The sequence below is a fragment of the Pinus tabuliformis genome, chromosome 1_2 (genome assembly GCF_031772625.1).
Source record: "Pinus tabuliformis cultivar Carrire ecotype Pingquan chromosome 1_2, CPIR1, whole genome shotgun sequence".
NCBI classification, from domain to species: domain Eukaryota; kingdom Viridiplantae; phylum Streptophyta; class Pinopsida; order Pinales; family Pinaceae; genus Pinus; species Pinus tabuliformis.
The window spans coordinates 506,184,654-506,256,742 of record NC_142298.1 but is presented as its reverse complement, the minus strand read 5'-3'; the positions used below and the strand labels follow the sequence as shown (position 1 = coordinate 506,256,742).

At 36.7% G+C, this 72,089-nt stretch overlaps 1 non-coding gene and 1 pseudogene across 1 annotated transcript; both read left to right on the top strand.

The window, feature by feature from the left end:
• Positions 1-22,736: 22,736 nt before the first annotated feature.
• Positions 22,737-22,809, top strand: TRNAR-ACG (transfer RNA arginine (anticodon ACG)). Its single transcript has one exon. It is a non-coding gene; the product is annotated as a tRNA-Arg (tRNA).
• A 19,653-nt stretch (positions 22,810-42,462) lies between these two features.
• LOC149206557 (uncharacterized) lies at positions 42,463-65,239 on the top strand (annotated as a pseudogene).
• The last annotated feature ends 6,850 nt before the right edge of the window (positions 65,240-72,089 follow it).

Genomic DNA, 72,089 nt, shown 5'->3' with positions numbered 1-72,089 from the left:
TGCTTTTGTATAAAATTTTCATCCTCCCATGTGGAATCTTCAGTGGGTAAGTTCTTCCACTTGATGAGATACTCTAAAATTGATCGATTTTGTAGCTGTCGATTTCTTGTTTTTGTGACTGCTTCCGGTTCCAATATGATTTTTCCTTCCTCGTCAAGTTCTGGCAATATTGTTTGAACTGGGATCTTCTCACCTATAACCTTCTTTAAGCATGAAACATGGAAAACTGGGTGCACTCAGGAAGATGCAGGAAGCTCCAATTGGTATTCCATAGTACCAATCTTTTGTAACACCTTGTACGAACCATAATACTTTGGTGATAATTTATTATCCTTCTTAGCTTGCTTGAGGGACATTTGTTTGTATGGTTGTAGTCGTAGAAATACCCAGTCACCTACATCAAAAATTCTTTCACTGCGATATTGATTTTCCTGTTGTTTCATTCGATTCTGTGCCAAAGTGAGGTTATCCTTTAAAAGTTGGAGAACTTGTTGTTGATGCTTGATGTGATCTTTCACTGCTTGAACCTTTTTCTTCTTGATATGTCCTTCTATCTTGAGAGTTTGAGGAGTGGTAATTCCTGCCAATGGATTACAAGATATGGTCAGATTCATTTCTTCTTTCTCTGGTTTAGTTGTTGGTGAGTATCCTTTTCTTTTGATGTTTCTTGATCCTTTTCTTCTTGATATTTCACTACTTGAACCTTCTTCTTCTTGATATGTCCTTCTATCTTGAGAGTTTGAGGAGTGGTAATTCCTACCAATGCAGTACAAGATATGGTCGGATTCATTTCTTCTTTCTCTAGGGTTGGTTCCCGATGTATATTCTCTTCTTTTGACATTCCTTGATCCTTTTCTTCCTCCTCTTCACAATCTATTTAAAATAATTTCTTTTTAGCACACTTATGACCTTTAATGTATTTACTATCACAATTGTAACAAAGCTATTTTGCTCTTTTTTCTTCCAATTGTTGTGGTGTCAACCTTGTAGGTTGTGGAAGGCTAGGAGAAACAACACTTACATAATTATAGTTTTGAGTGGTAGACTCCTTGTTTCCATAAATTTGCTTTCCACTTTTCTTGTCAACTTGTATGCCTTCTCTAGTGAATCAAGTTCCCAAGGCGAACCTCATGTTGGATGTTATCTTTTAAAGTCCCTATGAAGACATCAATCCTCTACTTCTCTGGAATATCATTTACCCTTATATTCAATTTTTATAATTCCTCAATGTGCTTTGCCATTGTACCCTTTTGTTTGAGATTTATCAATTGACTAAAGACAGTGTTGCTCTTTGTCTCCTTATAGTGTGCTATAATTTCCTCCATGAAAATTGACCAAGTGACAAGTGGTTTACAAGAACAAAGACCTTTATACCATAAAAATTGATTTGATTCTAAATATAAAGACAAAATACGCACCTTTTGTAACATATCATGTAGATAAAAATATTGTTCCATATGTAGTATCCAATTTACTGGATCCTTGCCATCAAACTTCCTCATATCGCCTTTTCTTGATTTTAGGAGCTCGATATTGAAACGACTGTAACTCTATAATTTTGGATCTCCGAGGTATAAAATTGCAACCTGCAGTAGCCCTTTGCGTCCTCTTTCCAATTTCACCAGTCTGATCAAAATTGGATTCTCCAAGAAAGAGTTATGCCCAATCTCCTAAGATGACCTGCTTATATACTTTTTCAGTAAAGAGAACGTGTACGAAGTGCCACGTGTTAATATTTCGACCTTTAGACCTGAAAACAATATACAAAAAAGTACAATCCATTCTCTTTCTGTAGACTCTTACAAAATGTCAATCTGATGCTCAGAGAGAAAGTTATGACCATTTTTCCCAGGTCACCTGTTTGGGATGTAATTAGGGAGCTTGCAGAAACCCTAAATTTATTGGATTGTATCTTCGAAAACATAGCGAAACAATATCTGAAATTCAGGTCCAAACTTCACCATGATTTCAGCTCAAACGGGTTTTAATTTCAGAGTCTGAACCATCGTAGAAAACAAATTATAGCGAAAATTCCATGATGACTTGTTTGAGATTGAATTTTGGATCTTGCAAAAACCCTAACTTCCACAGATCATATCTCCGAAAATATAGCGAGACAAGATCTGGTATTCGGATCCGCGGTTCATAACGATTTCCCCTCAAATGGGGATTTTTTTAATCTTTTGAAACGTCACAGAAAAAAAGTTATAGCGAAAATGCCACAAAGTCTTGTTTGGATAAACGAAACCCTAGAATCCAAAGCTCTGATACCAAATGTTATGAAACTTGCTCACAAAAAGATAGAAAAGATAGATCAACGACTTAAAAATCAGCCTCTTCTAGGGGGAAATCTCCTTTACATTACACAAATGAACAATTATTGGATGATAAAAATAACAAGCCCTTCTTTCTATATATAGGAGTCTAAGGGGTCCGAATACAATCAGAGCCTACATAACAATAATATTGTAGAGGCACAACAATAACAATAGTGGGCTTCTATGGGGCATAATAATAACAACATGGGGACTATATGGGCACAATAATAGAATAAGGGGGTTGGACTAATAACAATAAGGGGTTACACTAGTAGTATAGGGACCTAACAAGCAGATGGTATAAAGGTGAAAGGGAGAGGTAAGGGTGAATGAAAAGGAGTGGAGGATATGAAAATCAAGGTGTATAACGACTCAGTACATTCGACATCACTAGTAATCATTTACAATAAAACCATTATACAACAACAAACTTTTGTAGTGAGACAAGTGTCATAATGGACCATTTTGCTACGGAACTGTCAGGGACTTTTGTAGTGAATTCTAGGTTTGCTTAACTGCATTTGGTGTGAAAGTTTGTAAAACTATCAGACAATTCTATTACAAAATGATAACCTCAAAATAGATGGAATTATGACTTTTTCTTTTTATGATGACCCTATCAAACAATAAATAGACTCTATGACAGGTCTCACATAAACCTAAACATAAAAAATTATCTATAATGACTAATCAAACTAAAAATTATTTGTAGGGGTTATCATGGATAATAGGAGGAAAGATGGGTCAATGGTGCTCATGGATAAGTTGCGCTCATTACATAGTAAGAAGGATAATTCCTCTACAACTTTCTTTGAATAGTAGGACCAAGAAAGGGCTTAAAAATGGCTAAGTGTGAGACCAATAGAGTAAAAGAAAGAAATTCATCCGATCACAACTCAAACATGGATCACACACATGAATGCCATTGATGCAAGCTAAGGGAATGCACAAGACTCATGAACAAAAATCACACCTTGAAACGATAACAAAGCGACACTTGCAAAAGTTAAATAAATTGAAGGCAACACATGCCAAAGTGAAGATAACATGAGTATGACACTTGTTAAGGAAAAATCAAGCAAAAGTGACAGCCATGAAAGTGAAAGTGACACTTGTGAACACAGAGGCATGCAAAAGCGATAGTTGAGAACACTCACAGAAATAAAAGTACAATCACAACCAAGGTGAGGGAGACTGTCAACGAAAGTGCACACTGACTGTTGACATGAGTTGAACATCACATATACATTGTCTTGATGGACGGTGCCATGTTTGTTCAAGCTTGCATGAAGGAAGTGTTCTCATGAACTCATCGAAGACTGAGCATGTGTGTGCAAGTGACTTGATAGTTAAAACTAGGAAGAAGGCTTAAATGTTTTACGAAACATCAAACGACCATGGAGTGGCCATAGGATGAAAAATCGTAAGATTCTCAGTAGGCTCCAAAATTCAAGTGTGGGAAAATTTTTGGAGGGTGTTGATCGTAGCGGCAAGACACCAGATGGCTCATAATGAGTGAGTTGGTTAACTTTGTCAACCTTCCCTTTATGTGGGAACATCATCATGCGAAAGATGAAGACATGAATTTTATTGAATACATTTAATTATGTCCCAAGAGGATATTATATTCTAAAGGTGCATCGGTAAACTTGATATTTATTAAGACAATCTTGCTTGCATGCTCAATGAGAACATTTTGATACAACCCCACAGATTGAGATAAACAACTATCATAGGCTCAAAGGGTGGTGGGAAAGGGAAGGAGCTCAACGGAGCCCAGGTTTTTCCAGACACATTTGGACATAGTGCATGTAGATGCACCCTTGAATCTATGATGCATCTATGAATTGTAATATTTTATATAGTGACCAAAATTTGAAATGCCACTAAATATGGTAGTTGAGGCTCAAAGTTGTCTAGGTTGAAGGTAATTAAATTTGAATTGGGGATTGACTTCCTTCAATATAAGTAGTAGAGCCTTCCACTAGGAAGGACATATTCGCTGTTGGATCACTTAGAATGAAAGGCAATCGTTGATTCATTTTTTCATTAAGATGATATAGATATAAATACAATGTTCATGACCATTGTATTAATCTTCCTGGGCATCTTGAAACTTTTTATGATGGCTCATATTCCTCACCATTACCGTAATGGATTAGGTGTTTAACATTCCCCCTTAATATGAAGGGGTTATTTTGAGTCTAAGTGGAAATATGAGGATAACTACTCATGCCTGAATGTTCTTTTTGAATCTGGTGGGTTTGTGATCATCACAAACCCAATGGCTAGCAAAGCCAAAGGCTTCTACTAAATGGTGTTTTAGATCTGACCACAACTATGGAAATCGACTTTGATGCTCAATAGTTTCTAGAACATTTCCAAATTTTACTAGAAGTTGATGTCTTCTATTGATTATAAGTGCTCACAAATAACAATTTGAACCACAAATTTATGGTGGTTAATTCTTAGTAATTCCCATAACATTTCTAAATTTGGCTAGAAGTTGATGTCTTTTGCTGGTTGGAGGTACTTACAAATAACGATTTGAAGATGATTGTGAATTTATGGTGGTTTGAAGATGATAAAAAACTATGAAACTTGGCTCTAAGGCTTAGTAGTTTCCCAAACATTTCCAAATTTGGCTAGAAGTTGATGTCCTACGGTCATTGGAAATTCTCGGAAATGGAGATTTTAAGATGAAAAAAATAATATCTAGCGAAATTTGTAAGTATTCTACTAAATGGTGGTTTTAGGAAGATCATAAATTGAATCACACTAATTGATTTTACCATGGATATGGCTAAAGCTTACTTTGGCTATGGTTCAATTTTTCTTATTATTCTTACTCGAATCTTGACTACAATGAAATTGAATTAAGAGGCCACAATAGTTATTCTATTGAAAGAAAGACAATTTTGAATAGAGATTTTTAGCACCTTTTGAACTTGAACTAGAATCTATACAATATTAACTATTAATAATCTATAACTTCTATCTAAATCACAACAAAACTTTCTAATACATGTAACTAGGACTTCCTGATTATCACAAGTAGGAAATATCTATTATAAAAATTCATTGGATAAATTTTCACTAAATTCGTCTCATGAGCCCATGGGAGATGCTAGTATAAGTTAATATTATACTAAAGATTCAATGTATTGAGAATTATTTGTTTTCAGTTGATAATATATCAACAATCTATTTCCATTTAATTACCAATTTGGGGTGCTACCAAAATGTGCCTCAGAGTCATTTTCAATTTAGATTTAACATTGGCAACCAAAAATTTCGTAGCTTCTCTTTTCCATGAATAAGAGGCTAAGATCCTAAAGAAATGGTTTGAACTTTTACCATTGTATATATGGTTGATTTGTTGGAAATGGAGGTCGACAATGGGTCTTTTAACAATCCTTTTAGTTGTAAGACCTGAAACAAGAGACTCAAGGTTATCTTTCGACTATAAAATAATCTCACAAGAAGAAAATTACCAATACACAGAGGATTCATCATCCACACTAGGAGTTGAACCTATGACCTCTTCATGCATAGGTGTCTTAGAGAATCCTATGATGGAGAAACCCAATATGTAGATGCAAACATGGAGTAGTATGCAAATAAGGGTATTGAGTTGAAGGTGCACTATTATTTAATGGACTCGATCATAAGTTCTACATAATCGACACCCAATTCCTATCTATTGCACATCCTAGCTTCGATGTACCAACATGAAGAGTATGTCACCTTTAAGCATGGGGACTAAGTGGAACACACACCAAAGTTAAGGAACGACACAGACTCATGGATTTAATACCACTGTCGAATGCTTAGAATGAAAGATAAGTGTGGATTCATTTTTCATTAAGATGATAGACATTAAATACAATGCTCATAACTATTGGATTCATATTTCGAAGTCTCTTGGATTCCTGATGATGGTTCATATTCCTCATGACAAACCTAATGGATTAGGTGTCTAAAATTTGTAACACCTCCAACGTAAACACTATTATGGTTGATGGAATGAGATCATCTGTACTATTGTACCTATGCATTGTCCTAACATGGGTGTTGTGAGTAGTACATCTTATAGGTGTCCTTGGTACTTGTGGGGTAGGGTCACTACTAGGATGAGGGATCATGAGAGGGTCATTAGCTATAGGTTGGGTAGGATACAAAGTGGTTGATCCAGGGTTAGGGGGGAATATTCTCTTGATGGTTATGAGTTTGGAGATAAATGTGCACAAAATTCATGCATATATTCATTTATTATCCAAGCGGAGTAGGGATAGGGGGAGGGTATTGCTAAGTAGCCTGAGTAGAAGGAACACTTTTTGGTGATGTAATGGCAACCCCTTACTATAAGAAGGGATGTGTTAAGAGAAATAGTTTTAGAGGTTGAGGGAAATATGGGAAGGGATGGAGTACCACCTACTGAGGAAGTGGTCCTTGGCCCTTCACTTCCATCATACATTTAAAATATATGATTTGAGGGTAATGGTGAATGTAATTTCCAAACTCACCATATAATGCACAAGTAAAATTTGTCCTCAAGCCATTATTATTTCCCTATTTCATGATTTTTTTCTAGGATTTTGGGTTGGGGCACCAACATTGGGGTTGTCCCAATGTTTTGGTTCAAGGAGTTGTCCCCCTATCCTTGGTTTTCCTTCTGATTTCTTTTGCACTTCTTTGTTTAATAATGGTTAATTATGTTCAAATTCTTTAAGGATTGAAGCTACTACATTTGAGAGGGTTGAAAAAATTTAACCCCAACATGTGGTGGAGGTTTTATAATTTGAGGGGAAGTGGGGAAGGGGAAATATTTTTTATTCATTTAGGGAGGTCCATAGAGGTTGTAATAGGCTGAAGCACTCCCTCAAAGGGTGGACCCTTCAAGGGATAATGTGTGACCTAGGTGGCACTTGACACATTAATGGGGATATGGGGGGTCCCGCTAGTTGTGAAATAGGTCTCTCTTACTACTAAGTAGGGTAAGATGACATGTAAGAAGTGTTAGAGGCATAAGCTATTGCACCTCCATAATGGTTTCCATATTGACTAGCACCATTTGAAGAAGGAGGAGCTCCATAATGGTTTCCATAAGAATTTGTTCCATTTGAAGTTGAGTGGGAACCAACTAAATTGAGTTGGTTTTGAGAGCCAATTGAGTCATCGGTAGTATGGGAACTCCTAGTTTTTTCTCACTCAAAGGGTTGAAGTTGAGGGAAAATTGGGATGAGAATGTATAGGTAACCATATTTGGTGTAAGTAAATTAAGATTGTATCACTTTGGAATTGGCTTCCTCTTCCACCCGTGGAATGGTTATTATTATGACAAAAAAGTACACTCATTTGGACACAAAAGAAGGCACTTAGAGTCAGTAAGAAGTATGTATAAATGACACGTTTTAAGTTGGAAACATTATGAAAGACATAATTTAAAAGGTTCTCCTAACTTTGACTTAAAAAATCTACCCTTGCGGGTGCTCCAAAGACAATAATTCACTACCTCGCGACTTTTTCTTTGATGGCCACGAGGGTCGCCAGAAGCACAATAAACACCTTGAGACACAAACTTTCTTAAAAAACATTCAATCTCTTCACATGATGGGATGACCATTAGAGCCTTGAGCCCCAAGAAACCTTAATGGCAAGAGGATGGTGGCTCTCATCTCATTTATGAGGCAAACAACCTCATTGATGAGCCATATGAGGGAAGCAGTGTTCAAAATTTCTATAAATGCAGAAACATAGAGAGAAAAAAACAAGAAGAATTTGTGCATTGTTATGCTACCAAAATTTCTCCAAAGCAATCAAGCATACCATTGTTAAGAGAATTTAAATCTAGGGGTTTTAACAAGTTTTTAGGAAATTCTAATTTTGCATTAAGGCTTGAAATTTTATTAAAACTACGCCCCAAGTGTATGTGTAGAATGTGATCACATTAGCCTCACCCATACAAACTTTCCCAAACTTACAAGACTTGTTTATGCTACTCGATTTGGATTTTATCCCCTCAAAACCTATTCACCATGTGTCCGTAGCCTTGGGAAGTGAGTTGCAACTCACAATAAAATAAAAACTAAGATTAAGATAATTCAATTGTCGATTCTATTTTATTTGTGAGATCAAGTTACCATTAGGAGTGCCCCTCTCCCTCGAGTCACATGGCTTGAAGGTTTTTTTTTTGACAATTCCCAAAACTAATTTTTTTTCTTAGTGGGAGGTAATGCGATTTTACTTAATGGATCAAAATTTGAAAACACCGCCCTCATAATGTGTGGGAAGTTTTCTCATGTTGACCTTACATATACATGCTTACTAAAAATTACAACACTCAATTTTGTTGCTCGTTTTTAGTTTTTATGCCTCAATTCCAATTCAATATGTGCCCTTAAATTTTTATTTATTTTTTCACATAACCAATAACCGCACCCTCCAGCCCATAGAAAAGGGTAAGATATTCTTTAAGGCTCAAGGTTGTTCAACAACAAGGCTTGAATCCATTACAACAATATACTCAATATGTGTTCAACATGTCACTTATGGGAATTGAACTTGGGTGGGGAGGATAATAATCATTCCTCCCAACCACCCAAGATAAACCCAATTAAAATGTGTCATTCAATGACTTTAGGAAGTGAATTACAACTTACCATAAAATGAAACTTAGGACTTGGATTAAATATTGTTGATTCCAATGGACCCTTGACGTTAGATTACCACTAAGGGCACCCTTCTGCCATGAGGCCCATGGACTAAAGCTTGTTTTATTTATCAATTTTGTAAATTAGGGTTTTCATCAATAATAGACTACACAAATTTTGCATTGAGGCTTGAAATTTTAAAAATTTTACTCTTGGAGAATATAGAGAGTGTGCTTACAACAACCTTCCCATACAAACTTTCCATAACTTACTACACTCAATTTTGGTTTTTATGCCCCGATGCCAATTTTCCATGTGTCCTTGAATAACTTTGACAAGCAAGTTGTAAATCACCATAAAATAAAAATAATGACTATGATTGAGGAACTATTAATTCTAATGGATTCTTGACATCGAATTACCATTAATGGTGCCATCTACCATGATTCCTATGGTTCAAATATTGTTTTATTTAATGATCACAAAAAGTTACTAAGGTATTGCTAAAAATAAGCAATGTAGATTTTACATTAAGGATTGAAATTTGAAATTATTTCCCCAAGAGGATGAGGTTAGTGTGATGACATCAACCTTTCCCACACACTTTCAAAAATTATGGCACCCAATTTTATTTATCCTCTTTTGTTTTATGCCCTGTGTCTATTTGTCATGTGTCCTTGAATACTTTGGGAAGTAAGTTGAAACTTGCTATAAAATGAAAATCAAGGCTAAAATTAATGAACCATCAATTCCATCAAACTCATGATAACATATTATTTCTAGGGGCACTATTCTCCCTTGAGTCCCTGATGTTAGAACTTTTTTATTTGATGATTAACTTATTTATTTTTTGATCCATGAAACTAAGGTTTTCATTAGTGAGAGGTAATGTAAATTTTGCAATAATGGGTCAAATTTTTAAAACTCTATGTTGGGAGTGTGGAGACTATGCTTATGTTTACCTTGATCATACACACTTTCTGGAACTTACGATACCCAATTTAGTTGCTCATTTTGGTTTTTAAGCCCCAATGCTAATTCGCCATGTGTCTTTGAATGACTTTGAGAAGTGAGTTGCAATAACCATGAAATGAAAATCAAGACAAATTGATGAAATACCAATTTTGATGGACTTATGACATGGTATTACCTACACGAGACCTACTACAAGTCCCATGGATTGAAGCTTGTTTTATTTAACAATTTTGGAAACTAGGTTTTGATTAGTAATAGGTAATGCGGATTTTAAAGCTTGAAGTTTTGAAAAACCCACCCTTGAAATGTGTTGAGAGTGTGATCATCTTGGCCTTGACCATACATGCTTCAAGTAACCATCTATTCCCTTAAAATTAGGAAATGTTCAAGAATTCTATTGAAATTAGATTCAACCAAGACTTATATAAAGTAATGGGGATTTTTCCAAACTTGTGTAACATGGGATACCAATTATTTCTTCTTGACATCAGTCTATATCCTAATTAACGGAGAACGAAGAAATTTATTTAAACCATCAAGAGGCCTTGGATAAGGATTCCCACCCCCTCCTTTTCATGATCATGGTTTGACCTCTTAGAAGATCCTTGCACAAATGTCCTAGATCATTTGAGAAAATCAAGTGTATACCAATCACTTGTAGTGCTAACCCTCCAGTACATATTCAATTCAATGATGATACTCTCATGACATGCCAAGCAACATTAAGGGAATCTTGAAGCGTTACTATATTGAAATATTTGAAGTGTCAAGGCAATATATAAGTAATGGGAACTCCATTCTTTTTAATAATGTTAAACCATTACTACATTGAACAATTAACAATATCACTTGCTTCCAGCTAGTGGATCTCCTAATTTTATATTTGGGATTCCTACTTACAAAGGGCCAATTGAAATAAAAGGATTGGGTTATAGTGGATGACAACCTACAAAAGAAGGTGAATCTATGGACCAACATATTCCTATAAAGTGTAGATACAAGTTAACACTTATTTAAATCAATACTCTTTGTTATATATATATATATATATATATATATATATATATATATATATATATATATATATATATATATATATATATATATATATTCTATGATAAAAACTAGGAATCCATATACAATCCAGGTAGAATATTTGTTTGAAATTTCTTTTGGGGGAGATATGCATCTATCAAGAATGGCATATGGTTCCATGGGAAAACATTCAATGGCCGAAATGAGAAGTTGGCATGGGTAGAAGAAGAGTGATTTTGGTCAATAAATCCTTAACAAAATAGCCATTGAAAATAAATAATTCTTACTAAAGTTGATATTCTATATGGGATGATATTGTGCAAACAAGACACTTAATAAATAGTCATATATTTTGGGATTAAGAAATGCAAAAATTATTTTAGGATGATGCATAGAATGGATTCTATCCCTTGCATAGAGCATATAGCTATTAAATGTGAGATTAAGGATGGACCAAATTGAATAGTCAAAGGTGAAGGAATTTTGAGTGGAGGGCTCGTTAAAAGGTTCCAAAAACAATTCCAAATGCAATAAGAAACCATATAAATGGCCAATGAATACCAATGAAGATGAAAATATTGTGACCACATATGTTGTGATAGTAACAAGGTGGATATCATTAGATAGATCCATGAGCTAAACTGGTCATACTCATTTATGACTTGAGTCAAGAGGGCTCTAAGAATTTTTGAAAGCTCTACCTAGAAAAAATTTTGGAACCCTTTTATATGGATCAAAGTTCCAATATTCACAAGGTTACCAATTAAATATTTTATTGTATATAGATATTTAAAGTGGTTGAAAGCTTCCTCTTTGATGCATTCAAAATTTTTTGACCTCACCCCATCTACCTTCACTATGTATTTGACATTGTTTCATAATAATTTACCATTACCTTGTTTGTGAAAGAAGGTAGTGTTATTATCACCAGACAAGAACTACAAATTTCTTGATTTCAATCTCCAATGCTCCTCCTTTTTTCAGTGGGACTGGTGAAATTTGTTGGCTAATTCCTTTACATTACACACAAATGAACAATTCTTGGATGATAAAAATGGCAAGACCTCCTTTCTATATATAGGAGTCTAAGGGGTCCCAATACAATCAAAGCCTACATAACAATAATATTGTAGGGGTACAACAATAACAATAGTGGACTTCTATGGGGCATAATAATAACAACATGGGGACTATATGGGCACAATAATACAATAAGGGGGTTGCACTAATAACAATAAGGGGTTACACTAGTAGTGTAGGGACCTAACATGCCCTTCTCCTTCAAAAAGTGTTTTCCTCAACGCTTGGGTATTTTTGGATGCTTCTGTATAAAATTCTCATCCTCCCATGTGGAACCTTCAACAGGTAAGTTCTTCCACTTGATAGATGCCCTAAAATTGATCGATTTCGTAGCTGTCGATTTCTTGTTTTTGTCACTGCTTCCAATTGAATATGATTTTTCCTTCCTTGTCAAGTTCTAGCAATATTGTTTGAATTGAGATCTTCTCACCTATAACCTTCTTTAAGCATGAAACATGGAAAACTGGGTGTAATCAAGAAGATGCAGGAAGCTCCAATTTGTATTCCATAGTACCAATATTTTGTAACACCTTGTACAAACCATAATACTTTGGTCAAAATTTATTATCCTTCTTAGCTTGCTTGAGGGACATTTGTTTGTATGGTTGTAGTAGTAGAAATACCCAGTCACCTACATCAAAACTTCTTTCGCTATGATGTTGATCTTTCTATTGTTTCATTCTATTATGTGCCAAAGTGATGTTATCCTTTAAGAGTTTTAGAACTTGTTGTTGATGCTTGATGTGATCTTCCACTGCTTGAACCTTACAATTTTCTTTTAAAGATGATGTGATGGACGGTGGATGATATCCATAAAGTGCCATAAATGGGGTCATTTTTTCTGTAGTATGGAAGGAAGTGTTATACCACCATTCAGCCAGAGGAAACCACTTGACCCATTGTGTCTATTTATTAGATACAAAACAACGAAGATATCCTTCCAAACATTTGTTCACTATATCAATTTTCCCATCAGATTGAGGATGATAAGATCAGCTATGAACTAACTGAGTACCCAAATATTCCACCTCTTGTAATCCAAAGAAACATTTGGAGCTTTTTGCATATAATTGTTTCTCCTCCAATAGTTTGAGCACCCTTTCAACATGTTGAACATGATCCTTCCAAGACTTGCAATAGATTAGTATATCATCAAAAATACTAACACAATTTTTCTAAGTGTTTGAAATTGGAATTCATCAAACCTTGAAATGTAGAAGGAGAATTGGTAAGGCCAAAAGGCATGACCAAAAATTCATAATGACCCTCATGAGTTCTAAATGTTGTTTTTGGAATGTCTTCAATCTTCATCCTGATTTGATGATATCTTGAACGAAGATCCAACTTGGTGAAGTAAATTGCTCCATGGAATTCATCCAATAATTAATCAATGACATGAACGAGAAATTTATCTTTAATAGTAAGTTTGTTGAGCTCCTTATAATCCAGACACATGCGCCATGATCCATCCTTCTTGTGTACCAATACCACTGGAGCAGAGAAAGAACTTTGACTAGGTTGAATTATACCAACCTCTAGCATTTCTGCAACCATACGTTCAATTTCACTCTTTTGGGTATATGGATATATATAAGGCTTGATGTTTGGGGGAACACTTCCTAGAATCAAATGAATAGCATGATCCTGATCACGAATAGGTGGGAGGCCCTTGGGATTCTCAAATACCTTAGAATGATTGTCCAAAACGTTTTGGAGATCTGGAGAAATAGATGATTTCGATGTGGGAACCTCTAGTGAACATAATTGTGCAATTATGCCCTGTTGTTCTTTCTTTAGAAGCTTTTTCATGTTGTTAGAGCTGATTATATTTCTTGGTTTCCCTTCGATACCCCTTAATTCAACTTCCTTTCCTTCCCAAAAAAATTTCAAGAAAAGTTCTTGAAAATTAAAAGCTATCATACCCAAAGATTGTAGCCATTGGACTCCTAGTACAACATTTGCACCACCCATTGGAATGGAAAGCATTGGACTATTAAAGACATATTATCCCATGGATAGCTTGATATTATGGCACTTTCCAGAGAAGTTTAGGGTTCCTCCATTTGCAACCATTACTTGACACTCTGGTGCTGGATATAGGAAGAAATTCAATTACTTGGCTATCTTACAATGAATAAAATTATGGGTACTACCTGAATCAATCAACACTATTACCTTTTTCTTCTTGATATGCCCTTCTATCTTGAGAGTTTGAGGAGTGCTAATTCCTGTCAATGCATTACAAGATATGGTCAGATTCATTTCTTCTTTCTTTGGGATTGTTCCTGGTGTATATCCTCTTCTTTTGACATTTCTTGTTCCTTTTCTTGCTCCTCTTCCCCATCTATGTAAATTAATTTCTTCTTAGAACACTTATGACCTTTAGTTTATTTTCTATCACAAATGTAACAAAGCCCTTTTGCTCTTTTTTCTTCTAATTGTTGTGGTGTCAACCTTTTAGGTGGTGAAAGTCTAGGAGAAACAACACTTCCATCTTTATAGTTGTGAGTGGTAGGCTTCCTTGTTGCCATAATTTTGCTTTCCATTTTTCTTGCCAACCTAAATGCCTTCTCCAATGAATCAGGTTCTCAAAGGTGAACCTCATGTTGGACGTTATCCTTTAAAGTCCCTATGAACACATCAATCCTATGCTCCTTTGGAATATCTTTTGCCCTTATATTCAATTTTTGGAAGTCCTCAATGTGCTCCATTGTTGAACCTTTTTGTTTGAGATTGATCAATTGGCTAAAAAAGGTGTTGCTTTTTGTATCCTCATAATGTGTTATCATTTCTTCCGTAAAAATTGTCCAAGTGAAAAATTGTTTATGGGAGCAAAGCCATCGATACCATACAAATTGATTTGGTTCCAAATATAAAGTTGCAATGCATACCTTTTGCGTGTTGTGCACATTATGGAGATAGAAATTTTGCTCCATCTATAGTATCCATGTTACGGGATCCTTGCGATCAAAATTCCTCATATCGATCTTTGGAACATGGTGGGTCTTCAATCCAACATTAGAGTCTATGAAATCATGATTAACATTTCTTTTGTTATCATCATGAGTTTCATTTACTACCCTTTCACCATTAGTAAGCATTTCTTATAGAAACTTTGTCAAATATGTCTTCAAATCTTCCATGTTTCCTTTAAGTTCTTCTTCTATACCATCCATCTTAGCTTCCACGCCCTTTAAGTTCCGTCAAACTAATTTTTCAACCAAACTTATGCAAAACTTAAAAAAAAACTGCACACCTTTTTTCACTTTGTAGGAGATCGATATTGAATCTGTTGTATCTCTGTAATTTCGTATCTCCAAGGTCTGAAATTGCATCTTGCGGTATCCCTCTAAGTCCTCTTTCCAACCCCTCAAGTTTGATCAAGATTGGATTCTCCAAGGAAGCGTTATATTAAATCTCCCACAATGACCTGATTATATACTGGTTCAGTAGGGCAAACTTGTACGAAGTTCCACATGTCAATGTTTCTACCTTAGGACCTAAAAATGATACAAAAAAAACTGCAGGCCATCCTATTTCTGTAACATTTGACGAAATTTAAATCTGATGCTCAGAGAGAAAGTTATGAATATTTTCCTTACGTCACGTATTTGGGATCCTGCAAAAACCCTAAATGTCTTGGACCATATCTCAGAACATATAGCGAAGCAAGATCTGAAATTCGGGCCCAAGCTTCATAAATATTTTTTCTCAAATGGGTTTTAATGTCAGAGTCTGAACCTTCGTATAAAAACAATTATAGCGAAAATTCCACGATGACCTGTTTGCGATGGAATTATGGAGCTTGGAAAAACCCTAACTTCCTCAGATCATATATCTAAAAATATAGCTATACAAGATCTAAAATTCATACCCAAGGTTCAGAAAGATTTAAGATCAAATGGGTTTTTTTAGCTTATGGAACTTCGTAGAGAAAAAGTTATATTTACAAAATTCCACGATGGCCTATTTGGAGTAGCAAAACCCTAGAATCCAAAGCTCTGATACCAAATGTTATGAAACCAGCTCACAAAAAGATAGAACATATAGATCAACGACTTCAAAGTCAGCCTCTTCGAGGGGGAAACCTTCTTTACATTACCAAATGAACAATTCTTGGATGATACAAATGACAAGACCTCCTTTCTATATATAGGAGTCTAAGGGGTCCCAATACAATCTGAGCCTACATAACAATAATATTGTAGGGGCACAACAATAATAATAGTGGGCTTCTATGGGGCATAATAATAACAACATGGGGACTATATGGGAACAATAATACAATAAGGGGGTTGCACTAATAACAATAATGGGTTACACTAGTAGTATAGGGACCTAACAAAATTTATGAAACAAACCCTTAAAAACGTTTGTCCCAAAGATTACTCAACCCCCCTGATGCTTGTCATGCAATTACTGTTATCCTAGAGATTTCTTTCCAACACTTTCTAACTATTTCATGCATTTCTCATCTTTGCCTTTACGTCTCCTAGATAAGGAGGAACAACAAGCTTTTCCATTATTATAAGATATTTCATAGCTTCAACTTTGCTTCTACTATCTAGTCCTCCACAACTCTAGGATAATACTATCATTATTTACCTACTAATGGTTGTGATATGTTGTTGAAGATATCCATGAAATTTTGCATTCTCATACTTCTAGCGAAGATAATTTTGACTCCAAATCTAAGAATTTACAATAGAAGTTTGTAAACTTAGGTTTTTTTCCTTCAACATGATTTCTTTTTTTCAATGACTTTCTTCCAAGCTTTTTAGCAAGATGTTGCTCTTCTGATTCCTCTTCCTCTTCCCTCTGCTATTGTTTAGCCTTTTGTATGGTGACCATCCCACTTGAAGTAGGAATGGTCTTGATTTAACAAGATAATGCTTCAATAACAAGTGTCATTGGCTATAATCATAGATCTATAGGGCCTACAATAGAATCTACTTATTTGAGAATGGATTGAGATTAAGCATGTTCATGTTGGGGTTGAGTTGAAGCTTTAGGTTCATAAGGGTTAGGTTGGAGCTTCAGGAGGTGGTTGGAATCCTCTTGAGGGAAAGTGACAAATTTATTGACTGAGGGGGTTAATGATCTAGAGGCTTTAAATATTGAAGGACTAGATGTGCTAGAAAATTGAGATCCCTTTTTCACTTGTTACTAGTTGGTTCTTTTTCCATGGGGGGCTATGAAGGGGAAATTGTTGCAATCCTTTATGGAATGACCATATTCATGGTTAGACTTACATTTCCAGGAAAGTTGCTCATAATCAAGCTTTTGGATATGAGTCTGGCTATTAAGGAAAAGATTAATGGCCTCTGCAAGAAGCCCTTTTTCTCGGTCCACTTCCACATGGATCTTAGCGTATGTGAAAAATCCGAACTTATCTTTACATCCATTAATATATCTTCCCAATGAGTTTCTAATAGTGTTTAAGTTCTCATCACACTAGTAATGAAGAGACAAATGAGTTAAATAGACACAAACTAGTGTAGCTAAGGGAGTATCTATTTTGGATCAAAATCAAGTGTCCATTTGTTAAGACACATACCCTATGGGCTTATGAAGTAGGGGTTGTTTCTAGACATTAGATCTTTAGACTTTGTCTTCCTTTTCTTCAAATAGAAACACTTAATAACCTTGTCCATAAAAACAAAGAAACAAATATCCTTGATTCAAGGATTTCCAATTCTTCGTGACCCATTGGTACATCACTCTAGAAGGAAAGATGTTGTTAAATTGACTTATTAGGTTCCAATTTTCCAAAGTGAGGGCTTCACGGTGAGATGTTGTAAAGGGAAGCTTAACCTAGGAATTTTAACTGGTCATTTGACAAATTGGGAAGGAGCATGCGAAGATTTGGGAGGGTCATGAACATAGGGAAATGAAACCCTAAAAGGTGGCTATTCTAGAGAAATGAGGGAGAGGAGGAGTGCACATCATGAGAATGAAAAAACAACAAACGATTAAAAAAGGTAAGGTAAGGACCAAGGCAAATAAAATTGAGATTTTTCTTTTTGCACTTTCAACACATGGTTCCATGGGAAAAGCTTCAATGGCCCAAATGAGAAGGTGGAATGGGTAGAAGAAAAATGATTTTGGTCAATAAACCATTAATAAAGTAACCATTGAAAATAAATAATTCTTACGAAAGTTGATATTCTATATGAGATGATATTGTGCAAGCAAGACACTTAATAAATAGCCATATATTTTGGGATATAAAAAATGCAAATTTTCTATTGGGATGATGCATGGAATGGATTTTATCCCTTGTATAGAGCTTATATCTATTAAGTGTGAGATTAAGGATGGAACATAATGACTAGTCAAAGGAAATAATTTTGAGTGGAGAGCTTGTTAAAAGGTTCCAAAATTAACATCAAATGCATCCATTATAAGGACCCATATGGATGGAAAATGAATTCTAATGAAGATGAAAATATTGTGGCTACATGAGTTCACCAAAAGAAAATGTTGTGTTAGTAACAAGGAGGATATCATTAGATAGATCCATGAAGTAAACTGGTCATACTCATTTATGACTTGAGTCAAGAGGGCTCTGAGAATTTTTGAAAGCTCTACCTAGGAAAAAATTTGGAACCCTTTTATATGGATCAAAGTTCCAATATTCACAAGGATAACAATTAGACATTTTATTGTATATAGATCTTTAAAGTGGTTGAAAGCTTCCTCCTTGATGCATTCAAAATTTGTCGACCTCACCCCATCTACCTTCACTATTTATTTGACATTGTTCCACACTAATTTATCATTACCTTGTTTGTGAAAGAAGGTAGTGTTATTATCATCAGACAAGAGCCACAAGCTTCTTGATTTCAATCTCCAATGCTCCTCTTTTCAGTGGGGCCGATGAAATTTGTTGGCTAATTCTCTTTCCTCACAAATTATTTGGTGAGAACCTTATGTGACTTCCATTTTCTCTTACATTCTTGCCAAACATTCCTGCATCTGTGATTTTTCCTTCTTATGGGGCAAACATGAAACTTTCACCCAAGCTTTTAACTTCATTTTTACTAGTCTCAACTTAGATTCCTAAATAAAGGAGAGGGGACCTTGCATCCTTATTCTCCATGTCCTTTTGATGATTTCCTATGTTGTTTTATCCTATAGCCAAAGGGGGTTGAAATGAAAAGGAACGAGCCCAATATTCTTAGGATTTTGAAAATAAAGGGAGACGAGATTATGATATGAAACTCCCAAACGGATTATGTGAGAAGACATGTAAGTTTTTTCTATCATAAATTTGTCATGAATTAAAAAGTTGTCCAACCTTGTAGCAATATTTCCCCATACCCCCTTGATGATTGGTCTAATTATATTTTCTTTTATTGGGCACAAGGTCCCATTCAAATATCAAGTCTTCGATTTTCCCCTAAATTGGTCCCTTACAAAAGAATGCTTACTCTTTTATTTTTACAAAATAACTACATTTAAATAAATAGAAATAATATTGTTTTTGTCCATGCCTTGATCCTTCATCTCCATTAAGATTCTCTAGAACTCCATCTCCTCTCCATGCCACAAATGGGAGTATGGATTGAATATTTCAATATGTCTCCCATACTCCTTGTGTGACAAAATTGCCAGAATCAAATACTAGAAGGATTTATGGAATGGAGCCTTAAAAATGTTTGTTCCAAAGAGTAATCAACCCCCCTTATGCTTGTCATGCACTTACTACTATCCTAGAGCTTTCCTTCCAACATTTTCTACCTATTTCATGCATTTCTTATCTTAACATTTGGTCTCCTAGATAAGGAGGAACAAAAAACTTTTCCATTCTTATAAGATCTTTCATAGCTTCAAATTTGCTTCTACTACCTAGTTCTCCACAACTCTAGGATATTGCTATCATTATTTACCTAGTAATGGTTGTGATATGTTGTTGAAGAGATCCACCAACTTTTCCATTCTCATACTTCTAGTGGATAATTTTGACTCCAAATCTAAGACTTTTCGATAGAAGTTTGTAAACTTAGTTTTTTTTTTCCTTCAACATGATTTCTTCTTGTTTGTCTTGCAATGCTTTTCTTCCAAGATTTTTAGGAAGATGTTTCTCTTTTGATTCCTCTTCCTCTTCCTTGTGCTATTGTTTAGCCTTTTGTATGGTGACCATCTCTCTTGAAGTAGGAATGTTCTTGATTTAAGAAGAGATCGTTTCAATAACAAGTGCCATCGACTATGATGATAGATCTATAGGACCTGTAATTGAATCTACTTATTTAAGCATGGATTGAGATTAGGCATGTTCATGTTGGGGTTGAGTTGAAGCTTTAGGTTCATATTAAGGTTGGGTTGGAGCTTCAGGAGGTGGTTTGGAGTCCTCTTAAGGGAAGGTGACAAATTTATTGACTGAGGGGGCTAATGGTCTAGAGGTTTTGAAGACTGAAGGACTAGAAGTACTATCAAATTGAGATCCCTTTTTCGCTTGTTACTAGTTGGAGTCTTTTTCCTTGAGGGGGATATGAAGGGGAACTTGTTGTAATCCTTTGTGAAATGAGCATACTCATGGTAGGCCTTAGATTTCCAAACGAGTTGCTCATAATCAAGCTTTTGGATATGAATCTGGCTATTAAGGGATAGTTAATGGCCTCAAGAAGCCTTTTTTCTCGGTCCACTTCCACATGGATCTCAGCGTAGGTGAAAAATCCTAGCTTAGCTTTACATCCATTAATATATCTTCCCAATGAGTTTATAATAGTGTTTAAGTTCTCATCACACTAGTAGTGAAGGGACAAATGAGTTAAATAGACCCAAACTAGTGTAGCTAAGGGATTATCTACTTTGGATCAAAATCAAGTGTCCATTTGTTAAGATACATACCCTTTGGGCTTATGAAGTAGGGGTTGTTTCTAGACATTAGATCTTTGTCTTCATTTTCTTCAAATAGAAACGCATAATAACCTTGTCCATAGAAACAAAGAAACAAATTTCCTTGAATCAAGGATTTCCAATTCTTCGTGACCCATTTGTCCATCACTCTAGAAGAAGGAAAGAGGTTGGTAAATTGACCGATGAGGTTGCACTTGGCCAAAGTGAGGGCTTCATGGTGAGATGTTGTAAAGGGAAGCTTAACCTAGGAATTTCAACTGCTCATTTGACAAATTGGGAAGAAGCATGGGAAGATTTGGGAGGGTCACAAACGAAGGGAAATGAAACCCTAAAAGTTGACTATTCTAGAGGAAGGGGGGAGAGGAGGAGTGCATGCCATGACAATGAAAAAACAACAAACTATTAAAGAAGGAAATGATCATAAATTCACAGTTCAATGTTTATTTAAAATACACATACAATATATAAGCTAATTTTATATTGTTATAAACATGTATAAATTTGATATATCTTTTATATCGTTATTAACATGTATAAATTTGATATACTCATTTTACTTGTTATTTTTTAAAACAAATAATAATAATTATTATTATTTTTATTGGCTTAAACCATACGAAATTTGAATCTTAAATCTCATGTTGTATAACACTTCATAACACAACGATATCCAATTAAACTGCTCCATAAGCTAAAACAAATAACTTATTTAATCTTAATGAGACACCTTCCTCGTACCAAGAATTTCCGAACCCTCTCTTCTGTTTTCCCTTTTCCTCAATTTTTTTACAACATGATCATGTGAATGATCTCTCAATTACACATTATACATATGCTGGTCTACTAACCTGTTGACATTTCACAATATGAATTTGTTACAATGTTGGTCACATTTTATTTTATTTTATTATTTTTTTAGTTAAGACTAACCTAAGTACCCATGGGGATTTGAACCAGTGACCTATCGCAAGGAGTGCCTTAACAGCGCACCCATTCACCGTCAATCCAAAACCCCGTGAGCAATGCTGGTCACATTAAATATCACAAGACAATTTAATTATTTCTTTGATTCGAGTTATGTAACAAAATGGTGTGAATTTCAAGAATCTTGTTAACTATCCGTTGCAACTTAAATTACAAAGTGAATAGGTTTTCTTTATAGATTAACGTTGCCATTATATTTGTTAAGTCCGTTGAGCCATGGGTTAAATTTATGTCGATGGACTGCTCCATTATCGAGTATCAGGTTTAGGAGTAATGTTCTCAGTTTTTAATTGTGGAAGAGGTCTCGAATAATATAAAGGAACTCCATCTTATTTTTAGTGGAAAGGTCAAACCAACAATAAACAACTATTGATTCACAAAACCTAGATCAATTAATATTGAATGTTATGATAATAAACATTGCAACCCATTAAAATTATGGTAACAACTTTGGTGGTAATATATTCATTGAACTATACACAACCATTCCTTTCAAGCTATGTAAGAGAATTATATATATATATATATATATATTGTGTGGAACATTTAGTTTGGTATAAAATATATATATATATTTCCATGTGGAACATTTAGTTTGGTTTAATTTTTATTTTTTTCCAAATAAATTGACATTTAAAACATATATCAACCCTACATATTAGTTATAATTAGTAACAATTTGATATTAAATTTATGCAACTTAAAAAATATTTCTCTGACATTTGTTACCGAATATATATACACTTCAGATTAATACAAAGTTCAAACTTAAAAACACACTGAAGTATAAAATATTGAGTCTAATAAAAACTAAAGGGCTTTCAACAGTGACTCCGTGGCCCAATGGATAAGGCGCTGGTCTACGAAACCAGAGATTCTGGGTTCGATCCCCAGCGGAGTCGTATTTTGGCTCTCAGCGGAGTCAGTTCAAGTTGTTCTGTCGAGAGATTCTGGTTTCAGCAGAGTCAGTTCAGTCGCTTTTAATATTACTTTCTATCCCCGGTGGAGTCGCTTTTTTCCCTCCTAGCGGAGTTCTGGGTTCGATCCACTGGAGGCGCTTTTAAATATTGCTACCAGCCGAGTCCAGGTCAACTACTTTTCTCGATTGAATTAGGGTTGCATGAAATATCAGCAATTACTTACAGAGAATTGAATCACAAACCTTTTTAAATATTGCTCGCAGCCGGGTCCAAGTCCAGGTCAAGTAGTTCCGTCGAGAGATTCTGGGTTTGATCCGGTGGAGTCGCTTTTAAATATTGCTCCCTGCCGAGTGCGGGTCAAGAAGTTTTGTTCATTGAATTAGGGCTGCATGAAATATCAGAGGATTGAATCCCAAATCTTTTTAAATATTGCTGCCAGCCGAGTACAGGTCAAGTAGTTTTGTCGATTGAAATATCGGCTGTCAGTTTCAGAGGACTGAATCCCAAATCTTCCATTTTTCAGAGGATTTCAACGAGTAGATGGAACATAGCTTTGGATTTATCTTCATCTTCTCTTCTAAACGTCTGCTTTTCCTCATTATTAAAAGCTCCATTCTCTGATTTAAAATATACCAGCGTCTCTCATTCTCAACTCCAAGAATGAAATTTGATTCTCTGATTTAAAATATACCAGCGTCTCTCATCCTGAACTCCAAGAATGAAATTTGTAATTAGAAGAGAGATTAATGTGTGAATATTCAATAGGAGAATGCCCTATCTGCTTAACAAAGAACAAAATGGAGGCCATACATGCAAGCTGCTGAATTCATATTACCATTTTGTCAGTTTTTAGTGCTTTAGTTTTGGGCTTGCACTTGAATTTGAGTGCAACATAGAAATCATTTTGATATTCCTCACTCTTTTTCTTTCTTTCTCTTCTTTTTCTTTTGTCCCATTAGAACATTCATCACTATACTATGGGGTATGAGAGGCAGATTAATTGATATGTGTTGGGTTAAATTTTTATTGAGTCTGAGGTTATTTTTTTGGGTGGAAAGTATTTTGAGTCCGCCAAAATCTAGATGACAGCGTCTCACTGGTAAACAAATCATTTTTCCATTCATCACTATTATTATATTGATATTAATGTACTCAAGTTATTTTTAATATGATTATACATTCAAATTAGAAATTAGAAAGAACGAAAAGAAAGTAAATGATTGAGCATTATATTCCCAATACCAAAATCTGCATTGAAGTTAATCTCCAATATTAAGAGGAGATAAACTTGGACTCAAAAGAAGTGACAAGGATACCAAGAATAATATGAACAAACATTTTCTTCTTTATGTAGCTTCATTTTGTGGATATGAGAGTGTAGGTGGAGCCCAAAACATCTCATAATAACCTCATTTGCTAATCACTTGACTAAACATACTCTTATTGTTTGGGCATTACATTTTTAGCCATCTGTGCCTCATTCTCATTACAATTAGTTCTAATCATTGGTAATTACGCTGATAGGCATTTGTATGGTGAGGTTCTTTCTGGTGACATTGTTAAAATTCGTAGTCCTCAACACAATCTTTGACACGTGTCCACCTTGGCAGCTCATTGTCAGTGGCCTCCATGAGCTTTTATACATGAACTCTGCGGTAGTCTTGGAAGCATCTTCAAGAAGGCTCCCTCCTTTGTTTCCCCCTGATCGATTTCTTCTTCATCTAAAACTAGCTCCTTCACTCGAGTATGATCGTTATCAAACAAAGGAACAAAGCAACGACCACCAAGCTCGACGTGATCCCAACTACGCTGCCAATGCTCAGGGAATTACTAGACCCCAAAGTCCTATTAAGGGTTTTGTGTCTCTCTTATCGAAGTTTCTAGATTTTGCAACTAGAATGTTTTAAGCCTTACAAAAGAGTTAAATGTTCACACATTTTAACATTTTTCTATTCTTAAAGGAATTGTTTGCATTGTTTTAAGATAAACTTAGTGTCTTAGAGAAGAGTCTGAGTCTTACAACTCTTGCTTATATCAAAATCTGCTTGTGCATTTTGAATTTGAAGGGGTCATAGTAGGGGTTTACTGCTTATGCATTTTTCTTAGTAGTTTATTTAGAAGATCAAGGGACATATGATTAGGTTTATATTGTAGATTCCATAAGCACTTTTCTCTTTCTAATTGTCAGGGATGAAATTGCAGTATTGCTCATGCTTGGGGAAACAACAAATAATTGTTGCTGACTCCTATTTGGTAACTTAGATATGTGTTTTGTTTATGGTCCCATTAATATTAATGGGTTTTAAAATGAGAATAAGTAGCATTATGGTAAATACTTCTTTTCCTTAGGTAATGATCATGCATACTGTGGAACATCTTGCGAAATTGTAAGATTTCATTCTTTACAATGTATTTATGAAGTGCAGTGTGGTCAATATGCACTCAAATCTTGTAGGAGCTCTCAATAGTGGGAAGAAGGTTATATACATTTATTTGTCTTTGTAATGGTGGGTAAGTCACTTTCTCTATTCCTATCTTACTTTTATTTATTTATTGTGTGTGCATGTGTTTTTTATAATTCAAATTTTATGTTTTCATGACATGGATTTGGTGTTGTGGTGCTGTAAGATGGATTCAAAGCAAGGGAAGCTCTTCATTATGTTGAAAAGTGTAGCTGGGGAGATATTCCACAAGCCTAGATCTGGGGTTTGTGAGAATTTTGGTCAGAAAAGGACTTTGTGGGAAAAAAACCCAAGTGAAGGGGTTTTAGACCCATATGGAGTTTAAAATTCTAAAAGGGAAATTAAAAGCCTAACTCTAAGTGGATAATTCCTCTAAGATCTAGAGGGTTCCATAGAAGGCTTGGGAAAGCTATTTAAGAAGGCGTAAGGCTAGGCTAGAGTGTATCGAATGAGAGGGACCTCATTTGATCTAAAGGAGGCCAAGATGTATCCCAATGAGAGCCCTAGTTTGAGGGTTGAGAGGGCTGCTAAGAAGGTATAACCGAGAGCATTGAGACCTCAAGAAGACCACAAGCCAAAATGAAGGAGAGTCGCAACAATGAAGGGTTGATCTTGCTCTCTCAAGGAAGGGTTTCACCAAGTAGAAGCAACTGTGTGATCTCAAAGGCTAGAAGTCCGATCCTATGGAAGGAGAGACCTAAAACATGTCTATTTCTTTGTGATTCACGTGAAGGAATAAGGTTGAGGGTTTTGCTATTATAGGAGAAGGAACAGAAGCTCATTGCCTAGGTTGAGAAACTTGTTAGTTGCAGATTGGAAGCTCAATATTTCCTCAGTGAATAGTGAGATATAGAAGGACCTGTTAGGCATGACCAAGGGTTGTTACAGTCAGTGAGATCAGGTCACAAATCTATAGTTGAAGACTGAGATCTGTCACTAAATTTGACAAGTAATGTAAGCTCAAAATAATCTGAGGCAAGGGTTGTGTGTAGGCTGTGATCTAGATTTTAGTGCCAAGGAGTCGTCCTAAAGTATTTAGGATAGAGGTAACAAATGTTGGAATTTCTAAGTTTAACTGTTAGAAACCCCTCATGTACTTTTCTGATTTATTTCTACTACTTGTTCTGATTAATTAACAAGTTATTTACCATGTAAATACTGAAAATAAATACAAGTAGATGCTCAACACATTACAGATCATCAATTGAAGGAAACAAAACAAGCACACAAGTGACACCGTTGTTTTTGGACCAATGTCCCCGAAAAAACCCAATGCGGGAAAACCAATGTAGCTACCTGAGGGTTTTATTATTATGCAGTTTTTGAATACAATCTGGGTGCCAAAACCGACTCACCCAACAGAGAATAATCTCGGCAATAGTACCTCTCTACTCAGAAGTAGATATTCCGGCTGAAACCCCAGATAAACACTCCGACAACTCCCAACTCCAATTTGCTCCACGAAAACCCCAGTGTCAGCATCTAGGGAATGCGCCAACCCTTTCTGGCCCAACGTCTGCCTAGAGTCACCCTAGCTTGCCTTGCGTCAGCCCTTAGAGCCTCTGTGTCAACCACGCTGGCTCTCTGAGGCACTACGCAACTCCTGGTTGCCTCTGCGTGGGCCCTGACTGGCTCTGCGTAAGCCTCTGGCTGACTCTGCGTCCCTCTCTCCCGGCTTCTACGCTGATCCTCCTGGTGCTATCTCTGCCTCTCTGCTTCTATATTCACTGCCCCTCAGCTGTAACTCTGATCACTCTTTCGACTTCCTTAACAAACCCTGCCCCAAAAAATCGAAATCTTGATCAACTCAGTGTGTTCTCCAAGTGACTCTCAAGCCTCCTCTTATACTTTTCTCGTTGACAATTCAACAACTAAGATTAAGTCCCTAATAAATGGCTAAGATTAACTCTGGCTTGATCCATGAATTTTGGACCCTTCTAACAAAGTTTTATATTGATTCACATTAATATTTTATTTTCCCTAAGTTTAGACTTCAGGACTCCATTAAAAATATTAATTATTTTAATATCTCCCAAACTGTTTAGAATCTGCCCAAACCATTTATGGGTATTGGAGATCCCATGTGCTTTAGCCTCTCCACCAATTTTCGTGGCTAGAGCACATCCGATGCTACCCCAAATCAACACTCCCACTTGGCGAGTACTGTGCTCTAGTAATACTCCTAACTGAGTATCACCCTGATCATTTGACATCGGTCCCTGTGCTGATGCTAGGCCTGCTGCCCAACATCCTATGCACTGTTGCATCCTGTACTGCTACCCATGGCTCTTCCATTGCCACTGCTGCATCTGTACGACAACTCCCTCTGCATCCGTGCTGTTGCCCATGGCCCTGTCACTGCCATTGCTGCATCTGCACTGCAACCCCTCTCATCATGTTGCATCATGCTGCCCATAGCACTGCCACTGCTAACTGCTGCACTGCAACTCAGTTACTGAGAATTAAGTAACAAATCTCCCAACTCTGACATCTCCGTTAGGCTAGAAACACTCCGGATGTTGAAGCTCCCTCTGTCACTGACAAGTGCTCCCTCTCTGACCTCTGTGCTGCTGCAACAACTCTGTGCATCTCGCACTGCTGCCTCATGCTATCCTGGGACTCCTGCATTATAGCCCTATCTGTCACTTCATCTGCATCCGTCTCTACCGACATCCACCAGTCCTGCTACTCCTCTTTGGGGCTCTCGTAGCAAGGTATAATCTAAGAGGTTGGGCACCTCGAGGATCCTGCCCCTCATCGCCTATAGTCCGTTTGACTACAGCTCGATGTCTCCCCACTTCAGCTCAAGTGACATGTGAGCACCCATGACACAGTCATCATCTGTCTCCAATTCCTTCTCCGCCCTTGCTGGCGCAACCTTGGTCTCAAAAGCCTCTCCTTTGTTCTTCTTCCTTGGACACTGGCTCGTATAGTGACCCAGTTCTCCACAGTTGAAGCATTTGACCTTGGAGAGGTCCTTCTTCTTCTGTTTCTCCTACTTTCCCTCAGATGCTAGGGCAACATCCTCCTCTTCCTCCTTCTTGACTCTGATCCCCTTGCCACTGCTTCCCACCTTGCTTAGCCTTCTGATCTCTTCTTGGCGAAGAGGCACCCACATTTCCTCCAAATATGGAAGGGTCACCCTGCCCAGTATGCTCTGGACAAACACCTCCCAGTCTTCTGATACTGCGTTCAGGGTTGTTCTCACCATCAATTCTTGATTCGGCTTGGCCCCTGTGGAAGTCAGTTGATCTCGGATCTCCTTCAATCGACCGAGGAAGGTGTCGATCTGTTCTCCCTTCTGCATTTGGTATGACCGCAGCTAATTTTCTAGTAGCATCTTCCTCTGCATGGAAGTATGCTGATACAACTTCTTTAGGGCCTCCCACATCTCATTTGCCATATTCTTCTCGGCAATGTGTGGTACTACATGGTCCTTGACCTCGTCAAGGATGATGCTCTTGGCCCTCACCATTGCATCCTCATACTTATTATTATCAGCCGGGTCAATTGGGACCGCTATTGTCCTCAAGGCGAATTGCTTGAGACGGTTCTTGTCTAGAACGGATAAGATTCTGGCCTTCAAGACTATGAAGTTTGAGGCTTCGTCCAGTCTGTCCTTGTCTCTTACCCCGTTCACTGCCATCTCGCTGCTCCTTTACGTCATTTCTGGAATTTCTCAGTGTGACTCCTTCCGAGCCTCAATTTCCCTCCTGGAAACCCCTCTGCCAACGTCAAGATGCCCACACTCCGATCCTTAGTGCCACTGCACCACTGATCCAGATTTCTTGGCTAGAAACCCTTGGTAGCAACTCCCTCCTCCTTGGTCTTGCCCTGTTAGGTACTATTCTGACTACAGTACTCGACCAGCTTCACTCTATAACTTACCCACAACCTCCTAAGCCCCAACAGACTGAAGGCTAGAGCTTATAGGCTCTGCGCAATCTCGGCACCAGCAAAATCCACACCTCCTAGCCATGAGCGTCAATCCTTCCTGATTGAGAAAGATGACTAGGAATTGAGTAGGTCGAGTTTGCTCCCCTCTGCCACTGCGCTTATCTTCTTCTCGGCTCAAACTTGATGACGCAGGCACTGCATCACCCCTTCCTTGTTGCTTCTCTGCTAGGAACAACTTCTGTCACTCAGGACAACTATTTTCTACTGCTGCTGCTGCTCTACTCAACTAATGTCCTCAGTTCTCCTGTGATCTGCAACCACCCTCTGATACCATGTTGGAATTTCTAAGTCTAACTGTTAGAAACCCCTCATGTACTTTTCTGATTTATTTCTGCCTACTTGTTCTGATTAATTAACAAGTTCTTTACCATGTAAACATTGAAAATAAATACAATTACATGCTCAACACATTACAAATCATCAACTGAAGGAAACAAAACAAGCACACAAGTGACACCATTGTTTTTGGACCAATGTCCCTGGAAAAACCCAATGCGGGAAAACCGGTGCAACTATCTGAGGGTTTTATTATTATGCAGTTTCTGAATACAATATGGTTGCCAAAACCGGCTCACCCAATAGAGAATAATCTCAGTAGTAGTACCTCTCTACTCGGAAGTAGATATTCCGACTGAAACCTCGGATAAACACTCTGACAACTCCCAACTCCAATCTTCCCCACGAAAACCCTAGCGTTAGCCTCTAGGGATTGTGTCAGCCCTTTCTATCCCAGCGTCTGCCTAACGTCACCCTAGCTTGCCCTGCGTCAGCCTTTGGAGGAACTGCGTTAGCGCTTAGAGTCTCTGTGTCAACCACACTGGCTCTCTGAGGCACTGCGCAGCTCCTGACTACCTCTGCGTGGGCCCTGGCTGGCTCTGCGTCCCTCTCTCTTGGCTTCTGCGCTAATCCTCTTGGTGCTATCTCTGCCTCTCTGCTTCTGTATTCACTACCCCTTAGTTGCAACTCTGATCACTCTTTCGACTTCCTCAACAAACCCTGCCCCAAAAAATCGAAATCTTGATCAACTCGGTGTGTTCTCCAAGTGACCCTCAAGCCTCCTCTTATACTTTTCTCGTTGACAATTCAACGACCTAGATTAAGTCCCTAATCAACGACTAATATTAACTCTGGCTTGATCCATGACTTTTGGACCCTTCTAACACAGTTTTATATTAATTCACATCAATATTTTATTTTCCCTAAGTTTAGACTTCAGGACTCCATTAAAAATATTAATTATTTTAATATCTCCCAAACTATTTATAATCTGCCCAAACCATTTCTGGGTATTGGAGATCTCATGTGTTTTAGCCTCTCCACCAATTTTCGTGGCTAGAGCACATCCGATGCTACACCAAATCAACAAACAAATCCTAGTTTAGGGCAACATGGAGGAAGGACAATCCTGGCCATACATTGGTGAGAGATTCCTTCAGTATTGGGCCACAGAGTTCTAGATCCCATAGAATAGGCTGAACCTTAGAAACAACAAAGAGAAGAGGGCTGAAATTCTATTGTGAAGGGGCCATAGGGTCTAAGGTATAGTTGGAGGGAAGCCACATTAGTTGAGGGTCTAGTGCAAGAGATTAAGTAACTGTTACACCATGTTTGAGATGTATGGACCATGACTTGAGAAAATTTGTGAGTATATAACATAATCTCTAAAGAGGGCCACATTCCTCATGAATATGCTCAGAACCTCAGTCATTGTAGGACTGTAGAAAACATCTTGTAGAGGTATGATTTGTCTCCCTCCATGGTTGATGAATTTAGCAGTGTGATGGTCCATGTGTTGGACAATGGTATGATAGTCAAAGAACAATGAGGAGGGCTGTTAGTGACTATCATAATAGCCATAGATCAACATCTTATAAAGGAGCTTAAAATTTTGAAGTGGGTAGACATAGTAAGCCCTAGATCAATCAAGGAAATGCCTAACTAAGGGAAGATCTACAAGCCTTAGTTGAGGGCAGGATCATGTGTCCTAGATCTATGCAATAGAGGAGCTATTGTAGAATAGAGGGTAATTGATATGCAACCCTACTTTAGTCAAGCATTCACTGAAGAATGGGCAGATCTGAAGTTGGAGTTCCACTAAAGAACTAAAGTCCAGAATGGACAAATGGATGGCAACCAAAGCACAGATTGGAGGACTGTTAGATGGTTAGCCATGGTGCCCTAAGTGCAGGTCTTGTGAAGGGCTACAAGCCTGCTAAGAGTGGCAAACTTATTGAGCTCAGGGTCTGATCAACCAAGAGAGCCAGATTGACAGTCCAAGTTCATTGTTGAAGAAGGATGTTTGAGAGTGATAGGTGGCACACCTCCTGCCCTATGTTTTTCTTTATTAGAGCAGCACAAAAAGACAATAGTAGGAAGAAGTCCCTAAGTAGCTGAGGAGCAACAGTGGGCAAGAAGTCTCAAAGGGTTGTGTCCTTGAAGGACTAAGGAGCAACTAGTGAGCGTGAAGACCCTATGTGTTGGTTGTAGATGGACTTATGATCAACTAGAGGGCAGATTGGAAGCCAAGATTCAGTAACCTAAAGGAATAGGACTATTGATAGAGGCAACATTGCAAAACGAGAGTGAAGGACCCATAGGTGTTCAGGATACGACCACAAAGGTTGTGATTGCATGCTACATTAGCTAGATGGCTAGGGTATCTTTTTCAAGGCAATTTGGTTGTCATAGTTGTTTGACAACAAGCCGTAGTTTGTATCTTGTACTTGTGGGTGTATTAGGGCCATTATCCCTGGTACAGGAGCCCAAGACAATTATATTATTAGTTTGTTAATATAACGAAGAAGCATTGAATATTTTAAAGAATTGTCATGTGTGCTAGTTGATTCACTGATGTGTTATTTTTCGCTGTGAAAAGTAGGATAGTTGAGGCATTTGAGTTGGTTGTGTCAGAGACATTAAGACCTTAACCCATATTTTCATCTTCCATGAAAATTTAACACATTAGTTGGATATCATTAGAGAAAAACAAAGGAATGATTGAAGGATTATTTCCAGAGGTTTGGAGATGTCCTTGAAGGAGAGATTAAGAGGCATAAGATCACATACATGATGCAAGGGTTTGGCTTTATTTTTTTTGAAGATCCAACTGCGATAGATAGGGTTCTCTCAGAAAAGCACAACATTGATGGTTGAATGGAAATTTGCTTTTCTTTTTTGTTCTCTTGACTAGTTGAAGAGGTTTTACAAGTTATGACTTAGTTCAAATATTATTATAATTATCTTTATTTATTTATTTATCAAAAGTACACCTGCAGGCTATAAAAGAAATTTCCAAGGATGAGCAACATATCATAAGCATAAAGAGGAATATGAGCATAACACATAAGTTTGCGGAGGGAGGAGGAGAGGGAGAGGGAGAGAAGTCAGGAGGAGAAAATAATCTTTTTTCCTCACGCAGAAAAGACCATCTATTCAATAATGTAATTTGGTCCAAGGCCAAAACTTCTTTTGTGAGAATGCTGGCACTACAATCTCCATTAAGCAGGAGACGGGGGCCCTCTTTAAGTCAGATTGAAATAACATATATAAGCCCTTGCCACATGTCTTGGTAAATGTTCATCAAACCTTTCGTTGGATTATTGCAATATTGAGGTTTGAGGACTATTTGTCTGCTAATCTACTCCATTCTATTGGATCAAATTTTGTTTGTCACTTCAGTCTTTCTGAACTAAGATCTCATAAAAAGATTAGGGTTGTGTAAGTTAATTTCTTTTCTTGTGTTCTTGATGTGGTTTTAACTTTTGTGTAATTTCACATGTCCATACTATCATGATGTGTGATGTCAAGATGCAACATTTTTGATAATAAGGGCCATGTTATCAGGGTTGGTGCTCAGTTTTCTGGTGAATAATTTATCTGTAATGGTCAATGCTGTGATCTTGCGAGCTTTTCGTCTTCCCAATGGAAAATGCAGTAATGGGTTCAAGTGATATACCATGTTTTAGTTGATTTAATAGCTCTGCAGTCATGACCGGGAGAAATTTTCTTAGCAAATTTATGCTCTGCAATAGTTGTTGAAGGTGTGATGTTCTCGACAATTTTGAGTAATCAAGGTGAATTTAACAATGAGTATAAACTATTGTTAGGCCAAGTTTGTAACTCCGAATCAAAATTGTATTTTGAATTAAGAGAGAATTCTATTGTTAGGCCAAGTTTGTAACTCCGAATCAAAATTGTATTTTGAATTAAGAGAGAATATGAATATATACAAGGAGAGGGAGACTATTGGGTTTCATCTCCCAATGTCTCTTCATCTTCCTACTTCCTTTATTTTGTTATTTACATTATTTGCATAGGTTTTCCTAATCCCAAATATTAGGTGCCAAAATCCCCCCCCTTAATTTGAAGGGATCTTGGTGAGTCCAAGCATCATTCTGAATCTTTCAAACTTTTCCCTTCCAAGCACTTTGGTGAAGATGTCTGCAATCTGCTAATTTGTATAACAATGTTGTAGGTGATTGTCTTGGCCTCAACATAATGTCGAATCAAATGATATTTTGTATTAATGTGTTTGGTTCGATCATGGAACTTTGGGTTCTTGGCCAACTTTATTGCAGAAGTGTTGTCAATCAATAAAGGAGTTGAATGCACTTGTTTCTCCTACAAATATTCCAGGATTTTCCTGAGCCACACAATTTCTTTTGTTGCTTCAGCTACTGCCACATATTCTGCGTTAGTTATGGAACCTTCTAGAACTGATTGTTTGCGTGACCTCCAGGATACAACTCCTAATCCAAGACTCATAACATAACCTGAAATAGATACTCCAATTTATATATCTCCATCGAAGTATGAAACAGAATATCCAATCAAGTTGAAGTCACCCACCTATGTATACTTGAGTCCAAAATCTTGAGTTCCCTTCAAGTACTTTAGAGCTCTTTTTGAAGTAGACTAATGACCCTTGCAAGGATTTTGTATAAACATGGAGAGGATTCCAATAACAAATGAAATGTTTGGTATAGTAATAGTCAGGTAGTTGAGATTTCTTACGAGCTGTCTGTACTTTGCTGCATCCTCAAATTATTTTCCTTCAATGGATGTGATCTTTAAATTCTGTTCCATTGGAGTAGTCAAAGGATTTCACTCAGCCATGCCAAACTTGTTCAATAGATCTCTAATGTACTTCTTCGAAGAGAGGAATATAAACTTTGGATGTTGGGTTACTTCAATACCAAGATAGTAGTGAACATAGCCCAAATCTGTCATTTCAAAACCTTTCCTCAATTCTTTATTTATGGATGCAATGTAGTTCTCATTGTTCCCTGTCATTAAAAGATCATCTACATACACCACAAGATATACAAATGTTTTGCCAACTTTATTAACAAACAAAGTTGTATCATCAAGATCATAATGTGTGAAATTGAGTTTCAGAAGATGCTCAATCAATTTCTTGTACTAGGCTCGCGGTGCTTGTTTGAGGCCATATAAAGATTTTATGAGCTTGCATACTTTGCATTCCTAACCCTTCACAATAAATCCTTCTGGTTGGGACATAAAAACAAAGATCTCCATTCAAGAAAACAATCTTTACATTCATTTGATGGACTTTCCAACTGTTCTGAGCTGCTAAGGAAAAGAGTGTCCGGATGGTAGCCCATTTTTCTATGGGGGAAAAGGTCTCCTCATAATCAACCCCTTCCTTCTATGCAAAACCTTTTGCCACAAGCCTGGCTTTATGCTTGTTAAGTGAGCCATTTGCTTTATACTTGTTCTTGAAGACCCACTTGTAGCCAATTGGTTTGGTTCCCAATGGAGGATCAACCAACTTCCAGGTGCCATTCTTTATTAAAGCATCATATTCTTTCTATATCACTTCTTTCCATTCATCATGAGAAGCGACTTATTTGAAGGAAGTTGGTTCAAAATCTATAGACAAATTTAAATCAAAATCATAAGAAACATCCATATCAACAAGCAAATCAAGATCATCTACATCACCTCCATTCTATCTGGTTGAGCTTCTTGTTCTTGTCTTTCTAATTTCATTAGGACAAACACTTTCAAGTGTCTTTGTCAGCCATTTTGGAGAACCTTTCTAAGATGGCCTAGGCTGCTCAGTTGACTTAAATGGGGCTGAATCAAGATTTAGTCGCCCAATTCTGTCAATCGCATCACTCAAAGTGTCATGAGTGGTTGAAGCTTCATGCGGGGGAGAGAGCACTTTAGAATAAGATTCCATAGATTGATCTAGTATAGGGATCTTCCCTTCAAGATGTGGAATCTCATTATCAAACTCTTGAAAAGACTTTTCATGCCCGAATCTATCCAAGCGATCAAGCTGTTGCTCAACAACATTGTCAGTCTTGGAAGATTCAAGAAATATCACATCTCTAGATATTATAAACTTCTTATTCACTTCATCATAGAGACGATATGATTTGGAGGTATTTGAGTATCCTATGAAGATACATTTGTAACTCCTTGCACCAAGTTTGTTTCTTTGTTCCTTAGGTATCAAGGCATAATAGGTGGAACCGAAAACCTTAAGATGCATCATCGAAGGAATGTGGCCATACCACATTCCATAGGGAGTCTTGTTTTTGATAACATGAGATGGACACCTATTCTTTATATAGACAACACATAGAACTACATCAACCCAAAACATCAACTTAACATTTTTGAAAAACATCATGGGAAGTACCATATTTAAGATTGTCTTGTTCATTCTTTTAGTTACTCCATTATGTTGGGGATTATAAGGCACATTTGTTTGATGTTTGATCCCATGTTGGCGAAGACAGTTTTCAAATTCATTTGAAGTATATTTTTTTCCCTTATCAGTATGAATAAAGCCAATATGAGATTGTGCATCATTTTCAATCCATCCATGCAAGTTCTTGAATGTTTCAAAAAATTCATATTTTTTCTTCAATAAATAAACCCAGCACATTCTGGTGTAGTCATCAATAAATGTCATCATATATTTATTATCATTTGTAGAAGGAACATGCATTGGGCCACATAAATTAGAATGAATGTGTTCAAGTTTTCTATGTGCTCTAGAATGAGAATCATGAAAATACTGTTTGTTGTGCTTTCCTAAGATACAAGCATCACATTGTTTAAGTTTCCTAGGAATTGTAGGCAAACATGTAACACCGTTTTTCTCCAACAAATGAAAACTTTCATAGTTCAAGTGTCCAAATATAGCAGGCCATAAAATACTTGATGGAAGTGTACTTTCATCATAGTGATAACTGTATGAAAAGTTCTGTGCACGAGCAAATATTCCTTGCAGGTTTAGAAGTCTTTCTTCTTCTATCCCAATCATGACAAGTGAGTGATCTAATTCTTTTCTAACCTCAACCTTGCCATCAAATATGTAAATGGAGTGTCCTTGTTGGTGAATGTGGACCAAAGACAACAAGTTTCTCCTCAGCTCCGAGAGATATAGAACATCATGTAGAAGAGAGTCTGGAAGACCAGGTAGTTTGAGCCTGATGGTGCCAAGCCCTGATGACTTGAGTTTTTACTTTTCTACAAAGTATAATAGTCCATCAACATTGTCAGTGAATTATTCAAACAATTCTCTTATGAAAGTCATGTGGCAAGTTGCCCCTGAATCAAACAACTAGGCATATTTCCATGAAGCAAGTGAAGCATTGAATAAGTCTTCAGTTACTCCAATGTTGCAATGTGCCACAACATAATGAGCGGACTCTTGTGCTTTTCCTTTCCCTTTACCATGTGTTTTACCCTTTTCTTCATTTCTTTCCTACTCGATTCTGTCCCTAGGAAGCTTACATGTGGAGGCATCGTATCCATATAAATTGCATCGTACACAATGAAGATCAAACCTTGCTCCTTGGAAATGTCTGCCCCCCTGCCTCTAAAATTCTTTCTTCCTCTTCCTCTAGAAGAATCATGTGCATGATTCTTCTCTTTCTGTGCAAGGCACACAACTTCTTCAGAAGACTGAGGAGTTGTCTTCTTCCCAAAAGCCTTCTCTCTTTTAGCAAAATTCTTCTCAAGGGAGTCAAAGGAAATCTCCTTAAGTTTTCCACTTGCTTGCAATGACTCAAGATAATGTGAATAAGTGGGATATAGTGCCTTGACATAGGCTGTGAGAGGAACATCTATTTCAACACCAGTGGCTTTTATGTCATGCATAATGGATCTTATTTATGATGCTAAGGCAAGAGGGTCATCATTTTTCAACTCAAGATTGAACAACTTGATCATCAATTGAACAACTTCAAGCTCAGAGTGTGAGTCATATAATTCCTTCAACTTCTTTAAAGCTTCAAAAACATTTGAAAATGATGAAATATGACGACTCACCTCTTCATTTACCGACGCTACAATCAAGACATATGCTTTGTTGTTCTTGTTTTCCTAAAGGGAAAGCTCATTGTCAGCGGTGAGTTTTTCAGGTGCATTGTCTTTTTCTCCTTCACAAACTCCTTTCCACAATTCATTAAAAATCAAGTTGTGTTTTATTTTCCTGAACCACTTATGGTGTTTCTCTTTGCTAGTAAAAACTCCCACTATAGAGATGAGAAACATTCTAAAAAAACCTATTTACTTTCGATTTCCAAAATAATTACAATCTTTCTTAATATCTTCCATTTAAATAAAAATTTGATTAAATATGTAAATGGCATACCTTCGCTCTTCATTATTCACATAAACAATCACACCATATAATATGTCACACCATATAAATGTGAGACCAACCTATAATATATCACTCCATGTGATATTCATTACTCCACTCATACACTTTATGGTCTTCAAAAAAAAAAAAAGGACATAAAACATTTAATATTATAAATCTTCACTTATGAGCCATTAAATATGCCACCACTTATTATGACCATACGTCCTCTTTAGAAGGTTATCACATGCACACCATAAAAGTGTTAAAACAAATTCAACTCACATCACTTCACAACTCTGCAAAATTTCAACGCACACTATTACCTTGGCATTCACGGCACACTATTTCACCGTCTTCAAAAGGAGCTCAACGCACCATTCAAATGTACACATCATTCAATAGCGTATAAACAACCATCCATACTCACAATGGACTCACATTCAAAGAGAGGGATTGTTCGATGCAGCGCCAGAAGTTATATGGTCGCTATCACCAACGGTCTGCTGTAACAATCAGACTTCAATGCAGGGTATGCACCGAATTTTTATCACAACACTTTTATAACGACCCTGCAAACACTTCAATGCTAATGTACACAACCTTCGCAAAAGGAATTAACGCAGAGGAACTTACCAACACGTAACATTTACGGCCAGCATCATTTGAACATGGCCATCGCATACGGACTTCAACGTACATAGTCAACGCTCAAATCGAATAGATCACCACTGCCCCATATTCATTCAACGCTGTTTGTTTCAATGCAAAGGGACATAGCGCAGAGGAATAGTGAATATGGCAAAAGGAGGAGTTATTTGCAGAAACAACTAAATTTGGAAGTGTAATTCCGAATCAAAATTGTATTTTGCATTAAGAGAGAATATGAATATATACTAGGAGAGGGAGATTATTCGGTTTCATCTCCCAATGTCTCTTCATCTTTCAACTTCTTTTATTTTGTTATTTACATTATTTACATAGGTTTTCCTAATTCCAAAGATTAGAGGCCAACAACTATATTGTGACGATCTTTAGTAAAGGGATGTGTAATTGCTATTAGGTTTTATGTATATTCATGTGTGAGTGTTTCCACTATGGCTATCATTGAAGCTAGGGTTTTATGGGGTTATAAAGTACCCTATGTAAAATGTAGTAATGGGTTATGGTGATTTTCCAACATTGGGAGGATTAGGCTCTGGGTGTAAGCATGGGAAATGTTAGGTCAACAAGTGTAATGCATTCAGAGTGGGTTTCATGAAGTAAATCATTGAAATCTAAGCTCCTTAGGAGGGTGAGGCCTCTACTATACATGGAACCGGGGCCTGCATGGGAATTGAAATTGTGACTACTGGTCGGGGAATAGGAGTCCCTTGGGCAGAGGGTAATGTTTGTTAACGACTAATGAAGAGGAAAAACTAAATGTAGAACCCTTAATGAAAGCAAAATGCAAAAGAGAACTGAAAGAGAAACTAAATCTTGTGGGCAATATGGGCTATGATGGAAAGGAACATAAGCATCATGCTCTAAATGATGTTGATGATGCTTATTTCAGGCAAAAGATGGTGTTTTTAGAAGCATAGATTTCTTGCATTGTTACCGATGTTGATGCATACTGCTAACCTATGATACACTGATCATGTCCGGTCATAGAAGGAATTGCATATGTTGTTGTGGCAGAACAATGAGGCTTTATTATATGATCAGTTTCGGCTGACAGCAGATGTTAGATTTTCAGTAACGACAAAAGAGGCTGCATTCTCTCTAATCGCTGCAGAAAGTGGTCTATCCAAAATTGGAGAGGATAACAATGTGGAGAGTTGTTGTATTGTTGTCGGTTTTCCTGTCTCTCATTGATTGTGGGAGTTGTAGCTGTGGTAGGTTGATTTGTTTCTATTTTACGACAATATGATCAAGAAATTTTCATTTCCCTTCAATAAATTTGCATAGTTTGGAACATCAAGGTATATTTGAAATTTGAATGTTGCAAGCAATGCCTGCATCTTGACTACATAGATATTTTTTATTGGAGGTTGTTTTAATTTATTATGAAGTTTTTAAAGCCCAAGAAAACATTGTAGCTTATATTTTCTGCTTATCATTAAACAATTGCTTTAGATAATGTTTTAACACAATTCTCTATTTTTTCTTAGTTGATCTTTCTAGAACTTCACTGTTAACAATATGTGTGTGCCTGCTATTCGTTGTAAACTTGATTGTTAACAGTGTGTGTGTGCCTGCTATTTTCTATAAGATCATTTCTTATAATTCCTTCTTGTGTTTGTGTATATACATTGGGAGCGTTTCTATTCTGAGCAATGAGCTTGCATATTCACCATAAGCTAGATATTTACTTGTGCAACTTTATAAAGTGAAATTTGAAGTCATGCTCATAATTTGTATTCCAAATTATTGAATATAAAGTGGTATAGAAGCAAAGGATATAATGAGTAAGCGGGAGGGACGAGGAGAGTTTCCTGCTTCTCTATAACACTTGCAACTCTTATCTTAACTCCAAGGGAATTTCACCAGTAAGTAGGTTTTGCCATATGCCAAAATTGAAGAAGCAATTGTGGAAGGGTTGAGAGATGAGCCCTGTCGCCTTTGGCTCATTGCAATTATCTAGTTGTACATGTTGTTACATTTTTGTATAGGTTGTCATGCAATTTGTAGTCTTCTTTGTGCATGTGGTCCTTTGGATATGTAGAAAATGGTCCATGGGTTGCAAACACCATGTTTGATGGTTCAAGAAATTATAGGACACAATTTTTCCACCAAATTTTGCTTTGACAAGTTCTCTTACAATTATTTGTTTTGGAGGTGGTAGGATGCCCACTCATTGTTTTTTTTGTTTTTGTTTTGAACAAGCTTCCTCTTATCACATTTGAGGCTAACACGACCATATGTAGGGTTATGGGGGAAATCCATTAACACAAGTCAATTGGGATGCATATTTTTCTTATTAGTTTATTTAGAAGATCAAGGGACATATGATTAGTGACATAAGTTGCATTGTAACAATAAAAGATAATCAATAACCCTCTATTTTTTAAACCTATATTAGCTTACTAAAGACCATATAGACAACAAAAAATATATTGATATCTAATCGTACACAGAATGATATGTTCACGCTGGGCTGAGAGAATGACCATTCGCTATAATAACTGCCTTTGGATATAACTTTAACTGCAACTTTACACCAAATCTTGCTTAAAACCCAAAAAAATGGTTTGACTATCTTGAAAACTTAAAAATTGCATTGATTTTTTACAGCAATTAATGGGCTTGCCATAATTTCAAATATACTAAAGACATAAAAGACATGAGATCCAAGTACCTAGAAATACAAGCTCCACTGTATTCCTAATAGATAGAAAATCAAGCTTTACCCATGTCACCAGACTCTCTTTGTAGTTCAAAATCTTAGTATCAATTGGTTTCTTTCTAGTTATTATCTCTAGAATAACCACCCCAAATGAGTATACACATGTATTCTGATTAACTTTTCCATACATGAAATATTTCAGAGCTAGATACCTATGAAATTGATAGTATTAACTTCAGGCTGCTATAAACATATTTTGTGTAATCTGGTGATGCAGGAGCATCCAACACTCCTCATTAAAGAAGGAATCCAAAGCGGAGCAAGGGGGACGACGTGGACCGTCGAGCAAAACATGGGACAATTTCTGTTAAAACAACGCTTAAATGATGGAATGGATTAAGTCTCTCGAAGACTTAATTAAATGTAATTTGCCACATATGTATGCATGTAGACAGATTAGGGACAGTTGAGTGATTCATGGAGAGGATATGATCGGATCCTTTCAGTGGTCCGATCCAATGTGTTTTTATAAATGATGAACCTGCATGTTCAAGAGGGGACAAAAAAGCAATAGATGGAGATTGTGTAATCAATGTGTAGATTCGATGTAGTCGAGAGGGAACTTGTTTCTAAGGCTGAAATGTCTTAGGTTGTAACTAAATTCTGTGTATAATATCATACCTGTGTGTTTGTGGATTTCTGGGTATTTGTGTAAATATACTTTTCGAGTGATTGTGTAAACATATGCATTGAGGACTTAAATCCCATTTGTAGATTGTTGATCGACCATCGATCACTATAGGATTGATGGCGATCCAAAGATATCGATTTAACTGTTATATTGTGTGTTAAAGGGAGTATGGCAGAGACCCGTGTTAAAGCACAAAATCCATCAAATGGCGGATGAAATCAAGTCTAGAGGAGCAAATGGTCAAGAATACACAGTGGCTGTTAGATCTCATAGATCAATGGTGGAGGCAACCAAGAATGAGAATCGTCGGATCTCATAGATCAATGGTTATTGCGTAGTTAAACTGCGGGAGTGTTAGCGCGTGGGGAAAGTAGTTTCAGAACAGTACAAGTGGATTTCGGGCGGCCTCAAAACCATAAGTGGTTTTGAAGGGTGAGGACCCGATTCCATTCAATGGAGGACCTGATATCAATGACAGCCGTTGGATCCATTGGGTGCAGATCAACGGTGGAGAATAGACGTGTAGTTTAAATGTTCAGAGTGATCGCTGACCGTTGGATTAGGTAAATGGATGGCGGAGATCGATTTGATTGGCCGATCAGAGATGGGCAAAGGGATGGCACAACACTGTGGAAAGGCATTGAAGGTGCGGACCCGTCGATAATTATAGTCATGGGTGTATAATTTTTGAAGTCCAGCCTTAAGGGTTTCGCCGCTTGTTCATGTGTTTCCCGGTGTATTCCTATGTTATTCCGATAAAGTGAGTGGCCTTGATTTTATGTGTTGGCCAGGTGTTTTAAGGCCAAAGCACTATTTAACGCTTCTGATAGGTTTGTGGGCCATAACCCACAGGCCTCAGGATCAAATTTTTAAATGAAAGGGGAAATTGGTTTACCCCCAAAATCTCCTTTCATCATCTGGTGAGGAGTAAAAACATAACGTTACATATCGAAATGTTTCTACAATATCATTGCATATGATGTGTGACGTAGTTGTTGAGGTCCATTTGGCTAGCCCAAAATCTGATAACTATTGACAATTTCCAAAAATTAAACCCAACTTTTTCACAAAAATTTCCACTATAGCAACAATGATACTTAAGTTTTCAAATGATCCAAAAACAAAATCCATTAACAATACAAAGATACTACTTGTGAGCATTCATATACATGGCGTTCAAAGTCATAAAAAAGGAGAATCTTGGAATATTTTACATCCCTGTGAATGACATGCTAACTACAACCATCGTGCAAGTAATTTAATGCTTTAACACCTCCAACGAACACTTTCAATCTTTCATTCCATGGAATCATCAGTTTACCCTTTTCCACTGTAATGTACAAAATGTGAGTAACAAAGTTGATTTCTAAAAAATAAAAAATTGCCCTACAAAACCAGTGAGATTGACTTCGATAGGGCATACTACCTAACATGAAGGTTCTCCTCAAGGTTCCCTCTTGATACAAAGTTATAGCCAAGAAGGCGTTCCTCACCATATATGTACAATAACCAATTAGGACACCAATATTCTTGTGCTACAAGGAAGTAAAATATAAAGTTTTGACAGTAGCTCTTCTTCTGCTTCAGGAGAAAAATTAAATAACTTTACTGCTACTGATTGTCCATAAGGAAGAACACCTTGGTAAACTCTGCTAAACCCTCTTTTTCCAAAAAAAATTCCTATAAGACAAGAATGGGAGAAAAAATAATATTGAAATGGTTTAAGGGTAAAAAGAACACATCAAAAGAATATGAAAATAACTACATTAAGAGAAAATAAGGATTAAAATTGCAACCTTCAAAGAACTTTGAGGTTTCCAATTCCAACACATCATATGTGAACTTATTGCATGTTTTACTTTCTTGAAGACATTTTAACCTCTATATCAAGGAGTTTTCTTTCTGTCTTTGAACCAAAGCCATCAACGATAACTCTATTGAATTTATTTCTATTGAGTTTCCAATTTCACCGCATATCATAGAACTCTCATTAGTCACCTCTGCTTTTGCTCCTTTCACTTGTTCATGCCTATCGGGAAAATGTAGTTCCCACTCAACCACAAACATTTTCCGGGCTTCAGTTTGAGAACTTAGAGTATTTACCTTTGAAATAGCCCTGTGCGAGAGTGGCCATCTAGGAGATGATTATGCCTTGAGTTCTGGTTATGAAGTAACTTGCTCATGTTCAACTTGTGTGGGAAACATAAAAGAGCCCCTCTCAGCTTCTTCTCTCTATGAGATATGCCCCTCGAGGAGAGGTTGCATACCTCCATAGATCAAGTTTTCAATTGTAAGCATCACAGAGTAAGTAGAAAATCAACCTTTGCTAGCGAATCAACTTTCTTGTTCAATTCTCTTGGAGTAAGCAAAAAATTATCCTTTGCCAGCAAATCAACTTGTTCAATTCTTTGTGAGTCTGTAGATATGTTGGAAAGATGTGATGGCTTATCTATGTAGTTTTTCCAAAGTGTTTCTCACTCCCGCTTGATGATGTGTAATGTATGTTGTTTGTTTGTGATGTTCCATTTAGCCCCATCGCATAGCAATATTTGAATCTCCATAAATATCTTTGTCTATGGTTCCTTAATTCAGCGTTGTCCATTAGTGTGCTGGCTACCAATAGTGCTCTGTTATTTGTTCCATACCCAATATGAATATTGAAAGTCAAATTTTTCTCATTGAGAAAAATCAGCCATCCCTCATTCCTACAGGTGCCTAGATTATCTCTGGATGCTCCATCAATCTGGGTTCATATGATTTAATAACAAGTTATCCAGAGTTTTTGGAAAGTTAATTTCGTTTCAGAATCGTCACAGTCATTTAATGATCTATTTTTAATTTTCATTTTTTTTCCAATAAATGTGCGTCTATATTTGTGTGTCTGACAAAAAAAATGGCACTTTTACAAAAAGTTGGCCACACGATGGCCACCACAAGCTAGAGAAAATATGGCATTTACATCCATTAAAGCTTCTCAATTTCAACAATTTTTCCTCTCTAAAATGTATGGATGACGACGAACTTCTGAGTGCCGTTAATGATGTGATTGATGATAAATTATTTGGGATGGAAGGAATATTTTGAATTATAGATAAATATTTGGTCCAGTAATTGGAAAACTTCTAGAAATGTACCAGGAAGCTCTTGGGATCTACAATTAGTTAGGGGAGAAACAGAGTACAGACTTGAGAAAATCTTATGCTAGAAGGGATCAATAGAGATCGTGGAGAGGGGAGGGGGGAGGGGGGTTGGATCCATTACCCTTTTAATATGTCTAATAAGATGGTGATAAAATATTGGCAAAAAGAGTAAAAAAGGTAATGGCAAGAGTTGTTAGGCTACAAAAAATTGGCCTTTTGAAAGGAAGATTAATTTTGCACAACTTCTATTATGCCATTTTAGAGTAGTATTTGTTGAGCAAAATAAACTAGACAAAGGGTGTGGTGTATCTAATAATGGTAGTACATACAAGAATCCATCATTAAATTATAAGAAAAGGCATGATGCCATATAATTTGAAGGATCAAAATATATATGTTGAATCATTTGAGAATGATGTATACTTTTGAACAATGTGATCTCTTATCTAATGTTGAAAAGTTGAGTCACGATGAATGATTGTGACCCTGGGGTCATGATTAAAAATGTATAATATATAATAACAAATTATATATTACATCATTATGGTTAACTATTATATATTATAATATATGTAAAATTTATTAACTTAGATTGTTTAACAACGATGGCTACGGATCTGTTATTGAATGTTAGTTTTGGTGTGATAATTTAATTTACATATTTATAAACATGTGATTGTTCCTTGCTTCCTATGCATAAGTTTCTTTAGGTTGTTTTGTGATTGAAACAGGTAAATTTCATCAATTTTAATGTGACAGACATGAACAAAATAGCTTCAAAAACAAGTACTGAACAACAAACATTCAGAGTATAACAAACCATCAAAGAGACACTTTAACACAATGTTTTGATGAAGGAGTTCACCCTTCCTGGGCTACATCTCCTTGGTCCAACTTCCATGGCTTGGACCTCTGTATTAGCTCAATATGGAAAAAATGTTGTTTACAAATTTCTACTGCTCCTGATACCTGCACCAATGTGTTTAGAATGTCAAAATTAGCTAGGAACACCTTTTCCTGAGCTCAATTTGGTTGAAAATTGCTCCAGTTATGCCTCTGATAGTTTTTTCCTTGAAAAGCTCCTCCAAATCTGGAAAACTCCAGTTAGGGCCGCTACATTAGGAGTTGGCACCAAAATTGTCGGAGGACGCTAAAATTCCGCTAAACACTAACTGGAGCTTAATTAATTTTAAGCGCGCTTAACTGGTAGATTAGCGCTTAATTATCGCAGATTAGTCTGACGGTTTCCGAAACCGTTGGCGGTTTCGTCAGAGGGTCACATGCGGTGGTTAAACATCACAGTTTTGTAGCGATGGTCGCCAGGTTAGCTAACCTCCACCGTTGCTGTCGGATCCGTTCACATGGCGCTAACTATCAGGGTCATGGTTTATGCTGGAGCCGCCGTATAACCGTTTACGGTAACTATAGTTGCGTTCACATGTGGTCTAACCATTGTGGTGAAGGTTTTTGGCGTTGTTGTGTTAACCATTTGCAATAACCACATTTGCGTTCACATGGGGAGGGTTGGCTTGCGGGATGGTCCTCCCTTGACCGCTAACTCTTAACGCGGTAAACTTTAAATATATTTTGTGCGCCATAATGGTTAAGTCTTAACATAGTGGAGTTGGTATGAAGGCTTGGTCTGCAGGTAGGAGGTCGCAGGGTCGAACCCCGACGCCTCCAATAAAATTTTGTTGCATTGTGTCCTCTACCTAGGCCGTTGGGAGGTGCCACATGGTAGCCTTCAGGCTTGCCACGTGGCATTCTTTCATTGGTCCAAAAACTAACCAATAGAACTGTGCCAACACACCAATCTGAAACCCAATGAGAATATGCCACTTGTCAAACTGTGATTAAATGTTGACCAAATTGACCCTGCAAAGTCACCTGCCACATCAATAATACAGACTGCTGATTGTGTAATTTTTTTGCAAATTTCGCTTGTTTAGGAAAGCAAACATAACTTAATAACTTCCTCATACGAACTCGGTTTTCAGTGAAACGAATTGCGTTAGGATTGTTTTTTTGAGATCGATGCGATCTTTCAGGTTTCGAGCCATTCTGAGAACTTTGATTTTTGAGCTAAATATTGAGCGCCTAATCATTCTGTTAATCTAGTTATCATTGATGTCAATATATTGAAAAAGGCAGGGACATGGTGGCAATCAATGAAGAAACCAATCGATGAAGAATCCCAACACTCAAAGACACTTTGCCTTGCCTCCATTTCTACACTATTAAATGACCAGTCACATAAAATAATATTTTTTTCTATCTTAGAAAAGGAATTTCATCATGAGACCTGGACCATCTGAAAGGGAATAATTTTACCTTTCTAATGAGCTATTATGTGTCCCTAAATTCCAAATAACGAGAGAGAAATTGATTTTTAAAGATTAAATTAATTCTCTGCCTATTGAGCCAACCTGTACCAAGACAAGTCATGTCGGCTTGACCTAGAATACATGATTGTTCATTGTGAGGATGAAAAATGTGTATAAATAAGAGGTAAGACCTCTATTTCAAGGACAAGAATTCGGTGAAAAAGACAGTCTAGTAATTCAAACTGTAGTAGAAGTACAAGAAGTAGCACGAAGATCTATTCACATCTCGTGAACAGTTAGAAGACAAGGGCATACAAGAAACATCACCTTCTCGGATAAGCATGAAGAAGACAGTATTTTTTTATGGTGATAGAAAACATTGTTGAGGACTACACAAAAGCTCGGTGTTCATCCCATAGCCTCCACGGACTGCATAGAAGCACAATGCTTATCTCTCTACCTCCACGGACTTGCATAGAATCTTGGATTGCAGATTGTCTTATGATGTTTTGAAGCTTGGATTGCGGACTGTCTCATGATGTTTTTGAAGCTTGGATTGCGGATTGTCTTATGGTGTCTTTGAATATTGGATTGCGGACTGTCTTATGGTGTCTTTGAATATTGAGTCGCAGACTGTCTTATGATGTCTTTGAAGACTGGATTGCAGACTGTCTTATGGTGTCTTTGAAGACTGAATTGCGCACTGTCTTATGGTGTCTTTGAAGTCTGAATTACGAAATGTCTTATGGTGTTTTGAAGACTGAATTATGGTAAATTACAAACTATCCTTATGTATGAAGATCTCCCCTTAAAAACAACAACAAAAATCCTAACGTACAATGAAGTCAAGCAACCCTGAACTGAAGATAGCACAGAGGAGAATAGTAGAGCATTGAGCTGGAAAGAAGGATTTCCTTAATCAATGAAGCATCTCATGTAAGTTCCATCTACGTTCTTTATTAAAACTAAAGGATTGGTGTCCTTGGAGTTGGTTCTCCTAAACTCAAGGTTGGTGCCTTGGATGAGATAGGGTCGAAGCCTTAGATGTCAGAGCCTCATCAAAAACCAAGTTGGTTCTTGGGAATAATTATCATACACTATACTTATTCTTTTATACTCAATAAAATTATTCTTATACATTTCTCTGATTAAATTGTGAGGAATCTAACCGTTAATAATAACAATTGAAAGAAAATACTGATTCACCCCCTTCTCAGTATTTCCAACAATTGGTATCAGAGCCAACTTCTTCATAACCAGCATAACAATTGGAAGAATAATTCTTAGTCACAATGAAAAATCAATAAGTGTTAGGAAGGCTTCCTTTGTTCGATGGCACAAATTTTGGTTTTTGGAAAAAAATAATATCCTACTACTTAATGTCCCTTGGACCTGAAGTTTGGCATTCAGTTTTGAATGGGTACGCTGCTCCTTCCACTCTTCCAACTAATCAAGATGAAAGGACAGCTTACATTGCAAATGCAAAAGCCTTAAATTCCATCACTAGTGGAATCACTGATTCTGAATTTACAAAAGTCATGAATTGTGACTCGGCCAAAGAAGTATGGGATAAGCTGGTTAGCTTATACGACGGGGACTCCAAGTTTAAGAAGGAAGAGCTTCAAACTCATAGAAGGCAATTAAAAAGTCTGAAAATGGATGATGAAGAAGATATTGCATCATACTTTCTCCGAGTAGTTGAAGTGCTTAACTCTCTTAAAGGATTGGGAGAAAATATTGAAGAAAGCATTGTAGTTCAAAAGGTCTTAAGATCTCTCCTTGATAGATTTGACTCCAAAGTAAGTGCTATAGAAGAAATGAAGGACCTAGATACTCTTAAGATGGATGAACTTCATGGAATCCTCATTGCCTATGAGATGAGAAAAGGAATCCCAAGTTCCAAAGATGCATCATTCAAGGCCTCAAAATAAAAAAGGGGAAAGGATGGAATACTAGCAGCGATGACTCCGATGTTGAATCTGAATTGGCGCAATTTGTATGAAGACTAAAGAAAGGATCCAAGCTAAAAGGTAAGTACCCTCTTATTTGTTTCAAATGTGGAAGAATAGGTCATTATGCTGCAAAATGTCCTCATAAGCATGATAGTGATGATGAGGAGGATTCTAAAAGGATGGTATACAAAAAGAAAGGGTTTAATAAGAAGAATTTCTTCTCTAAGAAAGATGAGTTTGATGAAGATGAATTTGTAGTCATAAAAAAGAAATAAACTAATCATTTCCCTCATCGCAAAGGAGGTAAGGATGAATCAGATGAAGATGACTATGCTGGAAGCCAAGAAGTATTATTCATGGCATTCACAAATGGTGATGATTCAGGACTAGAAGGAAATGTAGATGAATTGTTAATGAGTGCCATTGAAGAAAATGAGAAATTACGAAATAAAATCATTTCTCTCAAGGTAGAAAAGGAGGAAGCAAAAAGAAGGGAAGACCTCTTGAAAAATAAGCTAAAAGAAAAGGAAGAAATTTGTGAAAATTGTGAAGCTGAAATAATATCTCTGAGGAAGAAATTGGAGCAAGTCAAAAAGAGCTGGGAAAGCTCTCAAACACTTGACATTATCCTAACTGCTCAAAAACCTCAATATGACAAATCTGGGATAGGTTTTAAAGGAGAATCATCAAGTACTAAGGATAATGCAAAAAGCTATGCCGACATACTTTCCAACAACCCAAAAGAAGAAAAATCATTTCATCAAAGGCCCATCTCAAATCCAAAGAATGAAGAAAGAGTAACTCCAAGGAAGAATGTTGATTCAAATCATGGCTATTACAACAGGTACCAAACTATCTTTTTTGGGCATTGTTATTATTGTAAAAATTTTGGTCATCAAGCTAAACATTGCATGGCTCGTAAGAATGAAACACCAAAATTGAAGGATCAAACAAACAAACCATATGGTCTCAAAGGGAAAGGAAAAATCAAGACCTACAACTCTTTTGATCCCTTGGCCAAATTTGATCCAATTTGCTCATTATGTAATGATAATGGACATAATGAACAAAATTTCCCCCTCAAAAGAAGAGAAGAAAAAGATGAGAATCCTAATACGGATAAATGTGGCCTAGCTCTATGTGTTCACAGTGATGAAAATCATTGGTTTGTGGATAGTGGGTGCTCCAAACATATGACAAGTGACAAAATGACTTTTGTCTCATTGAACAAAAAGGAAGGAAATGTATCCTTTGGAAGTGGATCTGCCAAAATTGCTAGAAAAGGAACTATTACCCTTATTACTAGAAAAGGAAAGGCTCAAAATGCTTTGCTGGTAGACGGGCTCAAACACAATCTCTTGAGTGTTATCCAAATCTGTGATCAAGGAAATAATGTTGTCTTTAGCACTAAAGATTGTGAAATAAGGAACTCTTCTCAGGAGAACTTGTGGCGAAAGGAGTTAGAACATTAGATAATGTCTACATTCTGAACAAAATTCAAGAAGATAAATGTTACCTAAGTCAAACAGATGAAAGTTGGCTGTGGCACAAGCGACTGGGACATACAAGTTTCGATAACTTGATCAATATCAGCAAGACCAATGTAGTGCGAGACATCCCAAAGTTGTTCAAGCCAAATCAAGGTGTGTGGTCCATGTCAACATGGAAATCAAACTAGAACCAACCACAAGACCAAGGAGTTCTCTACAACAAAACCTTTGGAGATCATTCATGCTGATTTATGTGGACCAACTAGAACTTCGACGCTCTAAGGAGAAAGGTACTTTGCTTTATTTGTTGATGACTATACTAGAATGATGTGGGTATATTTCATAAAATATAAATCCGAAGCATTTGAATGTTTTAAGAATCTTAAAGCTCTTGTAGAAAATGAAAAGGATTCTAAGATTAAATGTCTTAGAACGGATAGAGGGGGAGAATTCACATCAAAAGAATTTGATGAATTCTGTAAAGTACATGGAATCGAAAGAGAACTCTTTGTTGCTAGAACACCTAAGCAAAATGGGGTAGTTGAAAGAAGAAACCGAACTGTTCAAGAAATGGCAAGAAAAATGTTACTAGCAGCTGATTTGTAGCCAAAATTTTGGAGAGAAGCAGTCGGGACAATAGTTTATACCTTGAATTGAACTCAACTAAGACCAAATAATGAGAAGACTCCTTATGAATTATGGAAAGGAAGACTTGCTTTAGTAAAATACTTCAAGATTTTTGGAAGCAAATGCTTCATAAAAATCAATGATGACTCACCTGAAAAATATGATTCTCGGGTTGACGAAGGAATATTTCTTGGATATTCTACTAGGAGCAAAGCCTACAAGTGCTACAATAATTGACTATGGAAAATAGTGGAAAGCATTGATGTGAAGATTGATGAAGACCTTCCAGAAAAGGAAATTGAAGATCATGAAGTTGACCCTCTCATTGAAGAAAATGAAGAAGAACCTGAAAAAGAGGAAAAAGATCAAGAAAAACAAAAGGAAAAAGAACCATCTCAAACCCCTTCAAAGGTGAAATTCCTCCAAAAACATCACCCGGAAGAGCAGATTATTGGCAATGTAGATGAGGGGATACAAACCCGAAGAAGGATGACAAGTACACCAAGGAAAAATGATGTTGCTCTCTTATCTATGATAGAACCATAAACTTTTACTCAAGCAAGTAAGGATCCTCATTGGGTGGAAGCCATGGAAGAAGAAATGTCTCAAATCAAGAAGAATGAGACATGGGAGTTGGTACCTCATCCAAAGGATAAAAATATAATTGGAACCAAGTGGGTGTTCAAAAACAAAATGAATGAAGATGGACAAATCATCAGAAATAAGGCAAGGCTTGTTTGTAAAGGTTATTCACAAATTGAAGGAATCGACTTTGAAGAAACCTTTGCACCAGTAGCTCGTATGGAAGCTATAAGGATGTTCCTGGCATTTTCTTTCAAAGTCTATCAAATGGAGATAAAATTAGCATTTCTGAATGGGGAACTCAAGGAAGAAGTCTACATGGAGCAACCAAAAGGGTTTAATCTATCAAAAGGAAAAGACTTTGTTTGTAAGTTGAAAAAGTCATTATATGGGTTGAAACAAGCTCCTAGAGCTTGGTACGCAAGATTGGATCACTATCTACAACAACAAGGCTTCAAGAAGGGGGTGGCAGGAAGTAATATCTACATGAAGATGGATGAGGATAAGTTACTAGTCACTCTTGTCTATGTTGATGATCTGATTTTTGCTAGCAATAATGATGAGGTGAGCCATGATTTTGCTCAAAATATGTCAAAAGAGTTCAAAATGTCGACGATAGGAGAGTTATATTACTTCCTTGGACTACAAGTAACTCAAACCACAACATGCATGTTCATATCTCAAGAAAAATATCTTAAAGACATGATTAAAAGATATGGAATGGAAGACCGTGCACCCATGAGCACACCTATGACCACATATTGCAAATTAAGCAAAGATGATGACTCTCCTCCTGTAGATGCAACTCATTATAGGTCAATAATTGGAGCCCTCCTATACTTAACTGCTACGATACCTGACATTATGCAAGCAGTGGGAATGGTGGGAATATTTCAATCAGCTCCTAAACAATCCCATTTGTTGGATGTAAAAAGAATTCTCAGATACTTAAAAGGAACTCCTAACTTTGGTCTCTGGTACCGTAAGAGCTCAACTCTTACTGTGACGGCATACACCAATGATGATTGGGCCAGAAGTATCGATGATCAAAAAAGTACTAGTGGAAATGCATTCTTCTTGGGGGATTGTCTAGTATCTTGGCTCAACAAAAAACAAACATCCATGTCACTATCTATAGCTGAAGCCGAGTATATAGCTGCTACAGATTGTTGTACTCAAATATTATGGATGAAGGAATCCCTAAAGGATGTCAACATAGATACCAATCAACCAATCACCATCTATTGTGATAACACAAGTGCTATCAGTCTCAACAAAAATCCAGTGATGCACTCAAAGACCAAACATATACCAATCAAGTATCATTTCCTTCGTGAACAAGTAGCTGAACAAAACATAAAGTTGGAATATATCAATAGCAAGGAGCATATTGTTGATATTTTCACAAAACCTCTTCCTCGAGAAGAATTTGAACATCTTCGCCAAAATATGGGGGTTATTGCTCTAGCATCACACTAAGATGATTCTTAAGATGCCGCATGACAGGGGGAGCAGTTTGACAAGGGGAGTCCTTGTGCACTCCTTTGCCATTGATGTCAAAGGGGGAGAGAAGAAAGATATTGCCATCCAATGACAAAGGGGGAGATTGTTAATCTAGTTGTCATTGATGTCAATATATTGAAGAAGGTAGGGACATGGTGGCAATCAATGAAGAAACCAAACGATGAAGAGGCCCAACACTCAAAGACACTTTGCCCTACCTCCATTTCTGCACTATTAAATGATCAGTCACATGAAATAATATTTTTGATATCTTAGAAAAGGAATTTCATCATGAGACATGGACCATCTGAAAGGGAATAATTTTACCTTTCTAATGAGCTATTATGTGTCCCGAAATCCAAAATAACAAGAGAGAAATTGATTTTTAAAGATTAAATTAATTCTCTACCTATTGAGTTGACCTGTATTAAGAAAAGTCATGTCGACTTGACCTAGAAGACATGACTATTCATTGTGAGGACGTAAAACATGTATAAATAAGAGGTTAGACCTCTGTTTCAAGGACAAGAATTCGATGAAAAAAACAATCAAGTAATTCAGACTGTAGTAGAAGTACAGGAAGTAGCACGAGGATCTGTTCACATCTCGTGAATAGTTAGAAGACAAGGGAATAAAAGAAACAACACCTTCTTGGATAAGCATGAAGAAGACAATATTTTGTTATGGTGACAGGAAACATTGTTGAGGACTACACAGAAGCTTGTTGTTCATCCCTTAGCCTCCATGGACTGCATAGAAGCATGATGTTTATCTCTCTGCCTCCATGGACTTGCACATAAGCTTGGATTGCAGAATGCCTTATGATGTTTTGAAGCTTGGATTGTGGACTCTCTCATGATGTTTTTGAAGCTTGGATTGCATACTGTCTTATGGTGTCTTTGAAGATTGGATTGCAGGCTATCTTATGGTGTCTTTGAAGACTGAATTGCAGATTGTCTTATGGTGCCTTTGAAGTCTGAATTGAACAATGTCTTATGGTGTTTTGAAGACTGAATTATGGTAAATTACAGACTGTCCTTATGTATGAAGATTTCCCCTTAATAGCAACAACAAAAATCCTAATGTACAGTGAAGTCAAGCAGCCCTGAACTGAAGATAACACATAGGAGAATAGTAGAGTATTGAGCAATAAAGAAGGATTGCCTTAATCAATGAAGCATCTCATGTAAGTTCCATCTACATTCTTTATTAAAACTAAAGGATTGGTGTCCTTGGAGTTGGTGCTCCTAAACTCAATGTCAGTGCCTTGGATGAGATAGGGTCAAAGCCCTAGAGGTCAGAGCCTCATCAAAAACAAAGTTGGTGCTTGGAAATAATTATCATACATTGTACTTATTATTTTATACTCAATAAAATTGTTCTTATACGTTTCTCTGATTAAATTATGAAGAATCTAATTGGTAATAATAACAATTGAAAGAAAATATTGATTCACCCCCCTCTCAGTATTTCCAACACATTCATCCCCACTAGAAGCCTTTTGGGCCCCAAAAGATACTATCAATTGTTCAGCAGGTGAGGGTACAACTCCCACAACTTCTCGATCTGCAACCATTTGGATTTAGTAGGCTTTTGTCCCTTGAGTCCTACTCTAAGCTATTTGACATCCCCTTTTTTTGAGTCCAGGTTCCTTTGTCAAGTATGAGATCCTGTCAAAGTTCATCAAGATATTCTAGCGAGAAATCATCTATTGATGGCAGATGAACATGCTCTCCTTGATCATCAATTAAAGGAGGCTCAAACAATCTCAAATTCTCAACATTAACAACAAAGTATATTTGCATATAATGAGGCAAATCAAGCTTAAATGCATTGTTACCAATCTTTTCCAGAATTTTAAAAGGACCATAACGGATTGGTTTAAGATTTTTACTTTCCCCTTGAAGTCTCTCTTTACTAATATATAACCAAACTTCGTCGCCAACTTGAAATTTGTGATCAAATCGGTGTTTTTCATGCCTTGCCTTGTAGCTGCTTTGACTTTTCTTAAGCTGTTCCTGCACTGTATGATGTATCAACTGGATTTTATCTATGAACTTCCTTGCCTTATCGATGTCACTGCGACCATCGATGGCGGAATCTTTCTCAAAGATGAAGTCCAATGGCGATCTTGGCAAGTACCCATAACATGCCTCAAATGGCGATGTGTTTGTGGAAGAATGCTTTTCCTTGTTGTATGCATGCTGTATGTAATGCAAATGTTCATCCCACAACTTGGGATGTTTGCTGCAATATCCTCTAAGAAGATGAATGATTGTTCTGTTGACCACCTTGGTTTGTCCATCTGTTTGTGGATGAAATGTTGTACTCTTCTTCAAATTTGTGTCCATCATGTCCCACAAATTCAACCAAAAATTGCCAACAAATCGAGAATATCGATCACTTACAATAGAAGTATGAATACCAAAATGAACCGAAATGTTTTGGAAGAAAATATGAGCTATTTGTTCAATTGTAATTTGCTTTATACATGGTGTTAATATGCACATCTTGCTGAACCTGTCTACAACTACATACAAGTAATCATGACTTTTCCTTGACAATGGAAGACCTCCTACAAAATCCATTGAGATACTCTCCCATGGATGTGAAGGTACCAGAAGTGGAGTTTACAATCCATGTTTCCTATTTCTAGGCTTACTTGTTGCACACAAAGAACATTCTCTTATGAAATGAGAAACATTTTCAAACATGCGTGGCCAATAACAATACCTTTGGAGATTCACTACTGTCTTGCCTACACCAAAGTGTGCAACAATCAATGAAGTGTTCACCTCTCTTATGATACTGTTTCTTTCTCCTCGTGGAATACAAAATTGCCCAAATGATACAACAAACTGTTATGTACATGATAATCCAACTCTTCAATTTGGTTTCCTTGACTCAAGCTTGTATACACATGTTGAAAGTCACTATCATTTGCATATTGTTCAATGTAACTTTCATGCAAAACAGAAATATGTTTGAGTGTAACAAATGAATTTACAATAGGCCTTGAAAGAATATCATCTACCCTATTGTAGATTCCCTTTTTATACCTGATAACCAAATGAAATTGTTGTAGAAAACCCATCCATTTGAAATGTCGTGACTGCTGCAACTTTGATTGTGACTGTAAATACTTCAATGGTTGATGTTCAGTATGGATAATGGTCTCTTTCCCCATCAAGTAGTGTTTCCATTTTTTGACACTTTGTACCAATGCGTAAATTTCTTTGTCATAAGTGGGATAGTTAGTTACAGCTCCATTAAAAATTTCAGAATGAAATGAAATGGGCTTACCATGCTGCATAAGAACTGCTCCCATGGCATAATCACTAGCATATGTTTGAATCTCGAATGGCTATCTAAGATCCGGAAGAGCCAATACCGGTGCTGAACTGATATTTTGCTTCAAAGAATCAAATTATTTCTACTGTACATCTCCCCAATGGAAGACTTTCTTGAAACTCGTCAATGCATGTAATGGAGCTACAATTTAAGAAAAATTAGCAATAAAATTTTTCCAATATTGTGCTGCCCCTAAAAAGATTCTTACCTCTGTAACTGTATTGGACTTGGGCCAATTAAAAATGACCTCAACTTTATAGGGGTTTATGTTCAACTCACCTCCTCCAACAATGTGTCCCAAATACACTAAATAAGTCTTGCCAAATTCACACTTTGACATCTTTAAAAACAAGTGTTCTTTTCTCAAGACATCAAGTACTTTGTTTACATGCATGACATGTTCATCTTTGGATTCGCTGAATATGAGTATGTCATCTAAGTACACAATGAAAAAGTCATCTAGAAATGGTCTCAATACATCATTCATTACTCTCATGAAAGTAGCTAGAGTATTTGTAACATTGAAAGGCATAACAAGCCACTCAAACAATCCTTGTTTAGTTTTAAATGCGGTTTTCCAAATGTCCTCTTCAACTATTCTAATTTGATGGTAAGCACTTCGTAAATCTAACTTAGTGAAATACTTTGCATACCTCAACTGATCAAGAAAATTATCAATTCTTTGGAGTGGATAACGATTCTTTACAGTGATTTTGTTCAGTGCACGAAAATCCACACACATGCGTCAGGTCCCATCCTTCTTTGGCACCAAAACAATGGGCAAACCACATGGCGAAGTAGATGGGCATATGATACCTTTGTTCAACAATTCTTGATTTTTCTTCTTGATTTCCATGCTCTCCATAACATGCGATACATGCCAATGTTTGGAAGTGGAACATCCTGCTGCAGCTGTGTCTCATGCTAAATTCCCCTCTTGGAAGGTAACCCCTTTGGTTCCTGAAACATCTCACCATGCTTGCTTACCACATCAAACAAATCAGATTTCAATTTGTCATCACATCCTTCAAAAGATTCATAATCAATATCATTATTTTTCTTGATCATGAGAAGCACAAAATTTTTACTTGCATTTACTAGTCTCTTCATCTGCCTTGCATTAACCAAAGAAATGTTCAACTTTTTGTGATGGGCTCTCACAATGTACTCCACCCCATTCTTGAGAAATAAGTATTTGTTTTCATGGCGATAGAATGCTTCTTTCCTATCATACAAATAAGGACTACCCAAAATGATTCCTGATATGTCAAGTGGAACTACCTCTAACGCAACTTCATCAATGAACTTTTTAGTAATGGCGAACTCGAACAAACACTTCCTTGTAACCTGTAAGTTTGCATTGTTAACTATCCAACCCAATGGATATTGCTTATGATGAGGTACAATTTCAAGGTTGAGCTTTTTGACCAAGTCTTTTGAGATAAAGTTTGATTGTGAACCACTATCGAATAATGCATCAATCTTTGTATGATTTGAAATTACCCTTACATGAAACAATTCTATTCTTAATTCTTAATTTGGAGTGTTGTTTTGACTATGTGAGGAACTAGTAATTGCAACAGTTTCTTTCCCTTTTGTGACCATGGCTGAAATCTTGGTCTCATCACCAGAATCTGAACCAAGGTCATGTTGTGTGGTAGTGGTCGTCTTTTGTTTTCCCTTATTGTTTTGTTTCTTGGGCCTTAGTTCAGGATGTAATTTCCAACAATGGGCTTCATCATGCCCAACTTTGGAACAATGTTGGCATATGGTTTTCTCCCCTTCTTTCTTCAAACTTGCATTTTTCTTTCCCTTCCATTTTCCTCCCTTCTCTTTCTCCTTACCCTTGAAAGGCTTCTTCTTACTACCCTCCTGAATGTTCTTTCCTCTTGCTTCAAGGTGTGTGGCTTGCACACAAACCTCATCCAAATTTCTTGGATTGAACATAAGGATAATATGTTTCAAATAGGAATGTAAACCCCCAATATATTTCAATAGTGTATCTTGGGAATTCAAATCTACTCCTAACAACAAAGCCCTCTTTCTAAACTCCCGTGTATAATCTTGCACTATTTGGCCTTTGAGCTGCCTAAAATTCCGCCAACTCATAATGGATTTTTGCATATAAGCTAAAGGGTAAAACTTTATTTTAATTGCAAAAATAAATTCAACCCAAGAAATAGATATCTTACCATGGATTCACATTTTCTCTTGAGTCTTCACTTCCCACCACAGTAATGCTGCTCCTTCTAGCCTCAATGAAGCCAACTGGATCTTTATGTCATCTTCTTGAAGGTTCCGAATTCTGCAGTATACCTCCAATTGTCTAACTTTTCTGCATTCACTTCACCATTGTACATGGGAAGTTCAAACTTAATGTCCAATTTGAGTAAGGGAGTTTTTCCTATTGGGGTTTTTGAATGAGTATGAACAGTTTCAATGGTGGTAGTGGAAGATGATGCTATGTGAGATGATGAAGACGATAAGGAAGATGATGAGGAAGATGATGAGGATGGTGGAGATGGAGGTGGCTTTCCACCATTACCCTTTGAATCCTTCTTCTCATATTTTTTATCCTTTGAGCTTCCTTCTCCATGTGGAGGTTTAGAACTCTCTCCAACCATTCTAGTGTTCCTCTCTTCATAGAGGACTTTAACCATCTCAGTTAAAGTGTAGAAAGCTTTCTTGAATTCTTATTCTTCTTTTGAAGGACCTTTAGGCTCTCTTTCTCCAAACATAATGGCTGTGGATTCAGGCTCAGAAACTAGTACTGCTTGTACCTCTTCAATCTCAGTTGAAGGCAAAACTTGAGGAGTTTCAAGTGTAGCTGGAATTGGAACTTTGGGTGGTGGAGATTGTGGCCTTGTGGCTCTCCTTCTTCTGGGCATAACCTCAGGAGTTGCAACCAACAATTTCCCTTCTCCTCTCTGCAAATTTAACCTTGTAAGCATCACAATTTTGCAACCATTAAAACCCTAATTGCACAAAACTCAAGCAGTCAAGCAAATCAACCTTTCCTCTGATACCAACTTGATCTGTTATTGAATGTTAGTTTTTCTATGCTAATTTCAATTACATATTTATAAACATGTGCTTGTTCATTGCTTCCTGTGCATAAGTTTCCTTAGGTTGTTTGGTGATTGAAACAGGTAAATTTCATCAAGTTTAATGTGACAGACATGAAAAAAATAGCTTCAAAAACAAGTATTGAACAACAGACATTCAAAGTACAACAAACCATCAAAGAGACACTTTAACATAGTGTTTTGATGAAGGAGTTCACCCCTCCTGGGCTACATCTCCTTGGTCCAACTTCCATGGCTTGGGCCTCTGTATTAGCTCAATATGGAAAAAATGTTGTTTACAAAGCTCTACTGCTCCTGATACCTACACCAATGTGTTTAGAATGTCAAAATTAGTTTGGAACACCTTTTCTCGAGCTCAATTTGGTCGAAAATTGCTCCAATTATGCCTTTGACAACTTTTTCCTTGAAAAGCTCCTCTAAATATGGAAAGCTCTAGTTAGGGCCGCTAAATTAGGAGTTGGCCCCAAAATTGTTGGAGTCTGCTAAAGTCTGCCAAACAATAACGAGAGCTTAATTAATTTTAAGCATGCTTAACTGGTAGATTAACGCTTAATTCCTGCAGATTAGTCTGACGGTTTCCGAAACCGTTGGCAGTTTCGTCGAAGGGTCACATGCGGTGGTTAAACATCGCGGTTTTGTAGCGCTAGCTGCTAGGTTAGCTGACCTCCACCGTAGCCGTCATATCCGTTCACATGGCGTTAACTGGCAGGGTCATGGTTTATGTTGGAGCCACCACCTAACTGTTTATGGTAATTGTAGTTGCGTTCACATGTGGTCTAACCATTGCGGTGAAAGTTTGTGGCGCTGTTGTGTTCACTGTTTGTGGTAACCACATTTGCGTTCACATGGGGAGGGTTGGCCTGTGGGCTGGCCCTCCACTAACTTCCAACTCTTAACATTGTAAAATTTAAATATATTTTGTGTGCTATAATGGTTAAGTCATAACGTAGCGGAGTTGGTATGAAGGCTTGGTCTACAGGTAGGAGGTCATGGGGTCTAACCCCGACGCCTCCAATAAAATTTTGTTGCATTGTGTCGTCTGCCTAGGCCATTGGGATGTGCCACATGGCAGCCTCCAGGCTTGCCACATGGAATTCTTTCATTGGACCAAGGCTTGCCACGTGGCATTCTTTCATTGGTCCAAAAACTAACCAATAGAACTGCGCCAACGCACCAATATGAAACCCAATGAGAATATGCCACTTGTCAAACTGTGATTGAATGTTGAACAAATTGACCCTGTACAGTCACCCGCCACGTCAGCAGTAAGGGCTGCTGACTATGCAATGACTGTGTATTTTTTTTTGCAAATTTCGTCTATTTAGCAGAGCGAATAGAACTAAATAACTTCCTCATACGAACTCGGTTTTTAGTGAAACAAGTTGTGTTAGGATCGTTTTTCCGAGATGAACGCGATCGTTCAGGTTTTGAGCCATTATGAGATCTTTGATTTTTGAGCTAAACACTGAGCGCCTGATTAACTACCTAAGGGAATTTTCTAGATTTTCTCTTTTGTATAAGAGATGATCATCTAGATGCAGACATGTTTGATATTATTGGCAATTCAATGACAACCCTACCTAAAACTACAAAGAGGGAGGTCTTTGCATGCACTATTGGTTAGAAGCCGAGTAAGGCTAAATATTACCTGGATGATATTGTTGAAGTAGTTAACATGTTACATGGACTAGCATCAGCGAACAAATCATTGTCTGGAAGTTCGCTAAGGGTTATTTCTTCTGTTTCAGAAGGTTGATTCCAAAATTCATGTATTCTTTTGTGCAATTCGATGAATAAAACAAATATAAATATCTAAATAAATTTTTTTTTTTGATGTTGTGTATTTTTCATAATGCCATGTCATTGATCATAATCTTGTACATCTTAATGTGCCTTCATGTATTCTTGATGCAATTTTCTTTCATTTTTCATTTCAACATAGCTCTACAACTTCATAACTAAATGAACCTATCTAATCTTTGTGTTCGTACATTAGTAGTATTAAAGATGGGGACTCTTCTTTGTATTTAATCTTTTCAACTGGCCGAGCTTGACGACATTTGGTTGATTAAAGTAAAAGGCTATTCACAATAGCTTTCCATTAAATGTCGTTTTTATTGTTGTCATGGATTCAAGCCTTAATGTTCTTTTTATTAATTTTTTTTTAAAAAACACAATTTTTTTCTTGAATATGGGATACTCTTAAAGTCCCACTTCTTTAATTGCTTATGACCAAAGTTATAATTGTATTTGATCTATGTAACTGTCTGGGTTTGGAAGATCTGGAGCATTCACTCAAGCCTCATAAAATGCACTTCGCTTGGGGTGGTAGGTTGAAGAAGGTTACCATTGACCTTTGAGGGATGATTGAAACTTATTTTGCTTGGGGACTAGGTATTTCTTCAAATACTAAAGCAAAGGATGATGCATGGTTGAAAGGACTCAACATTGCCCAAGATATGGGTGCATGTTCAATCAAGGCAATCAGAGACTCCATGATGATTATCAATCCAAAAATTTCATTTCTATATATATATATATATTATTTTATTTTTATTTTTAATTTAATTTAATTTTAATTTTATTTATTTATTTTATTTTTCTAGAGACTCCATGATGATTATCAATCCAAAAATTTCCTTTCTATATTTTTTCCCTGAATTGCAACAGTAATGTCCAAGGGTACAACTAAACTATACTTCTGCTAACAAAACCAAGTGGTTTTTTAAAAGTAATTCTTTGCTAAGCTGTTGTGATTAGGTGATTTATTCTACTAAATTTGTCCAAGATTTTCACTTAGGCCCAACCATGAGCAACCTGCTTATGTAGTTGTTCTGTCAAAAGGAGTGAATGTACCTACAAAGAGATTTGAATTTTGTTAGGGGATTTATTCTACCAAATTTTCCTAGGTTGCACTTAGCTCAACAAAAGATCTTTTGTCACCTTGTAATTATTAATACATTTGCCTTATTCGTCCATATATTCCCCATTTTACATCCTCTCTCCTTTTATCTTTCCTAATTTCCCTTTCATTCTTTGTTTTAAGATTGTTTACTATACTTGGTTAGGAATTTTTCTTATAAAAGTGTTTTATTGACTCTTGTTTTTGGAATACACTAATTAGAAACATGGATTGCAGGGTAAATTTTCAAGGAAGATTAGACCTACCAGCAAGGGTATTACATGGTTAGGTTCTTCTTTTACTTGTTGAAAGCGCTTGAGGCATTATGAGTCTTTTCGTTGAAGTGGCATTACTATTTTGATAATTTGAAGTTCCTTAGAACCATTTACTTGAACTTCTCATGGTTATAGCTTTGCAAGTTATAGTTTGAGCTTATAGAACCCATAACTTGACACAATATTTATTTTGTATGATAATGATTTATCTGTCTGTGACTCTTTTGTTTGATCTTGGACTTTGGTATGGTGTTGGTTATAAATTTCAGTTTCACTGGTGGTTACATTTTGTTTATTTTGTGAGGTTAAAGATTATGTCTATGTCATGGCTGAAGAGAAAATTCATCATATAGCATGTTTAGAAGACATGTATGAAGACAGGAAGGCTCAAAAGAAGGTTTGAGTTCGTTGGTTTCATAGGACAAATGAAGTGGTTGGCAGTATCCCTCCTCCACCAACTCATGTAGCAGAAATTTTTATCACTCCATTTTGTCAAGTCCTCAGTGTTGAATGTGTTAAGGAACTGGCTACAATACTGACTCCAGAGCAGTATGAGAAATGCTTGGTCAAACTCCCATCAGATGTGGTGTCTCAAATTCATGTCTTTTCCAGGTAGTTTGACAATGAAGGCATCAAACCTTTTAATTTAAATGAGATGCAAGGCTATTTGCACTAGAAGATACTTAAAATTATTTATTTGGATGATTTGCAAGATTCTTCCAAACATGGTCTAAGTGATAACTTGGATGTAGATGAAGAAGAAGATGCAGACATTGGAACTACACTAAATAGATGTCCAAGAAGAAATAAATGTTCTCGAAGATGTGTAGGTACCTTTGATAGTATTTGTGGGGGGGGGGGGGGGGGGGGGGGGAATGTAGTGGAAAAATATTGGTTGTTTCTGGAAATGTCTTCAGATAGATGGAGGATGTTGGAGTAGATAGAGAATTAAACAACTGCAGATATGAAAGGAGATAAATCCTATTGGATTCAAATAAAAGCAGAAAACAAAGTGTGCATATGAATAAGAACCCGTGCCTTTTGATATTGGTGACAATATTGAAGTCCTATGTCAAGATAGTGGCATCAGAGGTTGTTGGTTTAGATGCATAATGACAAGAAATCTACCTCATCAATTAAAGGTTTGGTACAAAGATATTCTGAATGAAGATGGGAATGGAAATTTAGAGGTTTTTTATTTGATCCAATTGTCAATTGTTTGTTCAATTTGGAGAACAATTACCCAAAAATTGATAATGTTATGCAAAGTGAGCTTTATGTTTTTTTATTTTTCTTTGTAATTTTAATTGTAGGAGTGGATTCTGTCTTCAAGAAGAGCCACTCAAGTTAATTTAGGTATGATAATTATTAGGCGTCCTACTATTCGTCATTGCCTGCCTTAGAGTATGCATAATGGCTTTGAAGTTGGAACTGTAGTAGATGCATGGTGGAATGATGGATGGTGGGAAGGAGTTTTAGTTATGATCAAGGAACCCTCTGATGAAGTACAAAAATATTTTCCCAACATGTTTTTTGCTCTTCATTGTTGGATAATATAATTCCTATGATATATACATATAATTCCAGGTTATTTTGAATTTATGGTGGACTACCTCTTTGAGAATTTGTAACATAACTTGTTTATCTTTAAGGTGAAAGTGTTTATTCAACATTCCATAAATGTTATTTGAGCATTTCCAAAGAGTGGGTCTAGAATTAGTGGGTTAATATGGATAATAATGTAGATCTAGCCGCAAAAATGGTTTTGTATGATGCTGACCAACATTGTGATACTGGGTTACATTCTCCAACCTTAAGTAAAAAATTATTTGGATATAGAGCCTCACATGATTTCAGGGATCATGTTCACACATCTAATAGAAAGCTACATGTTTTTTCCTAGGTTGCAGAGAGAGAATCCAAAAACTTGGAAATATGCGAAAATACCGAAGATGGTAATAATGATACTGTGTCAGTGGCTGGGAAAGGAGGACTAGCTAAAGTTGCAAGTAGACATGATGATTTTATGAATGTTTTAGAATTTAAGTACATGAATTTGCATGACTGTAATTATAATATGGATGCATTCGAGCATTGGATTGATTACACAGGGTAGGATGTTAGCAACCCTTCAAACCAGGGAAACCAACTGTTGAACATAATTAAAATGGAGACTAATGAAAGAGAGGCCTGTAACATTGCTAATGTCAAGCCATGTAGTGACTTTTACTTGAGATGGGAGTCATCAAGCAAACAACAATGTGTTGGACACTTTGATTTCTTATCAAGATCACCAACATCTTGTGGAAAGGAGGAATCAAAACGGTTTAATGATAGTGAGTTGGTTGATACATGTGGAGTAAAGAATGACATCGAATAAATTTAAGGTAGAAACAATGAAGGTTTGGAAAATGGACAAGAAGGGCCTATGGAAGGAAAATTTTTGAAGCAAGGTCTTGAGAATCTCAAGCCCATGCACGAGACTTCTATCAAAGAAAGTCTGTTCATAATTTCAGTGTCCGTTGTTAACATTGTGATGTCAAGATGATGGGTTGTTTGGATGGCATCTTTCCAATTTCATTTGATTGGTTGGTTTGTTTGGTCCAATGCAAAATGGAAAGGTTGGCAGGGTAGGTAATATTTTGGAGTGTTTGTAATTTAAATTTAAATGAGATGCAAGGCTATTTACACTAGAAGATACTTAAAAGTATTTATTTGGATGATTTGCAAGATTCTTCCAAACATGGTCTAAGTGACAACTTGGATGTGGATGAAGAAGAAGATGCAGACATTGGAACTACACTAAATAGATGTCCAAGAAGAAATAAATGTTCTCGAAGATGTGTAGGTACCTCTGATAGTATTTGTGGGTGGAATGTAGTGGAAAAAAATTGGTTGTTTTCTGGAAATGTCTTCAGATAGATGGAGTATGTTGGAGTAGATAGAGAATTAAAAAACTGCAGATCTGAAAGGAGACAAATTCTATTGGATTCAAATAAAAGCAGAATACAAAGTGTGCATATGAGCAAGAACCTGTGCCTTTTGATATTGGTGACAATATTGAAGTCCCATGTCAAGATAGTGGCATCAAAGGTTTTTGGTTTAGATGAATAATGACACAAAATCTACCTCATCAATTAAAGGTTTGGTAGAAAGATATTCTGAATGAAGAGGGGAATCGAAATTTAGAGGTTTTTTATTTGATCCAATTGTCAATTGTTTGTTCAATTTGGAGAACAATTACCCAAAAATTGATAATGTTTTGCAAAGTGAGCTTTCTGTTTTTTATTTTCTTTGTAATTTAATTGTAGGAGTGGATTTTGTCTTCAAGAAGAGCCACTCAAGTTAATTTAGGTATGAGAATTATTAGGCGTCCTACTATTTGTCGTTATAATGGCTTTGAAGTTGGCACTGTAGTAGATGCATGGTGGAATGATGGATGGTGGTAAGAAGTGTTAGTTATGATCAAGGAACCCTTTGATGAAGTACACAAATATTTTCCCAACATGTCTTTTGCTCTTCTTTGTTGGATAATATAATTCCTATGATATATACATATAATTCCAGGTTATTTTGAATTTATGGTGGACTACCTCTTTTAGAATTTGTAACATAACTTGTTTATCTTTAAGATGAAAGTGTTTATTCAACATTCCACAAATGTTATTTGAGCCTTTCCAAAGAGTGGGTCTAGAAGCGGTGGGTTACTATGGATAATAATGTAGATCTAGCCGCAACAATGGTTTTGTATGATGCCGACGAACATTGTGATACTGGGTTACATTCTCCAACCTTAAGTAAAAAATTATTTGGATATAGAGCCTCAAATGATTTCGGGGATCATGTTCACACATCTAATAGAAAGCTACATGTTTTTTCTTAAGTTGCAGAGAGAGAATCCAAAAACTTGGAAATAAGCAAAAACACTGAAAATGGTAATAATGATACTGTGTCAGTGGCTGGGAAAGGAGGACTAGCTAAAGTTGCAAGTGGACATGATGATTTTATGAATGTTTTAGAATTTAGGAACATGAATTTGCATGACTGTAATTATAATATGGATGCATTCGGGCACTGGGCTGATTACACAGGGTAGGATGTTAGCAACCCTTCAAACCATGGAAACCAACTGTTGAACATCATTAAAATGGAGAGTAATGAAAGACAGGCCTGTAACATTGCTAATGTCAGGCCATGTAGTGACTTTTACTTAAGATGGGAGTCATCAAGCAAACAACAACGTGCTGGACACTTTGATTTCTTATCAAGATCACCAACATCTTGTGGAAAGGAGGAATCAAAACGGTTTAATGATAGTGAGTTGGTTGATACATGTGGAATAAAGAATGACATCAAATCCATTTAAGGTAGAAACAATGAAGGTTTGGGAAATGGAAAAGAAGGGCCTATGGAAGGAAGATTTTTGAAGCAAGGTCTTGAGAATCTCAAGCCCATGCACGAGACTTCTATCGAAGAAAGTCTGTTCATAATTTCAATGTTCGTTGTTAACCTTGTGATGTCAAGATGATGGGTTGTTTGGATGGCATCTTTCCAATTTCATTTGATTGGTTGGTTTGTTTGGTCCAATACAAACTGGAAAGGTTGGCAGGGCATGTAATATTTTGGAGCGTTTGTAAAAGATTTTGAAGTCAAGTCCATAATTGCATTGTAAATTTTGATTCATGTTTTGTACTTGAACTTTGTTGGTAACTAATAATGACCCTATTGATAGGGCCAACAAAAAAGTATCAGTGGAAAATATATATTTGAATCCTCTCGTAGTGGATATAAAAGAAGGCAATGTCCTCCTTTGAATGAATTTATTTTCATCATATTCTTAGAGAGCTAAACTCCCAGGCTAATGAGTTATCTAACAAAGCTCTCTCTTTCCGATATGGGACTTTTTAACATTTCAAAAGTTCTCGATGTGGTTATTCAAGAGTCCATGGATTTTTTTATTTTATTTTAATCGCTCCCCATCCTTTTTGTTCTGCTTCTGTCTATTTTTATCTTGTAATGATGATTGTATGCTCTGGGGGCTTATGTTTATCTATAGTTTCTACACATATAGTTGTAAAGTGTTGAAACGTATGGTGTATGAGGCCTTAGTTTTTTGAAACTATATGTTTTGTTACGTTGAATGAATTAGTCAGGTGTAGTCAATGTAGTCGGGACCTGATTTAGTCAAGGGAGTCGCAGAGGAGAAAAGGAGGAAATAACATTACTGCCTCGAGCACCGACTCGGGGCAAGGCCCATATAGTCGGGCCGCTCAGTACACCAGATCCATTAAGAAATACCTGAACTCCAAGCCCATATGATCAGATGACTCCTGACCTCTAGTGAGACATTAGAAACCCCTCTATTTCAAATTCTATTGTATATATATTCTAAGGGTCAAAAAAATCTGAAACACGATCTTGTTGCTCAAGGCATCTCTCAAACCACTAATGGTTTTGTTGCCGGGCCCACCTGTTCTTAAGTTCCAAACAATATGTTTTTCATTTTCAGGGCCCACATATTTTTCTGTCTATTCCAAATGTTTTTAGATATATATTTGAGGGGTCAAAAAACCCCGAAGCACTATCGACATTGTTGAGATTTTCTATTTTAATTAATGCTGGAAAAAATCTCATGTATGTGACAACAACAAGATTAGTTGCTATATTAGCTCCAATATTTTTTAAGGAGGAGTTAATGCATCCTATATTTGTTGTGAGGGAATTTATGATTCGGTTTTATACTCCAGCTATAAGAAATGTAATCTCGTAGAGGATTGTGAGAGTGTAGAGAAAATAGAGTGAGCTGAGAGCATGTGTGAAGAATTAAAATTGTTGTAATCTCCTGTTGAATAATAAGATTGCCGATGCCTCTGTTCTGGTGGATGTAGCCCAGATTGGTTGGGTGAACCACGTTAAAATCTTTGTGTTATGGTTTTGTGATTTTGTATGTGCTGTGTATGTATGTTTCTTTTTATTTCCGCTGCGCATTGTTTGGTCTAACAAGTGGTATCAGAGCGGCACAGCGGAAGCGTGGAGGGCCCATAACCTATAGGTCTCTGGTTGTGGAGCTGGTACGTGTGACAGAGCTACAGAAGGTGGAGCTTTGCTGTTGGCGTGGTTTCGTCAGAAACAATCGCGCCAATTTTTGACAGTGAACGGGTTGGCACGATTTATTTTGGAATAGGCGCACCAATTCACGCGGTTCCGAGTGTAATACTCGCGCCAGTGCACCAGGATCCCAATTGGCGCAGAAACGATAGGTATACTCGCGCCAATTTTGTGACTTATACCGTTTTTGTCTCTGGCGTGGACCTTCTACTGTCAAGGAAGCGCCAAGTCCCTTTCGGCGCGCCAAGCATTTTTCGCTTTGGTAAAACTGCAATTTTTTTTTGTTTTTTCTTTTCGAATTGTAATTACACGGTACGACAAAGGAATTTTATAGTATAAAGAAAAGGAATTTTTTAATTTGGAATTGGAGATTCTGTTTGTTACAACATGGAAAAACTCAAAGTGCTCGTTTTGAGATCGAGAAGTTCAATGGCAAAAATAACTTCGAAATTTGGAAAGTGAAGATGCATGATCTACTTGTGCAACAAGGCGTGGCAAAGGCGTTGTTGGGAAAATCTAAACAGCCTTACACCATGACAGATGATGAATGGAATGAATTGGATGGAAGAGATCTGAGCGGTATTTGACTATGTTTGGCGGATGATGTTTTGTTTAACATCGTGTCAGAGAAAACTACTGCTGGTTTGTGGACAAAGCTTGAGAAGCTGTACATGACAAAATCCTTAACCAATAGGATTCTTCTGAAGCGAAAATTGTACAGTCTACGCATGAAGGAAGGTACAACTATTACTGATCATTTGAATGTCTTTAATACTCTCCTGGTGCAATTAGAAAGTATAGAAGTAAAATTTGAATTAGAAGATAAAGCTATAACTTTATTATGCTCGTTGCCCGAGTCATGGGATCATTTTGTTACTTCTATAAGTCTAAGTATATTAGAAACCCTTGAATTTGATGATGTTGTTGGAGCTTTGTTGTTCGAAGAGACAAGGAAGAGGTCAAATTCCGAAACCTCTACATCAAAAGCAATGATGGCTAGAGGTCGTTCTAGAGAAAGACGCTCCAGTAAGCACAGCGACTCGCGTTCAAAATCGAAAGGGAAGAAGAGTAAGATAGAGTGTTGGTTTTGTGGAAAATCGGGACATTTGAAGAAGGTCTGTTAGAAGAGACAGCAAGCATCCAAAGAAGACTCTTCAACAGAGAAGAAAGAAGCAAACACGACAAATATAGGTTCGGCATCCAAGACAGGTATGAGTGATGAAGTGTTATCAGTTGATTTGTCTAGTCATGATCAACATTGGCTGTTAGATTCTGGTGCATCAAATCACATGTGTATTCATAGGGAATGGTTTAAAACTTATAAACCAATAAATGATGGAGTATTTTACATGGGAAATGATGTCACATGTAACATTGTGGGAATTGGAAGCATTCAGCTTAAAATGTTTGATGGGACAAATAAAATTTTAACTGATGTAAGACATGTACCTGAACTAAGGAAAAACCTCATTTCATTAGGAGTACTAGACACTAATGGATATAAAACCTTTGTTCAAGGTGGAGTAATGAAAGTTTATAAAGGAATTTTACTAGTAATGAAAGCAAAGAAGGTTGGAAATCATTTTTCAGTTAGAAGGAAGAACAAAGTCAGATCATGTTTCTACAGTGTCTGAAAACGACAATAATTCTATTCGTTTATGGCATCAAAGGTTGGGCCATATGAGCGAAAGAGGTTTAAAGATTTTATCTGATCGTAAGTTGCTTCCTAATTTAAAGTCTGATAAGTTAGATTTCTACAAACATTGTCTGTTTGGGAAACAAAGCAAGCAGAAGTTTAAAACTGGAAAACATACTAGTAAGGGAATCCTTGATTATATCCATTCTGATGTTTGGGGTCTGTCTCCTACAACCTCATATGGAGGTTCGTCATATTTTGTATCTTTTATTGATGATTTCTCTAGAAAAGTGTGGGTCTACATGTTAAAGAAGAAGTCTGATGTGTTTACAGTTTTCAAACAGTTTAAAGCATCAGTTGAAAACATCATTGGAAGAACTATTAAATGTCTAAGAACTGAGAATGGTGGTGAGTTTACTTCAAAGGAATTTGATAATTATTGCAAAGAAGCTGGGATCGAAAGACATAAAACCACTGTGTATACTCCTCAACAAAATGGAGTTGCTGAACACATGAACAAGACTCTTTTAGAGAGAGCAAGAAATATGCTGAGTAACGCCAATTTGCAAAAGGAATTGTGGACAGGAGCGGTTGCTACAGCTTGCTATTTGATAAATCAATCACCATCAACTACAATAGGATGCAAAATTCCTCAAGAGGTATGGAAAGGTCATCCTTGTGATTATTCTAAACTGAAAGTTTTTGGTTGTGATACATATGCTCTAGTTCCAAAACATCAACGTTCTAAATTAGATCTTAAATAAAAAAGATATATCTTTGTTGGATATGGTGATGGGACTAAGGGATACAGATTGTGGGATCCTACTACTCACAAGATCATCATTAACAAAAATGTTAAATTTAATGAATCCTCACTTGAAAGTTCAGATGTAGATGATAAATTGAAACATGATAACGTATCTAAGCTTCAACACATTCAGTTTGAAACCAGTTCAAATACTGGTGATGATCAAGATGAACATGGTTCAGATGTAGATCATGAACAAGTTTTAGATGTAGATCATGAATATGTTTCAGATGCAGATGATGAAGAAGTTCCTACAGATAATAATCAACAAATTGTGGAAGTACCAAAAACATCTTTAAGGAGGTCCACGAGAATTAAACGTCCTCCTAGAAGGTATGATGATTATGTTACTTCAGTTGCTTTAACCGCTAACGATGATGAACCTTTGTGCTATTAGGAAGCTGTAGAAGGTTC